We start from the raw sequence: 71326 nt of genomic DNA on the forward strand, positions 1-71326 counted from the left end.
TAAGTGGCAGAGCCGGGATTCGAACCCATGACCTCTGACTCCCAAGCCCGGGCTCTTTCCACTGAGCCACGCTGCTTCTCAGTAAGCGTTTGATAAGTTCCATTGACTGAGCAAGTCCTGGGGACAGTCTCTTCCAGTGGTAGGAAAGAGGTCACCAGAGCAGAAAGACATAATAATGGGAAATAGGTTCCACAATAAAAACTCTTTCCAAACACAGACCAGAGCAGTCTTTGCTTTGATAGTGTTTGAGGGTCTGCCAGAACAGGCCAGCTGAGTTATTTGAGGTTGAATCCAGCAGGCTGACTTTCAGTGAAAGCTCCTCGGCCAGTCAGTCAGAAACAAGGTATTGATGGAAATAAGAGGAGCAGCAAGCTTCCCATTAAGCAAATGAGACTGGCTCAGGAAGGAAGAAATGCTTACATTGTAGAGGATTAGGTCAAGGATGAAAACAAATATCCAATGCTGGGGGAAAAAAAATGTGGAAGCCTGATTCTTGGAGATATAATAATAATGATTACAGTATTTGTTAAGTGCTTACTATCTGTCAAGCACTGTGCTAAACACTGGGATAGATGTAAAATAATCTGGGTAGATTCAGTTCCTGTCCCGCAAGGGACTGGTATGCAAACATGTGTGAGTCTTATAATAATGTTGGTATTTGTTAAGCGCTTAGTATGTGCAGAACACTGTTCTAAGCGCTGGGTAGATACAGGGTAATCAGGTTGTCCCATGTGAGGCTCACAGTTAATCCCCATTTTACAGATGAGGTAACTGAGGCACAGAGAAGTTAAGTGACTTGCCCACAGTCACACAGCTGAAAAGTGGCAGAGCCAGGATTCGAACCCATGATCTCTGACTCCCAAGCCCTGGCTCTTTCCACTGAGCCACGCTGCTTCTCTACCTTATAAGCCTACCCCTCTTTGCTTATACTTCTCTTTTACTCTGTGATCCTAGTGGCTAGGGACTATATTTTCATTGCCCCATTTAAAAGGGCAAAAATGGAGTTTGAAAATAAGGTCACCTCATTCTTCAAAATTCTACTTAAGACTCACCTCTTCCATGTAAAGCTCCAGCTATTCCAGGAACTTACACCCTTCTTCCTTCCGGTTGTGGTTTGTCACTTAGGTTTCTCATGAGTTGGTTAGAATATTAATTATGTACTTATACTGTCCCAAGCACTGTGCTAGTCACTGGGTTAGATATGAGATACCCAGATAAGACCCAATCCCCGTTGCAGACGGGGCTCACACTCTAAGAGGGACAGAAAGCAGGTGTCTTATCCCCATTTTACAGATATGGAAACTAAGGCTTAGATAGGTTAAGTGACTTGTCCAAGGTCACCCAACAAGCCGGCTCCCTGCTTCCTGTTTATTCATTTATTTGGTGGGGGGCAGAGGGCAGTGATAAAATCACATGTGGGTGGCAGTGCAGCCTAGTGGAGAGAGCATGAGACTGGGGAGTCCAAGAGACTTAGGTTCTAATTCTTGTTCTATTTGCCTGCTGTGTGACCTGGTAAAAGTCACTCAGCTTCTCTGTGCTTCAGTTTCCTCAACTGTAAAATGGGGTTGAAAAACCTATTCTCCCTCCCACCTAGATTATAAACTCTGTGTGGAAGAGGGATGGTATCTGAGCTGATTTTCTTTCTTTTCTCGTTGTGGGCAGGGAATATGTCTGTTATATGGTTACATTGTACTCTCCCAAGAGTTTAGTACAGTGGTCTGCACACAGTAAGTGCTCAATAAATACAACTGACTGACTAGCACATAGTGTTTAATAAACACAATTATTATTTATTTGATTATGAATAACAGGCCTTTCCCTTGGAAGCCCATGCAGCATATCTTCAGGTAATAAGTTTGGACAAATAAATAATATCAGCATAGTCAAGGACACTTGGCAGCAGTAGATAGGAGACTAGTATAACAGTATTCATGTTCAAAAATGTGCTTTAAATAATCAATCAGTGGGATTTATTGAGTGTTTACCGTGTGCAGAGCACTGAACTAAGCACCAGGGAGAGTAAAGTATAACAGAGTTGGTAATTACATTTCCTCACAAGGAGCTTACATACCAGAGGGGGCAACAGATACATAAATAAAGAAATTATGGATGTGTTTGGAGAAGAAAGTTGCCCTAACTGAAGCCATTTCTCTTTCTTACTGCCTGAGCCATAAGGCTGTGGTCATTCTGGAAAGGTGAAAGAGAAACCTCATGGGATCATATAGACAATTCAGACCCGACCTGAGAAGCAGCATGGCTTAGTGGATAGAGCATGGGCCTCAGAGTCAGAAAGTCCTGGCTCCACCACGTGTCTGCTAGGAGACTTGGGGCAAGTCACTTCACTTCTCTGGGCCTCAGTTACCTCATTTGTAAAATGGGGATTAAGAATATGAGCCCTATGTGGGACAGGGACTGTGTCCAACCTGACTACCTTGTATCTACCCCATCACTTAGAACAGTGCTTGGCACAGAGCACTTAAGCAAGTACTATAATTATCATTATTATTATTATTATTATCATCATCTATGACAAAGAAGTGGGTTTTTTAGCCTAGATGATCTGCAAGAATTAATAATAATCGTGGTACTGGTTAAACACTTACTCTGTGCTAAGCACCATACTAAGTGCTGGGATAGATACAAAGCAGTCAAGTTAGACACAATCCCTGCCCCACATGGAGCTCACAGTCTTAAGAGAGGGAGAAAAGGTACTTACACCCATTTTTCAGATAAGGAGACTGAGGCAAAGAGAAGTTAAGTGGCTTGCCCATGCTCACACAGCAGATAAGTGGAAGAACCCAGGTCTCCAGGCTCCCAGTCCAATGTTCTATCCAATACTCTATGCTGCTTTTCAAGGAAAGCATAAAAGATAATTTGATTTACAGAGTAATGGCTGAATTCACTTTGCCACTAGAGCCACTGCTAAACATTGTTGAAGGTTGAAGCTTGATTGCAAAGCAACGTTGAAAGAAGCAAGATGTTCCACCATTTCCCTCTACATCATTCTTTGGTACCATATCAGGAACCAATGCCCCACATCTCCCCAAGACGTATTGACTAGATTTTTTTTTTATCAAAGTTACCCCAGATGAACTGAAAGGAAGCCTGAAAAAAATAAAAAACGATCTGAGGGAATCCCAAACAAGTTGGAGAGTTCAAGATCCCTAAGCAAGGCGATCATAAACTGGCTTTGATCACAGTTCAGTAGGGTTCACCTTGAGAATGTGTGATAGGCAAGACAAAGGGCTAAGGTAACCCTTCGTCAGATGCCTTCTGATTGGGTCAGAGGAATGCTGAATTGACAGCAGCGGAGTGGGCGTGCTAAGGGTCCTGCTAACCTCTCTCCTCCACCATCACAATCTGGGACTTGGGCTCCAGCTCCCAGGTCAGCAGTAGGATGGAGGGCCAGGGAAAAAAGGTGGGGGAGAACAGAGGTGTAAGATGGTGATGTCACTTCCTGTAGGAGGCTTGGAGACGTGACTAGTAATATGGGTCTCCAATAACATTTTTTAAATATACCACACCCACTCTCGGCTTGCTAAAATGAACATTTTCCCTGAAAAATACAGTTAGGTAAAATATGAATGTCAGAAATATCTACCTTATCCCTCTAGACAGCAAGCTCATTATGGGCAGGGAACATATCTGCTAATTCTGTTGTATTGTACTCTCCCAAGGACTTAGTACAGTGCTCTGCACATAGTAAGTGCTCAGTAAATACCACTGATTGATTGATTGATACCATGACAATCCTTGGGATTTCAGCGTGGCTCAGTGGAAAGAGCCCAGGCTTGGGAGTCAGAGGTCATGGATTCGAATCCCGGCTCTGCCACTTGTCAGCTGTGTGACTATGGGCAAGTCACTTAACTTCTCTGTGCCTCAGTTCCCTCATCTGTAAAATGGGGATTAACTGTGAGCCTCATGTGGGACCACCTGATGACCCTGTATCTCCCCCAGCACTTAGAACAGTGCTCTGCAAATAGTAAGCACTTAAATACCAACATTATTATTATTATCATTATTCTCTCCTCCACACAACTGCATTGTGAGAACTGTTCTGCAGTCATCCAAACCAAGGACTTTCCCAGGGGCTGAGGAGTTCAGAAGCCCCTCTGAATGAAAGGACCATGCCAGTTGAATGACATACCCTTAGCAATATTTAGGTATTGAACAAAGGGCTCAAACAAATTTGCATCCATGGAAAAATGAGCTAGTGATGCCAGCTCTACATCCTAGCAAGAGTCATAAACTCAAAAGCACTGAACAGGAAAAGAAGCTGATCAGAGAAGTTTGAATGGGAGGGGTGAAAGAGAATAGAACAAAGAAAAGAAGGGAGAATGGTAATGGGAGGGCCACTAAGTACATCTTAAAGCAATACTAGGTAGTATATAAATGCCATCAAAACACATTGTTTCCATTAAAAACTTTTATTCCACACCAGCATTTAATAACTTGCACTAGATGCTTAATAGAGTTTTTCCCCCTTGAGACCTTTACCCCTTTTAGGAATCTCAGTAAGTGACCACAGAAAGATTGCATAAAGCTGGGTCAATTTAGGGGGGTGATGAGCTGGAGGGAGCATTTTTAAGACTACATCGTGTTCCCTGAGTGGAGCTAAGGAATGGCATGTTTCCTGAAAATCACCATGCAGAGACTGATTTATATTTAGGAGGGTTGGTGGAATTGGAGGAGGGGGGATGTTCAAACCAAGTCCCCGAGAGAAAAGTGGAACTCAGAAAAATAGTGATAACTCAAAATAGTTGAATCTGCTCCGATTCAGTAATCTTAGGCCATGGGTTAGGTTCTTCTCATTGTTTTCAATTTCTGCTTCCTTCCTCAGTTACTGGTTCCAAATGAAAGCAGAAACCGCTGAAGAAAATGAATATGATATATTTTGAGTGATGCGAGAGACTCAGATGTTAGAATGGGGATTGTGTACCATACTTGCCACGATACAAGATGTAGAAATCAAGCAATGAATATAGCTTTCCATTACACTTACTGGCATATTCAAAAAATAAACAGCCATTAAAGGGAAATCCCTCTGCCTGTAAATAGATGGGTCTTATTCACTAACATCTCTGCTACCCTGATATTTCCCAACTTTAGGCTGCTTATCTCAGCATAACTTCTGATGGATGGGGGGAGGATTACTTTTTTCTTCAATACTTCTAATATCAAAATCACTTCCTTCCAGGATCATTCATCTGGTTCAAGCTGGATCACAGGAACTGAACCTACTCATGCTCTCTTTTAGCATGAGAAATGGGAGTTTCGGAGGAAAATCCAAATAGATGTGGTGGAGATTTTGGAGATGTCCAAGGCACCTCCACTTCCTCATCTGTGGCAATAAAGATAATAATACCTACCTGGCAGTGGTATTTTGGAGGATTAATTAATGTTTGTAAAGCATTTTAAGGTGTGTAGATGAAAGGCATCATATAGGCACAGAGCATAATTACTATTTGTTACTGTAAATTTTCCACCAGGGAACCTAGCACCTCATAATCACTCTTTCTGGTTTGCTGCCCAGTAAAGCACCCAGTGGGCACTTGAAGGTCATCGAGAAGGACAACTTCAGGTATTAGTAAGGGATTTGGAAGTCTGAGATCTAGAGAGAAGAAATCTGAGCATGTATGTATATGTACGTGTGTGTGAATACATCCTAACTATATATATATGTATATATATATATTTCCTTCTTCCTCCTATGCCACTTGTAATTTATTTTATTGTCTGCATCCCCCACTAGACTGTAAATTTTTCAAGGACAAGGATCACGTCTGCCAACTCTATTGTACACTTTCAAGCACTTAATACAATGGTGTGCACACAATAAGCACTTAATAAACACCACTGATTGACCAGAAGCAGTGCAGGCGAGTGGATAGAGCAGGCCTTGGGAGTCAGAAGGACCTGGGGTCTAATCCCAGCTCTGCCATTTGTCTGCTGTGTGATCTTGGGCAAGTCACTTAACTTCTCTGTGCCTCAGTTACCTCATCTGTAAAATGGAAATTGAGACTGTGAGCCCCATGTGGGACAGGGACTGTGTCCAATCCGATTTGCTCATATCCACCCCAGGGCTTAGTACAGTGCCTGGCACACAGTAAGGACTTAACAAATACCACAATTAGTAGTAGTAGTAGTAGTAGTAGTAGTAGTAGCAGTAGTAGTAGCAGTAGTAATAACAATAATCCTAGCTCTGCCACTTGTCCGCTGTGTGACCATGAGCATCTCACTTTACTTCTCTGTGCCTCAGTTACCTCATCTGTAAAATGGGGATTAAGACTGTGAGTTGGACTATGTCCAACCTGATTAGCTTGTATCTACCCCAGTTTTTAATGCAGTGCCTGGCACATAGTAAGAGTTTAACAAGTACCAAAATTATTACAGTTATTATTATTATTTTGTCAGTTTCCCCTGCTAGATTGTAGGCTCTTGAGGGCAAGAATCATGCCTACTGATTCCTTCATAATCTCCCATGCACTTCTGAGCACAGTAAGCACTCAACTGCTATTGATGATGGTAATTATGACCATGATGAAGTCCATTAGTCTAATCTTCCCTTCCACCCTTTTCCAATCCCAAATCACAAGGAAGGTCTCCCAGACTCTGGAAGTCCTGTTCTTCCCTAGCCTAGACCTAGACCAGCCTAAGCAAAGCTGGTGCAGTCTAGCCCTAACCCTGGCAGTGAATCACTCTACGATCATCAACTGGTCACCCAAGTCTCAGTAAGATTCAGCCGCCTTCGACCCTCGAGGACATTTTGAGGAATTAAAATAATGATGTGAAATACCTGGGACCAAAAGGGAGAGGAGTGATAGGCGATCTAAATTGAATGGAAATTAAGGCTTCCCCAGTGCTTTACTCCTGTCTGACTGAGCAGTCTGCACATGCCCAAATACCCATCACTCTTCCTGCTGGGAAAATCCCAATTCCCTGAAACCAGAGGAGCTGAAGTTGAGAACTTCAAGTGGGAACATTTCCTCCCCTTCAGCTGTAAGACCAAAAAGCCTGTTAAGAGACCAACTATACAGTATAAGCTTCTTGTAGGCAGGGAATGGGTCTTGTGCTTTTGCCTGCCATTCCCAAGAACTTGCTAACCATGTGCAGTTAAATAGCAATTCTACTCTTGAACTACTATTAACCCAAAAACTGAACTTGGCATTAATTTTTTGGCAACAAAACTCAGGGAAATTGTGTTTACAGACTACCCTACTGTGGACAGGTTTGTTTGGAGTTTTTTATTGGTATTTATTAAGCACTTACTATGTGTCAGGTACTCTACTAAGTGCTGGGGAAGATTCAAGCAAATCAGGGTGGACACAATCCATGTCCTTCCTGGGGCTCTCAGTCTTAATCCCCACTTTACAGATGAGGTAACTGAGGCCTACAGAAATGAAGTGACTAGCCCAAGGTGACACAGCAGACAAGTGGAAGAGCCAGAATAAGAATCCGGGTCCTTCAACTCCCAGATCCGAGCTCTCTCCACTAGGAAATGCTGCTGCTCAAATGGTTGGATTGTTGTCTTTCAGCAGAATGGAACCTTTTCCTACAAGAGTCTGAGGCACAACTCTCCCAAAAGATGGCAGGAATCTGGGTGGGTGGGTCTAAAGGATTCTGAGTCAGGAGGTTGTACAGAAAGAAAAAAAAACATAAATTTCAGCAATATCTGGCTAATTAAATCAATTGGTGGTGTCAGTTGAGAAACTACTGTGTGCAGAATACAATTCCAAGAACTTGGGACACTATGCCAAAAGCCAAAAGCCCAGCTCTTGCCTTCAGGATGCTTACAAAATCATCCCTGCCTTCTAATGGGGGAAGCTGACAAGTATCTATTTATTACAAGCAGAGGAAACAGGACAAAGAACTAGGACATAGGAAGGGGCATGAGAATTTCAGGATGAAGTAGCTGAATGAATAATTGAATATCCAGTTGAATATGCATATACACCTAAGTGCTGAGGATGGGGATAAATACATGAGTGCCAAAGATGTATACTGGGGTGATATGATTTGGGACATTGGGAATTAATCTAAGAAAATTTCCTGAAAGAATGGGAGGGATTTGAAGATGAAGTCCATAATGAAGGGAGACAGGATGAGTATGGGAGTCAGAAAACTTGGGTTCTAATACCAGTTCCACCATTGATCTTCTGTGTGACCTTAGGTAAAGTCACAACATCTCTGGACCTCAGTTTCCTCCTCTGCAAAATGGAGATTCGATACCCACTCTCCCTCCCTCTTAGGTTGTGAGCCCTATATCCAGTCTGATTATTTTTCATTTACCTCAGCATTTTAGCACATAGTAAATGCTCAGTATATCCCATAATAATTGAAGATGGGGAAGAGCTGCAAGCTGCTGGATTGGAAGGGGGAGGAGGGAGTTCCAATCAGGACTACGGTCCCAGAGACAGGAGATTGGAGAACAAACCACAGGAGGAAGATAAGTTTGGAAGGAGCAAAGAATGTGGGCTGAAAAGTAGTGAATGAAGAATCACAGAGGAGTGATCCACAAAGGGTTACTGAAGGTAATAATAATAATAATAATGTTGGTATTTGTTAAGCGCTTACTATGTGCCGAGCACTGTTCTAAGCGCTGGGGTAGACATAGGGGAATCAGGTTGTCCCACGTGGGGCTCACAGTCTTAATCCCCATTTTACAGATGAGGGAACTGAGGCACAGAGAAGTTAAGTGACTTGCCCACAGTCACACAGCCGACAAGTGGCAGAGCTGGGATTCGAACTCATGAGCCCTGACTCCAAAGCCCGTGCTCTTTCCACTGAGCCACGCTGCTTCTCCAAAGGTAAAAATTAGGGATGCTAGAGGAAAAACTAAGGGGGTGTTAGATGTCTCAAGAAGGGTTTAAGAAGTGCAGATCTGTAACAGATTATTAGGATGGATGTAAGGGTAACTGTCATATTTATTTTGCTGTAAGTATTCTTGGAAGCCTCTGTTGGAGAACCCAATCCAAGATCTAATCGAGCCTTGGGGAAGAGGGAATCTGAGGTTCAGACTTGGCGCTAATCAGAACGGATCTTGAGTCTGGTTGGAGTTGATCTGGGGAAATAATCAAGCAGCAAAATTAAGTTTTCAAAGAAAAGAAAAAACAAGATGATGCTAATCTTTACTAAAACAAGCTGATAATCAAAACAGACCATTTGTGCTTATTCCCAATGGATGGGTGTATTAGTTGATTATGTAATTCTGGAATTGGAGGCAGAGGAGGTGGTGTGAGAAGAGAAGGTTAGGCTGGAATCTACATATTTAAAAAGATGGAAAAAAATTGTTGCCTAACACAAAATTCTACAGAAGCCTCTAAACCGATGTTTGAGCAAACCATAATCCCTGAAGATCTATAGGTCCATTTTTTGTGTGGTATTTGTTAAGCGCTTACTATGTGCCAGGCACTGTTCTAAGCACTGGGGTGGATACAAACTACACAGTCCATGTCCCAGTTGGGGCTCACAGTCTTAATGGCCATTTTACAGACGATGTAACTGAGGCACAAAGACGTTAAGTGACTTGCCCAAGGTCACAAAGCAGACGTGGCAGAGTCAGGATTAGAACTCGGGTCCTTCTGACTTCCAGGCCCTTGCTTTATCCACTAATCCATGTTGCTTCTCAAACCTTTTGTCATTCAGGCTGATCTGTCTACACCTGCTAATCATAATTATTAGCAATAATAATTATGGTTCTTGCTTCTTACTATGTGCCAACACTGTTCTAAATGCTGGGTTAGATACAAGTTAATCAGGTTGGACATGTCCCACATGGGGCTCCGAGTCTAAGTAAGAAGGAGGAGGAGTTATTCCCCATTTTACCGATGAGGTAACCGAGGAACAGAGAAGCAAAGTAACTTGCCCAAAGACCCACCTCAGATAAGTGGCCACGCTCTTTCCACTAGACCGTGTTGCTTCTTATGTTAATGTTAATCTGACTGCTTTCTTCTTTAACACAATAGAGGCAGGGTGGCCTAGTAGACAGAATATGGGACTGGGAGTCAGTAATAATCTTGGTATTTGTAAGTGCTTACTACGTGCAGAGCACTGTTCTAAGCGCTGGGGTAGATACAGGGGAATGAGGTTGTCCCACGTGAGGCTCACAGTATTCCACCCCATTTTACAGATGAGGGAACTGAGGCACAGAGAAGTGAAGTGACTTGCCCACAGTCACACAGCTGACAAAGGGCAGAGTCGGGATCAAGGGACCAGAGTTTCCAATCCCGTTGTTCTGCTGTGTGACCACTGACAAATCCCTTAACCTCTCTGGGCCTCAGTTTCCTCTTCCATAAAATGGGGATAAGATCCCTGCTCCTCCTACCTCTAAGAATGGAAGCTGATCGTCGTGAGCCTACCCCAGCACTTAAAATTTACTTCAAAGCTAGACGCCATTATTATTAGAGGGTCTCCGGTCCACTTACTAAGTTGCGTGAGAATCAGGATCCAGCCCTGGGAGGATCTGGAGAGCTGGTCGAGTACAGTGCTTTGTAGCACCACTAGGGGGATACAAATTGTAGTTCCGTGCTCTCTACTGGACCTTCTCGGGGTTCCCAACACTGGAGAGGTGACACTTCCAACATCGTGAAAGAGAACAACATCCTGAACACCCAGGCAGAGGAGTCCCAGGGCAGGAGACATTCAAAACCGGCTGACACAGAACACTAGATATGTTGGCAGCAAATGATCTCACACTGGCCAAGAGAGGATGAAGCCAAATTACCTCAGAGGTCTTTTCTGGGTACGAGTCCAGGAAGGGATTACGGCTTGGGGAGGAAATCAAAAGGGGCAAGACTTGGTGTGTTCAGGGTCTGAAACTGGGGCACTCCTTCAGGGACCAGGGGAGAGGAGAGAGCGGCCTGCTGAGAGGGAAGTATAAACGATGTTTATTCCTGAAGAGGCAAGACTAATCTTCAACTGACTAACAAAAGCGATGGCCCTGGGATGGGAGTCCAGAAGCCTGTTACAAGAAGTCATCTGACAGATGCCTGGGACCAAGGAGGCCTCTGACAACGAGGCTCTATCGCACTCCCCGAGTGTCCCGTTCACCTGTTCGTAAGGCAGCCGAGAGGTAGCGTGGCCAAGGGGATAGGGCTTGGGTCTGAAAATCAGAATACCTGAAAGAACCAAGTTCTAGTCATCCCAGTTCTGTCACTGGCCTGTTGGGTGGCCTTGGGCAAGTCACTAAGTGTTCTGTGCCTCCATTTCCACATGTATAAAATGGGTACGAGATACCTGCTCTCCTTTCCTCTTTGACTGTGAGCCCCAGGCAAGATGGAGACAGTCTGATCTGATTATCTTGTATCTCCTTGAGTGCTTAGCACAGGATAAATGCTTAAGAAAGGTCATTATCATTATCCTACCTAGGAAAAAAGATGTATCTGCTCCTAAGACAGATGACAGTACTACTGCCCAAGCTTAGATTGCATTTAGGGGACCTCAGGAGGGAGAAAGGAATTTAACTGGGCAGATCCTTTGCACATGAGCGTTCAAACTGCAAAGCTCCCCAAATGGACCCAACTTCCCAGAGAGGAGGAACCCCCTGGGAAGTTATAGGGGTCATGGGGGTAGGGTGGGGGGCAGCTGGGATGGTTGAGACTGTAAACCCATCAATTAGACTGTAAGCCCATCATTGGGCAGGGATTGTCTCTATCTGTTGCCGAACTGTATATTCCAAGGGCTTAGTACAGTGCTCTGCACATATTGAATGAATAATGAGATAGGAATTTAAGCACTTAATCAGCTCTGCCAAATACTCCATCAGTCAATCGTTTTTATTGAGTAGCTTACTGTGGGCAGAGGAAAATACTAAGGCCTCGGGAGAGTACAGTACAACACAGTTGGTAGATATGAACCCTGCCCTTGAGGGGATTAGAATCTAATGGGGGATTTTAAGTGGATTTTGGGATTTTAAGTGGATTTTGCAGATGAGGAGTATGTGGTCTGAAGGAAGAACAAAGCATATGCAACTGGTAGCAAGGATGAAAAAGGATGAAATAGATAAATAATGGACTATATGTGCTGAGGTTGGATAGAAAGATGCAAATGGTGAGGGCAATTGTTTAGAAGATACAGGTTGGGATGTTGGGAATTCTTTGCTTCTGGAGGAGGTGGGATCCTCCAACCTTACTTAGCTCACCTCCTACTACAAGCAGCCCACACACTTTGCTACTCTATTACCAACCTACTCACTGTATCTAGATTTCATCTGTCAACGGCATGACTCCTCGCCCACCTCCTCCTTCTAGCCTAGAACTCTCCTTTTCCCTTCGTATCCTACAGACACCACTCTCCCCACCTTCAAAGCCCTACTAAAATTACATTTCCTCTCGACTATAAGCTCATTCTCTAGGCTTAAGCTTGTTGTGGGCGGAGAATGTGTCTACCAACACTGTCATATTGTACTCTTCCAAGTGCTTAGTTGTGCTCTGCACACAGTAAACACTCAAAAATATGATTGATTGACTAATTTCCTCTAAGAGGCCTTCTCTGACTAGCCCCTAATCACCCTCCCTTCTGCGTCACTTTTGCACTTGAATCTGTACTATTTCAGTACTTGATAGTCAGCCCACCCCCTGCCCCACCGCATATGGGCATATCCTTGTATTCTGCCATTTCCTCAATCTGTATTTTAATTGTCCCCCTCTATACTGTAAGCTGCTTGTGGGCAGGGATCACATTGTACTTTCCTTAGTACTTAATACAGTGTTCTGCACACAGTAAGTGCTCAATAAATTCTATTGATTGTTTTTACTATTAAACTCAATGATTTCACAGGAGACGCTATGACTTGGCTCCTGTAGCGGCAAGAACCCTAAAGAATTTACCGCCAAGGGACAAGATTAGTGGATCCCACCTTGTGCTTGGAATCCAGGACCTCTTGGCCACCAGTCTGCCCTCCTTCCACCCAGGGCCCGGAGAGTCCAGCCCAGGCTCCAGTCTTCCCTCATGAATCAAATAGATCTCTGCTGTCCCTGGGGCTAGGAGCCAGCAACCCTCACAACTCCAGGACCCAAATTAAGCTATTTCCTGCCACTCCATGGCTCCCCGGGGCTTACACAAATTTAAAATAAATGCCAAACTTTCCTTTGTCTGGGAGGATCCTGGGGAGATGAGTTGTTAGGAAGGGTGGGAATGCAGATGATCCTGTAAAAGAGGAAAACTGAAGATGGTTGCCATACATGTAACAGGAGTAGGAAGGTGGGGAGGGAGCAGCTGAGTCTTGTGGTTTTGCAGAGGCCATCTTAACTAAGTCTCTGGTGTCGAGGCCATCTTGAATGTCCCAAGCAACAGCCCTCTTGGGAATGTCCCAAGCTTCTTGCTCCCTGCCAGCCCTGCGGAGTGCTGCCTTGAAATAACCGCTCACCTCACATACCATCTGAAGCTGACCCTGCTCAAGGACTTCCCACTGGCTAATGGGACCTAGCTTTTCCAGGCCTTTCTGCTCTTCACTGAGTGGAAGTACACTCCCAAGGCAGCAGAAATGAATTAGCAGGAGATTGAACAAAAGACTAGACCCTGAACAAAATCTCATTAAAGGGAGGGGAAGAGGGAGGTGATTGACGGGGGAAGGGAAGCACATTCTTATTCAGACATTGGTACTCTCGACCCAGAAGTCACGGCTTTTTCCCTCCCCATAAACCAAACCTTTCACCAGTGCACTCTGACGTGGGTTGATGCTTGGTTTATGGGTTACCTGCTAGTATTGAAAATCACTCATTAGAAGATGAAAGTATTAAACAGAAACGAACAATGCTAAGTTGATATCCATTATAAAAGGTATATTTGGACCCAAGGAGTCAGACCAAATTTGCTTTGCTGTAGCAGGCCTTCAGCTTTCACGCAAAGACCACAAACACATGTTCTTCACACACTCTGGTAACTATACACGTGTTATCCCAGGGTGCATATCCCCACCACACTCACAAACACAGAGATCCACACATGAACGGAGATGGGCACCAGCTCTACAACCTGCCACTTACTACCAGACATGATAATGTTTCATTGATTCATTTATGTTCTCCTTGTTGGCTGGCTTTTGTTTAGTGGGCATTGATCCTGCTGTTCGGATATTCCTGAGGCTGGCTTCTTTCAGCTGTTTAGCTACAACTGGCATCAGGACTGGACTTTCAGAGGGCAAGAGCCAGGGGGAAACGAATGCTGTCATCTTAAAGTCCTGCAGCGTAGAGCAGGCTAAAGTGACCCCGGGGCCCTAGTGGCGGACGCTCAGGAAGAAGTGATTAGTGGGAGGGGAAGAAAGGGGGGCTGCCCCTCAAGAGAAGTGGAAGCATGTCCTAGTGGAAAAAGGACAGGCCTGGGAGTCAGAGGATCTAGGTTGCAATCCCGGCTCTGCCATGTGACTCTGGGCAAGTCACTAAACTTCACTGTGCCTCAGTAAACCATCCGTAAAATGGGGATTAAATCCTATTCCCTCCTAGTTAGACAGGCGGCCCTATATGGGACAGGAACTGTGTTCAACCTAATTAACTTGCATTTACCCCAGCCCTTAGACCAGTGTTTGGCGCAAAGCACTTAGCTAGTACTATTATTATTATCATTATTATTATTATTAGGACAATGTGGCTTTATGGAAAGAACATGGGCCTGGCAGTCAGGGGACTGGAATTCTAATTCCAGCTCTCCCACTTCCTTGCTGTGAGACCTTGGACAAGTCACTTAAATTCTTCATGCCTCAGTATCTTCACCTGTAAAATGGGGATCCAATGTGTTCTCTCTCCTACTTAGTCTGTGAAACCCATGTGGGACAGGGACTGTGTCTGATCTGATTATCCTGCATCTACATCACTGCTTAGTACAGTGCTTGGAAGACAATAAACACCTAACAAATACCTCTCTTATTAATGTTATTATTGTTAATAAGACTAGTCCTTTCCGGGCCGAAACGGGGCATCGTGGGCCTGTGTCCGCAGGAATGAAGGAAGGCCTGTCCTCTGACTATTGACCACTAGACCTGTCCCCAGGACCATTTCACAGCACTGTCTCTCCTCACAAACTATGAGGCAATTTGGCTCAAGGTGGGGATCACAAAGCACTCACAAACCATTGGATAAAAGCTTCTACCTCCTCACCTAGATTAACCACTAGTGCCCGTGTCTCCACGTCTCTAGAGCTCCCAAAATAACCAGGCTTCTGTGAGGTGAAAGGTGCCAGGGAATCAAGCTGAATAAGCCTAAACATTTCCCAGAATTCCCCCAAAACTCGTCAGCTTCTCCCTGGCTCTCCCCCACACTTCCCAGTTAAGGCTGCACCCCAGATACCTTGGCACCTGTTTGGAAAACGAGCTATATTTTGCTGATCTCTCTACTCCCTCCTCTGGACTCATCCTACATCACTCTTCCCCAAGGCCCACCACGCTCCTCTGTTCTTTGAGAAGCCTCTTGCTTTGAACCCCTAGCCTTGTAAACAGAAGGAAATTATTATAAATCTATTGTTACCGTCTCCAGGGGTGGCTGCCTGCTGGTGTGGTCAATTTAATAATAATACTTAGCTCTTAAATGGTGCTTATAAAGGGCTCATCAAAGCCCTTTTATGATCATTAACTAATTAAGGCTCACCCCTCCCTGGTGACTGTTGTGATTATTACTTTACAGGTGGGGAAACTGAGGCAGGGGTTAAGTGAGTTGCCTCAGGCTACAGACGGAGTCGCTCTCAGAGCCAAAATGAGGTGTGCAGATGCCTAATTCTGTGTTTAGGCCACTGAGCCCCACCCCCCCCCGGATTCAAATAGAAGGTTTCTGAATGGGTAGGTGGGTGGGTAGGTATGCCTTATGGCTGGAGAGTTGCCTCGCCTTTTTTTGGAGTGGTCCTAATTCTGCCATCAGACATTTCCTCACAGTGGCAGAAAACACCTTAGCCTTCATGGGACTCTCAGATAAAATGCATGTTTTGTTGAATTTGGTTTACCAAAGATCCCGGTTATATAGTCTTTTAGACTGTGAGCCCATTGCTGGGCAGAGATTGTTTCTATCTGTTGCCGAATTGTACATTCCAAGCACTTAGTACAGTGTTCTGCACATAGTAAGCGTTCAGTAAATATGATTGAATGAATAGTGTGCTATGGCAACTGATGTCCCAGCACAGGTATTTGTGTATGTTGGAGGAATGAGATCCACTGTGTACAAGTGATTAAAGGATAGTCAGCCCTGTTCAGTCGGGACTTCTTCCTCTCGAATCGTGGGTTCAACCTCTGAGCACATTCCCTACCCACTCCCTCCCACCCCCACCTCCCCCTGATCAAAATGGTGTTCCATGGAGCAAAACTATATTCTCTTTCTTAATGCAAGTAGCTATTAGTACATGAAAGACTCATTCAAGACTACCTATTTGCACGTTAACCTGGGTGGAATAGTAATAATAATGGCATTTATTAAGTGCTTGCTCTGTGCCATGTGCTGGAATAAATAAAAGATAATAAGGTCAGACACAGTCCCTGCCCCACACGAGGCTCAACAGTCAAAGGAGGAGGGAGAACAGGAATTGAATTCTCATTCTACAGATGAAGAAACTGAGGTGCCAAAGAGGTTAAATGACTTGCCCAAGGTCAGACAGCAGGAAAATGGTGGATTAGGAGTCGGAACTCCTGACTCGCTGGTCCTTGATCTTTTTTCTAAGCCAAGCCGCTTCCCTAACGTTGGAGAAGGCAGGACTACCAGGCCAGATTTAGGTTTCTATCATGCACACTGCCCTCCACACCCACCAGCCTTTCTGGCAGGGAAGGGTTTTGACCTTGCTCTGGACCCATTGAACCAGCTCTGCCACTCCCAATACATGGACCTCACTGTGGGGAGGTGGGAGAATCTTGAGGGGATGCCACACAAATACACAGAAAGGTGACTTCTAACATTTGGGGAATTAAACAGCCTGAGCCCAGCTCCGAGCCATGGCTATTTCTCCTATAAAAGAAAATTAGAAAATAAAGGTCTCGTAACAAAAGTGTCATCAACACGAGGAATAATAGAGCACCAGGCTCAGTTCCCAAAATGCAACTTTTCAATATGTTCTTCCTGAATGTGGAGCAGGAAGTGAAGCAAGCTGAATCCTGGCCAGGAATACGACCGCTGTCACGGGGATAAAACTCTGAAGCCAAACTGGTGGCTTTCTTTGCAGAATGAGGGTTAAGCTTTGTCTCTCTCTCTTTTTTTTTTTGTATTTGTTACACTCTTACTATGTGCTGGAGTAGATACAAGCTAATCAGGTTGGACACGGTCCATGTCCCACATGGAACTCACAGTCTTAATCCCCATTTTACAGATGAAGTAACTGAGGCACAGAGAAGTTATGTGATTTGCCCAAGGTCATGCATTAGAACCCAGGTCCTTCTGACTCTCAGTCCCAAGCTCTTTTCACTAAGCCATGCTGCTTCTCCTCTGTTTCTTCCCTGAGCAAAATGCCCAGGGGAAGATAAAAGAAATTATAAATTTCAGGCCCGATTTTCCCCTGGAGTGGAGGTATGGGCTGCCCCACTGGTCAGACAGTGGAATCTGGCCCTCAGACAGTTTAAAAAATCCCAGAATCAAAGCGGCCAAGCGACCCTGCCTTAACCAGCTCCAAGCAAGTTCCAGGGGGTGGCGGCGGGGCTGGGGGGCAGCTGGAGTGGGATGGAACTAAAGGGTTTCAAACTCTGGGTCTTTTCCAGATTTCAGTTCAGTCTCTTTTCTTCAGGGACGGGGAAGGCGCAGGCAGACAAGAGTCCAAAAGCTGATGGCAAGGGGAGAGGATTCTGTCTCTCTTTGTGGCTAGGGCTGAAGTCACGGCTCCTCAGGATGACAAAACCAGGGTGGGTGGGGTGGGAGGGGTCAGGAAGGAGCAAAGACAGCATGCTGCAAGATTCAGACAGGTAGGCCAGCAGCCTGTGCCTCAGTTTTCTGATCTGTTAAATGAGGATTCAATACCCGTTCTCTCTCCTACTTAGACTGTGAGCTCCATATGTGACGGGGACTGCATTAGACCTGATAATCTTGTATCTATCCCAGTGCTTAGTACGGCGCTTGGCACATGCTAAGCACTAACAAATACCATCAGTATTATTATTATCATCATGTAGTGTGTGATCCCTTAGATCAGAGTTCTGTTCCAGATCCCTGGGCGGCATAGTTACAGAAACAGAAAGAGCCTAGTGAGGAACACATGAATAACAAGCAGAAGAAGAGCCCCAGAACAGGAGTTGCAGAAGCGGCAGAAGAAATAAAACAGAAATATAAACATCACTTACAAAGGCAGATGAGCATAATGGGTTTTGATATGGGAGGACTGAGGGGGTGGTGAAGTTTTGGTGGGTCTGGGAAGGTGGTAGGGGCAGGCTTTGGGGAGAATCGGCCTGGTAACCACCCCAGCACTTAGTTCAGTGCCCGGCACATAATGAGCACTGAACAAGTGCCACAAATAAGAAGAAAGAAGGAAAGGCCGGTCTAGAGGACAGATGGGAGCCTTTCACTCTGCCTCATCACCTGCCCGGCCAAAGCCCAGAGGGTGGGAATGAGGGGAGAGTTTCCGGGTGCCTTTCAGTAGAAGCTACCTCAGAGAACACGCCTCAGGCAGGGGCTGCTAGCCTCCTTCCATGCCCCGGTGGGGCCTCTCAAACCAGCACCGCTCACCTGGTCTCTGAATCAATCTCTCCCGGCCAGGCTGGCAGCACCCCCTCAGAAGCAGAGTGTGCCATATCTCCCCAGTCTGGGTATGGGGCAGTCGACCTTCCTTCCTCCAGCTGCTTGGGCCGGAGCAGGGGCCTGGACGACCACATGTACTGGGGGGACAGAGTTGTTGCCATCAGCGTTCCTGCTGCAGAGGATGCCCGGGAAGGCCCCCTGAGGTCATTCCCACAGTTTCAGTGTGGGTTCCGACTCGCCAGCATCAGATAGCAGGGAGATGAGAGTGATTTCAGCTGCCGCTGGTACCCGTTCCCTCGTTTCACCCCAGTCGGGGATCGGCCTCACCCACCCTCAGCCCGGTGTGGGTTTCCTTTGATGTCGAGATTTATGGAGATAGGATGGAGCATCTCTGACCCAAGTGTCTTACCCCCAGCCTCGGGCAGCTCAAGCCCCCGGGGTCTGGCTCAGGCATCCGGAGATCTCCAGAGGCCCTATCCACTGCCAAGAATCCTTTCAGAGCCCCATCATCCAGGGCTCTTGGGTCCCGGACTTGGGGTCCCTACAAGAAACCCAGTGGTATTGGGTGCTCAGGCTGGGAGGGGAGGGAAGGGTGGTGAAGGGGGCGGGTGACGACCAGGTTCTCACCCTCTGTACATCCACGGGTACACTAACTTTTTATTATCCTCAGAGATACGATCAATCAATCAAGTAATAATAATAATAATAATAATGATGGTATTCGTTAAGCACTTACTATGTGCAAAGCACTGTGCTAAGCCCTGGAGAGGAAGATACAAGGTGATCAGGTTGTCCCACGTGGGGCTCACAGTCTTCATCCCCATTTTACAGATGAGGTAACTGAGGCACAGAGCAGTTAAGTGACTTGCTCAAAGTCACACAGCCAACAAGTGACTGAGATCGGATTTGAACCCAAGACCTCTGACTCCCAAGCCCAGTCTCTTTCCACTGAGCCACACTGCTTTGATGGTATTCATCAATCAATCAATTAATTAATCAACCAATCAGGGGTATTTGTTTAAGCATTTCCTGTGTGCTGAGCACTGACCCAGGCACTCGGAAGAGTACAGCAGTAGAGTTGAGAGAAGCAGCATGGCTAAGTGGAAAAAGCACGGGTTTGTAAGTCAGAAGTCGTGGTTTCTAATCCCGGCTCAGCCGCTTGTCAGCTGTGTGACTTTGGGTAGTCACTTAACTTCTCTGTGCCTCAGTTACCTCATCTGTAAAATGGGGATTAAGTCTGTGAGTCCCACGTGGACAGCCTGATTGCCTTGCATCTACCCCAGCACTTGGAACAGTGCTTGGCACATACTGAGTGCTTAATAAATACCATCATCATCATCCAACCCTGGCCATGGGAGCAAATACCCTGACCAGATGTTTAGCCTTGAGTGGCCTAGTGGAGCGAACACAGGTCTGGGAGTCAGAAGGACCTGGATTCTAACCCCGTCTCTGTCACTTGCCTGCTGTGTGACCTTGGATGAGTCACTTAACTCTTCTGTGTCTCAGTTACCACACCTGATTTAGACCATAAGACCCTTGTGGAACATGGACCGTATTCAACCTGATTAGCTGTTTCTCCCCCAGTGCTTAGTACAGTGCCTGGCATGTAATAAGCGCTCAACAGATACTTAAAAACAAAACGGGTTCTCTTCTACGAACTTTCCAGAGTTGGCGCTGAGTGACCACAGAGTCACTGAAAGCCTCCAGGTTCTCTGGACGCTCTGCCCCCCCCAGTCCTGAGCCACAGGGGCAGGAGTACCCCCATCCTAGATCACAGTGGGAGACTACCAGAGAGCTTCTTGCCCAGAGCTGGAGCAGGGAGAGAGAGAGGGACGGGTGTTCCTGGGAAGCGAAGATGTTCCTGGGAAGATTCTGGGATATAGTGCCTCATGCCTCACAGGCTGATTCAGCAGAAGACTTAGGGCTGGACCCCGACACCGACTGAAGCGGCCAGAAGCCACAACCAGACAATCCGGTGAGTCTTCAGTACAGACAGACTAGTAAGAGGCAAGCGGAACAAGAGAAGGGAGTCTTGGAGGTGACCGAAAAACTTCCCTCTCCCCGACTTCCCACACGCACTCATTTCTGGGCTGCTCTCGGTACCACCCAAACCCAGGGTCCCGCCCAACTACCTTCGTCTCCTACCCATAAAACCAGGTCCCAGCAGGCAGGGGAGGGCTATCCTAAGAGAGTGGCTCTTCTATTCTGATGTTGCAAACCCAATGGGCGGGTCAGCAGCAGCACTGATCTATGTTTCCCTAACAAATTCTCATACCCAGATTCCTATATCTCATTCCAGAATTTCTGGTAAATTTGGGGCAAATCAGAGCATCCCTGGAATTTTTTCCATAAAGCCAACAGTCCAGGCTTCACTGAATGTTTATTTCCTAGGCAATAGACTGAGAACTGTGGAGTCCAGGGATCCCAACTTTTTCATTCATACCAGAATGACAGTAAATCTGACTTCTGGGATCAGTGGTGAGCAGAATGGGCCTGAACAATGCAGCAGGGCCTTGATGGCAGTGCTGATCTGGTGACTGGACAGTCCTGAGTGACCCACTCTCTGGGAAGTGATGTGGGCAACCAGCCCTACAGCCTTTTGAACTGGACTCTCAGAGTTGCTCATTCCAGGCCTCTGACCTGACTTTCCAGTCAGGACTGATAAGATCCAAAATGGCATCTTTCTGGCATGTTAGCTCTTTAAAACCTCCCAGTCTTCATCTCCCTCTAGAATCCCTTCATATCTGGGTTTCCAGTGAACATTGATTTTGTATTTCCAGCAACGTGTGGATTTTCATAAGGATCATTTTTGTGGTTTACATCTTTGGGTTTGGGCCTCTGCGTCTCTTCTGTCTCCTCCCTCCCCACCCACGGAACTCCTCAAGGACTGGGGCCCCAGTTTTCTTCCACTGGGCCTCCCTCCCCACCTCAGGGAGGCTCACAATGGTTGCTCGGGATCACCTGTTGGCTGACTAACTGACCTGCCGAATCTCTTCGCATGACGCTGTGGGAGGAAGAATTCTTCCCTTTTCTCCTGCCCCCTTCCCACCCTAATCCTCCCAGAATTACTTGTCCCAAGAGGGAATCTTTAGCTAACCCTAAAGAAGTGTCTCCCTGCTTAGGATCCAGAACTTCCTCCTTGCTGTGGCAGGCGGCAGGGGGAGATGTCTCCCCATCCCTTAACCCAGGGCAGAAGGCAACAGCAGCGGCAGGTGTCTTGGCCACACCCTTCCCCCCAAGGCAGAAGCAGGTGCCTCCCCCTCCACCTCCCTCTTTCCTCAGAGTGGGCGGCAGCAGAAGGAGGGACCTGTGACACACCTTTCGCCCCAGGGCCTGGGGTTGGGGGGTTGGGGGGTGGGAGGAGGGATGTGGGAGGTGTTGCTACAGCAACTGATCCCTTGGTTTTCTCAGGGCAAGTGGCGCCCATATCCGGACCACACCCCTTCTCCTCCCTCTCCCCCAACCTGCCACCTACTGGGGTGATTGTCTCTCTTCTCCAGCCGGCTCTGGGGAGGTCTGGGGGCCCAGATTGCACAAATCACCCTCCTCCGGAGCATCAGTGCTTAAGGAGCACTCACAACACCCCTCGAAGTCTTCCTTCTGCAGACCCAGCAGGGACTGGGAAGAGATGTGCTTTTCTTGCTAGGCTTTAGATGTCTGCTGGGATATTGCTGCTTTCAAGACAGGAGGGTTCCTCTAGACTTTCCCCTTTCCTGGGCTGAAGGGACGCCATCCCTCTCACCATCTGGGACAGTTTGGAGGCAGGGGCCATGGAGGAGCCATGGAGGGCCACTGCACTAGGATCCAAGGCAGAACCGAACTGGCCAGTTTTCCCAGGGCCGTGGCTACAGACATTTGGCCACCTGAGATGGGATATAATGCTCCCACTCCCTAGGTTGTGGAAAGAAGACACACGGGACCTTGTGCCACAAAATGGGACCTCAACACATTAATTCAGTCATTTAATAGTATTTATTGAGTGCTTACTGTGTGCAGAGCACCGTACTAAGCACTTGATAATGTTGACATCTGACCACCTTACCTATTTGCTCTCTTTGCCCTAACTGAATGTCTCAGTTCCCCTCAAAACCACCTTCTATCTGTACCTCACTCTCGGCTCTCCCCCACCCATCCCTACACTCACACCATTCCCTCAGCTCAGAGGTCAGTCCTTCCCTCCCTACATCAGGTGAACCACAGCTCTCCCCACATCCAAATCCCTCCAGAAATTCCCACCTTCTCCAAGGCTTCCCGGCTAATTTCAGCACCCCGAAAAATCACATCATCCCTTCAGCCAACCCTAGCACTTATGAACTTATACCCTCCTCAGCACTCACATATGTATATAGTTGGACTCAATTATTTATTTGAATCACTCTGGTAGTCAGTATTTTGGGGTTCCTCTCCCCTGTCACACCGAAAGCTCTTTGTGGGCAGGCAATGTGTCCTGACTTCATTCTGTATTTCCCAAGTGCCTAGTACATCCTAGCACTTCCCACTGCACATAGTGGGTGGTCAGTAAATAATATTAGTACTACTATATCAAAAAATAGTATTTATTGAGTACTTACTCTGTGCAGAACACTGTACAAAGTGCTTGGGGGGAGCACAGTAGAGTGGTTAAGATCACTACCTTTAAGGAGTTTTCAATTTACCACATTCAGAAGTCTTCCTGAACCTAGAGTATTTCTCTGGGGTGACCTCTGACCCCTCTACTCTTGCATTCCCCTCCCAGGTCCCTGTTAACACGGGTGCCACATTTTTGAGCCTTGGGACTCTGGGGTAAGAGCCAAGGAAGAATGGGAACTTTCAAACTTTCAACTGCTGCTTTCCCCCTTGACAGCTGCTTCTCTTACTTACCATCTGAACCAAGCCCTGATTTTCCCAGGCTGAGCTAATCCACCCAAAACAGAAAACACTAAAGGGGAAAGCCCTGTGTGTTGAGGCAAGTGGGAAAAGGCCAGGAGCTCACAGGAAGGATAGTCCTTGATTAATCCACAGTCTCGTCAAAAGAACCAGGGTCTGGGAAACAGGAGACAGAAAGTTCTAGTCCCAGCTTTGCCACTGACCTGCTGTGTGACCTTGGGCAAGTCATCTTACTTCACTGTGCCTCAGTTTTCCCCTCCACAAAACAAGGATGATCAGAGCCACCTCACAAGGATATCGTGAGGATAAGATGATGTAAAAGTAATTTGGAAAACTGAAAAGTGTTCTACAAAACAAGGTATGAATGTGCAAATCTGCATGGAACTTTTGTGTCAAGAGCTCAGGCATATTTAATAATAGGCCTGCACCTCCGGAGACCCTTTTAGGAAATAACCCAGCTGTCCCTTAAAGTGCAGTATGTCATTACTTCTGCAGAAAGCTGTCCCTCGTGCTCTGACAGTGATGATTGAACATTGCCTATTAGAGGAATCATAAAGGAACCAGACATTCTGCGATGACATCCAAGGCTAGTGCAGCTCAAACAATGGGCCAGATTTGCCTGCATCCCCGGGGACAATCCCTCTCATCTTTCAGAGAATAGAGTTTCATGTGATGAGAGTCTGGCCCACACCTCAAATGGAGCTGGGGGAGGGTAGCAAGGAGTCTGTTGGTTCCCGCTCTGACTTTTCCTTGCCGTAAACAAGACTAATATACCAGGGAAGAAACGGCAAGTAGAGAGAGGGCAACTGAAAAGTTATTTGATCGCTTGCTATGAAGAGTTTCTTACCATTTCTTTACACTGAAGCCTTCAAAGGAAATAGCTATGACCATTCTTTCCTCTTCACTGGTCATCCTGAAATGCTGGCCACTTTGGACAGGGGACCAGGCGAGACAGTGTGGACTACAGACTATGGTGGTAAGACATACCTTTCCCTTTCTTCCATCACTGTCAGAGCCATGCTCATCTGAATGGCAAGAGGCCAACAAAGCTGCCCATTTGTAATTTTATGGACAAAGTGAGCAAGAGATTCTCTATCAGAGACATTCACCCTCAAAGATGCCTCCTCGCCATTGGTGAAGTCGATTTTGACCTAGTTAGCTTAGGATATTCCTAACTAACCCATGCTTTTGTTTTCCCAAGCTCTTCCACAGGAATTACTTCAAAACATCTGTTTGAAGTTGTGGGGATAAGTATTACTCCCCCCCATTTTACTGATGCAAATCTGACACTACTGGCTCCACACTGGCAGCAGCTAAATGTTCTTGCCCTAGATGAAGCTGTCTCTGAATTTATAAACAAATCAGAAAGCAGCATGGCAGGATTTCTCAACAGGGTCCAGCCAAATGGACTTCCCCAAATTCCACCTTTCTTTAGGGATGAGCAAATGATCTTTGTGGACTGCGTGTTCTCTCTGGTAGGTGGATACCCTATCATAGTTGTAGTCTTAGTACTATTGGTGTTGATTAAGTACATTTTTCTGCCCATCACTGAACAAAGCCCTGTGAAAGAAGTACCCAGATGAGCTGCAGACATGGTCCCTGGCCCTCAAGAGGCTTACAATCCAAGAGTTGATGGGGAGAGAGGGGTTGGATCATGAAGCCTGAACCAGAGGACTCATGATCTGGAGTAGTAAATAAGATCCTGCACCTGCACACCAGGTTCTCCTCTTGGAAGATGGAGAACTATGGGGAGGCGAAAAGTGCTACCCAAACTTCTACAATCATAAGGGAATGTCCTCATCTAATCCCCTTTCCTCCACATTCCCTCAATCCCCTGGGGATTCTGGAGGGATAAAAGCTTGAGGTCAAAGGGCAAATCCGGCCTAAAAGCCAGTGCATGTCTCTCCCCTTGCTGCAGTTGGTTCGAGTCATTTTTAAATCACCACTGATGGAGGCAGAGCCCCAGCGTGGAATCCGGGAAAGAGAGGAACAAAGGTGACTCAAGCCAAGATATTTATGATGGAGTTTGTCAGGCAGTTCCCGGAGGTCAGGGAAGCTCCATCCGGGTCGCCGGTAGGTAAGGCGACGGTTTGACTCCCTATTTCTCTCCCCCACATTTCCTCCAGGCCAATGGCCTCCTCTCAGAAGCCCTTGTTTTGATTTCTGTTTAGTTTTTTTTTGCACATGTTTATGTTCATTCCACCCTCCAAAGACTCCCTTCCCTTGATGGGTATCATCTGTAGACTGTTTCCAACAGGTCATTAATTTGTTACAATATGGAATTGTTTAGAGGGCTCGCTCGCTTCTATAATAAAAGCCATGAACTATCATAATTCCCAGCACTTGTCTGGGCTTTGCCAATATGAGCAAATTAGCCTACGCCAAGACTCCAGAGAAGAGAGGATCCAAGAGAGGTGATTCTCTTAAGGGAAGTTTTTCCTGAAGCCCAAAAGCTTGGCTCCACCTTTAGTTCCTGCCTCAGCACTTGGAGTAGCCCAGGCAGAAAATATTAGGCTGTAAGCTCGTTGTGGACAGGGAAGGTGGCTACCAACTCTGTTGCACTGTACTCTCCGAAGCACTTCACAGTAACCACTCAATACCATTGATTGATTGATTGATTGATTGATCTGCAGTTTAGAAAAGAGCAAGCTGAGTGGGGCTGAGATGGAAGTTTACAAAATCATGGAGGGTATGGACTGAACAAACACATAACCACTGCTCACCCAATCTCACAAGAACAAGACGGAGGAAAAGCCCATCGAGACCTGAGGCCATTAGGTTCAAAAAGAAAGAAAAACGCTTATTCAAACAAAACAAAAAGAAGCGCTTAAGAAGTACTGTTGATGGATACAGCCAGAGGGTGGTAAAAGCAGGCAGAATTCATTCCCATTGGATGTTGGGCAGGCTGAGATTATCAGGAGGCTCAAGAAAGATCTGGTCATGGGTTCGAATCCTGCTCTGCCACTTGTCAGCTGTGTGACTTTGGGCAAGTCACTTCACTTCTCGGTGCCTCAGTTACCTTATCTGTAAAATGGAGATTAACTGTGAGCCTCAAGTGGGACAACCTGATTACCCTGTATCTACCTCAGCGCTTACAACAGTGCTCTGCACATAATAAGCGCTTAACAAATACCAACATTGTTTTTTATTTAAATTGAGGGAAAATGCAGGAGTAGAAGTAGACTAGCAGATATAGTAGAAATAGTAATCGAAGCATTAATAATATTGGCATTTTCCCAGCACTTAGTACAGTCCTCTGCACACAGTAAGTGCTCAGTACATGCCACTGATTGATCACTGACTGAGCACCCACTAGCTAGAGCAGTTGGAAGAGAACAGCAGAAGAATGAGACACATTCTTTGACTTCAAGGAACTTACATTCTAATGAGGAGCTAAATTGGTTTCTAGAGGTAAGGTGAAGGTGAAGAGAGAATAATTAGGATTGTTAGATGGCCTGTCTGTAACCATTGGGATATAGGGCAATATTCACATGGTTCCTTCTAGCACCCTGTTGTCAGTGTCAAAGAGTGAGAATACTGGGATGGAAAGACCACCAGTCTGAACCCAGTAATGGCAGAGCTGAGAGTCTTGACCACATTCCGTCCAGTTTTCATACAAGTAAAGAAAACCCGGGTAAGGGTGATGGGTGTACGATAACATCACCTGGGGGAAGAGGGGAGGGATGTGACCTCTGTCTCTACTCCCTCCCACAACACTCCGCCAAGTCCTCCCATCACTCCCCATTTTCACCAACCTTCCAATGTCATATCCAAATCTACACTCTCTGTCCTCACCCCCAGTCCCAACCCACAGGCTCTCATTCCAAGTGATAGAAATAAGGATCATTTATTCAGTGAACGCTCAAAGTGCTCCTGGTGAACTATTTTCCCAGACAGCTGCACAAAGTTGTTTTTGACAAAGAGAGTCCAAATTGCTTCATAGAATCTACCCGTGACTAGGTCCCCAACCTCTAGGAGCAAAGATCCTGAAGCAATATGACACAGACAACACACATCCCATATATTCATCACGTTTAAATACCACTCACATATGTAATGATCAATTTATGGGGTTTAATGACTGTTTTTGATCTCTGACCTGGGTTTTATTTTCAAGTTTGGTAGATTTAGGCTAGGGTTGGGGAAGAGGTGACAGTTCTGCACATGGATAGAGACAGGAAGTTGAAGAATTTCATTTCCTGCCACCCAATCCCACCCACACCCCCTTCTATCCTTCCCACCCTCTGGGAGTGCAAGCAGGGCAGTGCCTGAGCTGTTAATTCCTCCTCCTGTCTTAATTGGTCTTCCAAATCTGACTTCACCCTCACTCCCCACATCCACACTCATTTTTCCAGCTGAGGAATACCCCCTTTATGTTTCCCTCCAGACTTTCCAGAACTGAGTTGATGAGCTCCATGACCAACCTTCAGCAGACAAAATTGAAAATCAATCAATGAATCAGTAATGTTAATAATTATTACTATGGTAACTGTTAAGTGCTTAATATATGCCAAGTGCTGTTCTAAGTGTTAGGGTAGAAACAAACTAATTAGGTTGGACACAGTCCCTGTCCTACATGGGGCCGTCACTCATCCCCATTTCACAGATGAGGTAACTGAGGCACAGAGAAGTTAAGTGACTTGCCCAAGGTCACACAGCAGCCAAGTGGTAGAGCTGGAATTTGAACCCAGGTCCTCTGACTCCCAGACCCATGCTCTTTCCACTAGACCACGCTGTTTTCTGGAGCTGGGACTAATGCTTCCATCTTCATTAAGAGCCAGTTAGCTCCAATGTAAAGAGATCAAGTGCTCTGGTTTTATTGGTTCCTATAACTGTTAGATCTGACTGCTCCTAGGCCCTTCTGGTAGATCTATTTCTAGGCCCTGACTGAGCATGGGGCCTATTAATTAGAGTTTGCCCGTCGCTCTCAGATCTTGGATGAAAGGTGTGAGACTGAGCACACAGCACCATTATTAATATTATTATTACAATAATTATATTTTATGGCAGTTTCTCTACCCTCTACCATTTCAGGCAGGTTAATTTTTCCATTGTGAATGTGGGCTCCTTTATTAGACTGAGTGCAGTGCGAATTAGTCCAGCTGGGTTTTACCATTCCAGGTGCAATTAAGGGCGGCACGTCTCCAACCGGAGCCTCAGCCACGGCTCTCTGTCTCACCAAGCAAGATCTCCTTGGGAAAACCGACCGAATGCCAGGTGGCCACTAGTCGGAGGGTAGAGACTGCCCTCCAGGAACCGGAGGGGCAGGCTATAGCAATCTATTATTGCTGGTAATAGTAATACATGTTAAGCACATTATGTACCAAGCACTGGCAGAGATACAGTACAATCAAATTAGGCACAATCCTTGTCCCACAGTCCTAGCGGGAGAGACAGAGGGTATCATCCCCAGTTTACAAATGAGAAAATTGAGGCCCACAGAGGTTAAGTCACTTGCCCAAGGTCACCCAGCAGGCCAGTGGCAGAGCTGGGATTAGAACCCGAGACTCCTGACAGCCAACCTCACGTCTTTTCCATTAGATTACCCTGCCTCTTTGTACAGGCTAATGAAACCCATTGTCCCCCACTTTAACCAGTAGTTTCAACCTCCTCCCTCACCTGCCCCTTTTCCAGAGTTGTTAGCAAGGAGCAAAATTGGATGGCTTGCCGTTTGGTTTCTTTTTTTCCCCTTGTTAATCCTCTTGGGAGTTGCTATTGAAGGGTAAGGTGTCCCTAAGGTGTGACTTACAGAGCAAAGAGGAATAGCCAAGGGCCCAGATAAAACCGGAAGATCAAAACGGAACCGGGAAAGAGCTGACAAAACCTGAGGTTCTCCAAGCCAAAGAGCAGATGCACTAAGGCAGTGCTGTTCAGAATTCTTCCTGAGAAGGGGGAAATAGTCTTCCTGCCCGGAATGGAGAGCTGAAACAACACCTACATGAGTATAACACACTTCAACAATCCACACTGCTCCACATTACAGAAATCCATCAATCATCTTGGCAAACAAATGAGCAAACAAAATACCCTTCCTCATCCCCTATTTATGAAATGTAGGGGTTTACTGAAGGAACCTGGGCTCCCAGGATCTTCCTAAGATACAGTTTCTAAGGAGCAGGGAACGAAAAGACAGCTAAGAAGGGAGCAGTCAGGGACTCAGAGATGCATCAGGGTCTAGAGATGCAGTGGAAGACCGACCAGAGACAGGTCTAGAGTGGAGAGTGGGAAGAGAGGCATGGCTTGGAGAGAAGAGAGAGAAGTGGGGGCAGAGTCAGAACTTACCTGATTAATAATGAGGTCCTGGCTGATCTGGCTCCACCTCAATCCCGGAGGTCCAAGCAGAGTCCTGACGAGGGGCCTGAATTCAGCAGGAGCAGACACTCTGGGGAGAACCCAGGCAGTGCCTTGAGCTGCAGGTGTGCACACTGAACCTGGCCAGCACTACTGTTCTGATGCTTAGGGGTCTGCCAACATGGCTGACTTTCGGGGAGTGGAGGGGTCTGGGCAACTCAACTCCACAAGTAGATATGTCAGTGGCAAGAAGCAGGCCTGGAGAGGCCTCCCTGTGCCAATTCCTGTGGGCCAGGACTGACTATGAGAGGATGAAAACAGTGATTTTGCCCTCATAGTAAGTTGGCCCTAAATGAATGCTACTGACTTAAACTCATCCTCTAGACTGTAAGGTCAGTGTGGGCAGGGAATGTGCCTACCACCTCTGTTATACTGTACCCCCTCAACCGCTTAGTACAGTGCTCTACACATGGTAAACACTCAATAAATGCCATTAATCGATATAGTCTTCCCTACTAGCCGTAACCCCCCTCAGGGTCACACCTGGAGAGTTTCCAGTACTCTACCAGTCTCGGCTAAGGGAGAGAAGGTCAAGTAGAGGCATGCCCATTCCATTCCTAGCTTGGCCAGTAGCTACTACAAGTCAAAACTCACCCACACTGGGCACCAGCGGCATAGGAGAGAGTCGAGGGCAGAGACTCAAGTTTACTGCGTGGAAGGAGGCAATGGTAAACTACTTCCATATTTTTACCAAGAAAATTCTACGGATACACTACCAGAACGATTGCAGATGGAGAGCGGGGTGTTCTGGGAGAGCTGTGTCCACGGTGTCACCAAGGATCGAAAACGACTCGACGACATAAGACAAGACTAGCCGTAAACTTCTTGGAGCAGGGATCATGTCTTCTCACTCCACTTGATTTTCCCAAGTGCTTAGTCAACTACTCTGCTCCCAGTAGGCCGTCAGTGAATATCATTAATTGGCTGATTGACTGACTCTTCTCCTGCATCTGCCTGGCTCATTCTTGGAACTGTTGCATTTCCACGACATCCGTCGTTCCAACTTTAGCCAAACGGGGCAGCTGGGATCTTCTACTGGGTGTGCGGCCCAGAGTCTCTGGGTTGCTGGAAGGAATGGCTGCCATGGTAATAGTAGGATTCAATTAGCTCCCTGCTTGTGTGAGGCACCGTACCGAGAACTTGGGAAATGTAGAATGAAGAACTGACATGTTCACTGCCTTCAAGAAGCTTTCGGCGCTTAGAACAGTGCTTGGCACACAGTAAGCACTAAACGAACGCCATCATTATGATTACACTCTAACATGGTAAGATGCAGCTTTCAATTGATCAGCCAATCGTATTTATTGAGTGCTTACTATGTGCAAAGCACTGTATCTAAGCAATTGGGAGGCTACAGTATAGCACAATTGGTATACATGTTCCCTACCCCAAATGAGCTTGCAGTCTAGAGGGGGAGACAGACATTAATATAAATGAATAAATTGTGGATAAGTACGTAAGTGCTGTGGGGCTGAGGGAAGGGTGAATAAAGGATGCAAATCCAAGTATAGGGGTGATGCCGACGGGAGTGAGAGAAGAGGAAATGAGGGCCCAGTTGGGGAAGGCCTCTTGGAAGAGACATACTCAAGCGAGAAGCAGCATGGCTCAGTGGAAAGAGCAGAGGCTTGGGAGTCAGAGGTCATGGGTTCTAATCCCAGCTCCACCACCTATCAGCTGTGTGACTTTGGGCAAGTCATTTAACTTCTCTGTGCCTCTGTCGCCTCATCTGTAAAATGGGGATTAAGACTGTGAGCCCCACCTGGGACAACCTGATCATCTTGTATCTTCCCCGGCGCTTAGAACAGTGCTTGGCACATAGAAAGAGCTTAACAAATTGCATCATTATTACATGAATTGTACTTGTGCTCTGCACACAGTAAGTGCTCAATAAATATGATTGAATGAATTAAGGTTTTGAAGGCGGGGCAGAGCAGTAGTCTGTTGGATAAGAAGAGGGAGGGAGTTCCAGGCAAGAGGAATGATGTGGGCAAGGGATTATAAGAGGTCTTCCCCATTTAAGTCAGACTTTCCCATTTTCCCTCTCCCTCCTGCATAACCCTTTTGGATTTGTACCATACATTCACCCCATCCTCAGCTCCACAGTACTTAAGCACATATTTGTAATTTAATGTCTGACCCCTCCTCTAGACTGAGAACTCGTTGAAGGCAAGGAAAATGTCTACCAACTCACTTGTATTGCCCTCTCCCTAGTGCTTAGTATAGAGTTGTGCTCACAATAAGCACTCAAAAAATACCACTGATTGATTTATATTCTAACATTCCTCACACCATCTTGCTGGTCATAGTATAAAGCAGCAGCATCTTAGTGTGTTCTTCAAAGCCTTGAGCATCTGATCAACCTTTCTGAGCGGAGTCAAAGCCCCCGACACCCAGACTGTCTCTCTGTTTGGTGTCAAGACCCTAGATACCCACTCAAACTCTGCATGGGTGACAGAATCCTAGCCAGCAGGGATCCTTAGCCACCGGCTGTTGCTGTTACTCTAAACATACCAATAATAGTAATAATGGTATTCGTTAAGCTCTATGTGCCAAGCACTGTTCTAAGCAATAATGCCAACACTGGAGAAACTAGCCCAGTATTGACCAGAGGCTGGGCTGGATATTCTGGAGAAATCATCTTGGGAGGGAGGATCCGCTAAGGCAGGAGCCAAAAGAGGAAACTGAAGCCCTTTTCCAAGTGCCCAATGCTAGGCCTGGCACTGGGTCCCTACAATCACATCTCTCTCGCCCATCATTTCTACAAATCCCAGGCAGCGGGCCAGGCAGCCCAGGAGAAAACTGGGCTGTCATGCTGAAGGTCAAGGGGTTAAAGTCAGGCTCATGCTCCAGCCCTGGAAGTAGCCAAACACTGAACTCAGATAAGACTCATCTGAAGGACTTGGGGCCATGTAGATGGGATGCCCGGGGCCTCCGGCTGGCCAAGATCGGGGCCAGGGCCTTTGCAGTGAATCATCCCACACACACTGGAAGGAAGCACTTTATGGAGCATCCATCCACTTCCTCTCCTCCCTCCCTTCCCACCCCCCAGAAGACAAACAAAAAAAAACCCAACCCATAAGAGAAAGAAAGAAGAAATGCTGGGCTCTGGCTATATCCCTGGAAGAGCCTGTAAGCAATTCAAGCAGAATTTCTTTACACAATGGATGAGTGAAATATGAACCATGCTGCCAAAATCAGCAGACAAGCAAGCACTGTGTATTCAGCACAGGAGGAGGCTGGACATTGTTCAGTCAGAGCAGCAACTCAGCACACAAGAGGCGCTGACTCACGTTCTGGGGTGACAGTCATAAAATACAAGTTAATTTGTGTTTCACAAGATAACGCTAAGGACCGATGTTAGTGGAAACCCCTCCCTGGCCCTTCTATGATCCTGGGAAGAACTATCATTCCAGGAATTTAAAATACACTTGGCCAGAGCTCTGGTCAGCAGCGGGGGGAGGGGAAAGAAAAAAGGGAAGGGGGGGGAGAGGGAAGGCCATTCCTGACAGTTGGACTTGAAAAAAAAAAACTTAATAGTTCCTTTCTATCCCTGAAGCTCTCTGCATTCTTTATTTTTCTTTGCCATCTTTTTCGTAATGCCAAAATGGAAACTGCTCTCTCCAAATTCTAATCCCAGCTCTGCCATCGACCTGCTTTGTGACCATGGGCAAGTCACTTGACATCTCCGGATCTCAGTTTCCTCATCTCTAAAATGAAGAAAAGAGACCTACTCTCCCTCTCTCTTGGACCGTAAGCCTCATGTGGGCTGTCTGATCTGCTTACCTTGTATTGACTCCTGCCCTTAACATAGCGCTTGGCACAGAATAAGCACTTACCACAATCATGATTATCCCATCTTCCCAGAAGTAAAAGTCTTCATGGCAAATTCATCCCTGAAGGTTTCTTGTAAAAGCATGCAAATCTTTTTCTGGAAGCTTTCAGTCTTGGGACTTGCCATTTCAAGCTAGGTTGCAGGTCTATCTCGGGTTTTCAATTTTGGAAGCGGTCAGTTTTTAACCAGAGGAAACCTGTTCCAAAAGACTCGAAAAATAACTGCAGGGCCACTGCATCCCCCAGAGTTACAATCTTTTCCTTGTGGGGTTTTAATCTCCTTGTTTTCTTTCCCTGTTCAGCAGTGAACTTCAGGGAGATACTGGGGGGAAAGTATCCAGTTGCTGAAAAGATCTGAGGACTATAGGGATGATCTGGGGAGTTTGATTTTGTGTAAAAGTACCTGATTTGCAATGGGAAAGCAAAAATGTTCTGTGTGAGAAAGAGCAGTCGACTTCAGAGCAGAGCAATCAGGAGAGGATTCAGATTGGAGTTCAGATCTGGCGACACTATACAGTTTTGAGCACTTCAACCCTGACCGTTCATATTTGCCCACCTTCCCGAAGAACGGATCTCTTGCTTCCGGCTTGTCGTTCTGGGCTCTGCCAAAAGTGTGTGGCCATTCAGGGAGTATCGAGTTAACTGATCCAAGAGCTAAATTGGTAGGGATTCGGGGATTCACCCCAGTAGAGCTCATCTTTAGTCACCAAACCCCACTGAACCCAAATAACACTTTTTCAGGGAGACAGCCGTTTAAGTGCTAATGCAATGATACTAAGGTCAAGTATTTGTGGTTTCCAGGTGATTTAGCCTGACAGTGCCATGTTAAGGTAGCCCTTCACCCACAAAGAGAGGCCAGTTCTGAGCCTCGTGGAGAGTTAGATAAACATCCACAAATATGAGTGAAGGAGGATGCCCAACATCTTGACTAGGGACCTTTTCTGACTGTTTCCCTGACCCCATCAGAGGGAGTCTTCTGCTACTCAAGTGCTTCCATAGGTTCAGGGAATAAATCGATGTGATGTGTTATTTCAAAAATGAGGCAAGACAGTTTTGAAATTAATTAGGGATACAGTTTACTCAGAAATATCGTAGCAATACATTGGTCAACAGCTCTTGATCTGGCTTTTTTTTTAATCTGGATTAAACCCTCTCTAGTATTGCTCTCTGATGTGCTTCATCGAAAACAGAAAAACTGAGAACGTAAGATAATATTCTAAAGAACAAACTTTCATCGCCACCATGAATTATAAAAAAGAACGCTTTGCATCACCTAAAAGCCTCAGCATGTTAACAAAATATACAGAATGATGAAATGACAGCTTTCTGAGGAAGGAATCAAGTCAAATGTGTTCATACAGCTAGATTATTTAAAAGTCAAAGTTGTTAGGGTGCTTGTTTTTTCCAAAGAATGTAAAGAATTTGAACTCTCTGTTCTTAAAGGTGAAAGGGCGTTAACTCAGATCTGCTCATGAAGAAAAACGGAGGAAAATCCTGAGACATTGTAACTTACAGCAAAACAAAAATCTCCCAAGTTTATTATGGCAAAAGGTGATTCTTTCCTTTGGTGCTTCAAAGTAATTGAAAAATAGCATTCTAAACTGTAGGTGATTCAATTAGGAGCCAGTAAGATCTCCATTTGCATCTCATTAATTCTCTACTCCTTTTTTATCTCAACATTTAGTTTTAGGTTTAAAATATTTGCTAAGAAAGCAGAGAGGCGATTAACATAGATTCAAAATGTGTTGTCATAGTTTGTTACACATCCTGTCAACAGAGTCAAAGGGAAATATACAGCGTTACAAAATGCTTGTTTCAATGTCTCGCAAACATTCCATTAAATCCTTCACTGTGGAGCTATTTGGAAATAGAAAAGCAAAACAGAAATGAAACCCAAGAGCTGGCCCAGGTCATGTATACCTTGAAAGTTACCACAAGGAATCCGTCCGCAGCAGGTCTGATCCTGTAGCCCTGAGGCAAGCAAAATTCCCATTTGGGATCTCCAGTGGGGGTTTTGCTGACCAAAGCATTCTCCAGGATGAGACAGGCAACTGCTCTGTTGCGTTGTGGGGCTCAGAGTTACCGGGTTGTCTCCCCTGCCCCAAAAGACAACATTTCCTGGGACAAATTCGACCTCCAAGAAGACACGTCCCTGACCCCGTCTGGCACCGCCTGGGGAACCTGGGTCGGGTCGAGCTCCGTTCGGTGATGGCCCCTTTACTTTGTTTCCTCGTTTACTTGGATCGCTACTAGCTCTTGGCCCCTCACCCAGATGAGGCGGCATGTTCGCTCTCCAATATCGAAGCTCTTCCCTTTCCTTTTCCACCGTCTGTTTACAGGCAGGGACAATTCACCCAGAACTCAGAGGGAGCTCAAAGATCAGCCAAGCTTCCCTCAGTGAGACGGGAGCCCCTGAAGTTGGGAATCTGGGACCAGGCCGCAGGAGGAGTGAGTGAAAAGACAGATGCTGCTGTACCCATGGAAGCTATTTAATAAATATCATTCAAAAAAAACAAAATGGAAAATAATCCCTCTAAAGCACAACCACCTTAGATCAACGGAACGTAATCTAGTTTATTCAACCAAAAAAAAAAAGAGAGAAAGAAAAAATATTAAAACAAAAAAGCAGTTCTTAACACTAGCAGTAAATAAATTTATACAACAATTTAGTCTGTATAATATGATGAAATAAATCTACATCTCTCTTATTTTGGTGCTTTGAATTATACATACAAACGACAATTACAGGGACTCGTTCACAATGGATATCGGCCTGGATTAGAATGACTGTCTGTAAATCCTAAATGGCAATACCTGCATGTCAACAGCGATCACCCGCAACTCAGAGTATTTCTTAAGCGGAGACCCCTCCGCCTTGAGTGAAAGATCTGCCTACACATCTTTTTTTTTTTTTTTTTTTTTACTTTTAAAATGCATCCGACGACTGTGGCCAGTGATGAGAGAAACACGATGGGCGGGCTGTCCATCCACGTGTTAGACCGAGTTTCTTCTTAACTCCGCATTCCTTTTCTCCCCACATGTTCCTGACATTTCTCGGTGTCCTTCATGCCTTTCTTACAGCTACCCAGATGCAATAAAGTCTTCCTCAAATGTACAGTATTTCTTACAATATAAGTTATATGCAATGTTCAGCTGTTTGTTTTTCACAGCACTAGAGACCCTGTTAAGTAGGGAATATGAGTTTGAATGGCTTATTCACAAATGGGATCCAGATTCAGTGGTTGCGAACATAAGACACCCCAGTGAGTTCCTCCGAAAAAGTGGCAAACATCACTTTTGCTTTCCGCCTTCAAATGACATATTTCCATCGATTTTAGGCTTCGTGATACTGCTCCTGCAAAAATGCAAGTATAAAGCGGGGGGTGGGGGTTAGGGGAGGGGGCGGGGGAGAATCTCACTTTTGAGACCGTTAGGCATTGAGCAGGGAGTCTAACCCATAGCAGTGACCATACTGGAGGGGTGATGCGGTCCAAAGGAGAGGCTGGACGGTGGGTGCATCGGTGTTGGGGTGCTCAGCATGTGGCTGGAGTGACTGAAAGGTGAAATGTGGCTGAGGGAAGACATGTGTCTGGAGAGGGCGGCTGGATTAAAGGAGCTGCTCTTGGGGTAGTCCTCCAGGCTGTCGTGCACCTTTTTGCACTTTTTGGATTTGCTAGACATTTTTCGGTTTCGGGTCTGGATGCCTTCCTTCTTCATAGTCAGGGGTCTGTTAATCTAAACAAAAATCCATTATTTTTTTTTTGCTTTCATGTCGGCTCCAAAGTGATGGAAGACTTGAACACAAAAACATCATTATCGTCATCGTCCTCCCACCCTCCCCGTCACCCTTTCCCCCTCCCCATCGCACTCCCCTTCGTCCTCCCCATCACCCTAACCGTCACCATCCCGCATTATCCAACCCATCATCCACCCTGCAAGTTCTGTGAGGGCAGGGATCGCGTCTACCAATTCTACTTTTTTTTAATGGTATTTCGTAAGCGCTTACTATGTGCCAGGCACCGTACTAAGTGCTGGGATAGATACAAGCTAATCAGACTGGACACCAGCCTTGTCCCAGATGGTGCTCCCAGTCTTAATCTCCATTTTACACATGAGGTAACTGAGGCACAGACATGTTAAGTGACTTGCCCAAGGTCACACAGCAAATAAGTTGGGGATCCAGGATTAGAACCCAGGTACTCCCAACTCTCAGGTCCATAATCTATCCATCAGGCCACTCTGCTTGTACTGTACTCTCCAAAGATCTTAGCACAACACTCTGCAAAAACCAAATATCATTGATCTCTCATCACCACCCCTGAATTGGGGATTCATTTTCCATGAACGCTTTTCTCCTAAGACTTTCAGAAATCCAAAGATGTTAGAGGTGGAAGCTGACCAAAATTCTGCCCTGTGACTTATACTATCAGGGTGCTTTCCTAGCAACTGGGGCAAATAGCAGACTATAATTTTGACTGCCAGTCAGAGGCAAAACTCCCCTTGAAGGACTTCAAAGGGTCAGGAATATGTCCTGTCACCCTTATGCCCTTAAAAAGGCAAGCCAGCCCAAACAGGAGTATCGTCTACAGAATGCTGGCTTTTCGACCTTGGGACTGAGGAGAGACTTATCTCAGTCTCGGTTCCACTCATCCTCTCTGGTCTTTTCAGAATGAGTGGGGAACTAGACTGTTCGCCCCACGCCGGGTTCATTTCCTGTGGGAAGTTACCTCAGCTCAAAGGTCATTTACTGCCATTTGTATCCCTAACCCTCATTAAGCACTTAGAATGTGCTGCAGTAGCACTAGGGTAAACATGGGAAAATCAGTTAACATCTATTTGGTATCTGGTCCCACTAAAGTTCCACCTCCCCCACGACATAAGAATCTATCGGTTCAATCCTGCTCAACCCAGTTCCCATTGGCCGAGCCACCCCCAATCCCTCCGGCCCTGATGATGGAAGAAAAGGTCATGGGCAATCTGGACTCTGAGGACTGAAGTCCCTAAAACTTCTTACATTCAAACCAGAGCCCAGGAGCAGAGCAAATAAAGTACAGCTTCTCATCACTGTCAGCAGGCCACTTGACTTCAGTTTCTGGGTTGAATTCAACCCAGTACATTTCCTCTGGACTGAACTCCCTTCTTATGGAAGAGAGCCTGACCTGGTGTCCAAAGGCAGAAAGGGGGATGCCGGGAGGAAATCCATCCGACGCCCAGTAACAGGGGAGCACCTATCCACATTAGGCCTATGAACCACTGACCGCCCTAACTTCTGAAGTAAAAACTTTCAAAATTAGCAAGAGGAGTAGCCGAAAGACAGATGCAAGCACTTGGTAGGGAAGCAGTGTGACCTAGTAGATCGAGCATGAGCCTGGGAGTCAGAAGGACCTGACTTCTAATCCTAGCTCTACCAGTGTCTGTTGTGTGACCTTGGAAAGTCACTTAACTTCTCTGGGCCTCAGTTACTTCATCTCCAAAACAGGGTGTAAGACTGTGAGCCCCATATTGGTCAGGGGCTACGTTCAAACTGATTAGCTTCTATCTACCCTAGTGCTTAGTACAGTGCCTGGCACATAGTAAGCGCTTAACAAATACCATTAAAAAATGGGTTCTAGAAGGTCCTGCTGGCCGGGGAAGAGAGGAGATAAGGATCTGGCCTGGGAGGCTGAGCAGAAGCTTGGGGTGGTCACCCTGGCAGGAAATACAGTATCCAACTCCCTTCCACCAGAGGGCTTGAACTAAAGACAAAGTAGGCCTTTGTAGATGACCAAATCTCTTTTCCCAGAGATCTAGATGGATAAATATCTAGATACACAATTACCCGGATATGTATAGATCTACACTTATATGGATATCTACCTGTTGACATCTAGATACTCAGTTCTCTATGCCTATCCAGATACCCAGATGCAACAATACATAGACAGCAATCTCTTCATCGCCAGATACCCAAAAACACCAATAGCTACCTACACCAATATTGAGATACACAAATAACGAGACACCAAGATAACTAGAAAGATACTCATGGCCCACATACAGAGATATCTAGATAGAAAGAACACAAACACAATGAAAATGATGACTGATAATTTTGGGGGTATGGTTATGTAAACAAACTATAGTCGGAGATCACCCATTTCATACAGATTCTGGCTGTGAACAGGAAGGAAACTGTTCCTGGCCAAAAGCTACAAACTCCAAGGATGCTTTCAGAATCAGTGGAAATTTGGGGGTTTCTAGTGCCCTAGATGCAAGGCAGTGAAGGCCCCTTAGGGGCTAAATTTTAATGTCCCTGCCCATGTATCTAAGAAAGAGTTTTTCATAAGATGGCAAATGAGAGTTTAACAGTGAATTGTAATAATAATAACTGTGGTATTTGTTAAGGGCTTACTATGTGCCAGGCACTATACTAAGCACAGGGGTGTATACAAGCAAATCGGGTTGGGCACAGTACCTGTCCCACATGGGGCTCACAGTCTCAATCCCCATTTTACAGATGAGGTCACTGAGGCACAGAAAAGTAAAGTGATTTGCCCAAGGTCACATGGCAGAGAAGTGGTGGATTAGATTAGGATTAGAACCAATGACCTTCTGACTGCTAGGCCCGGTCTCTATCCTCTACATCATGCTGCTTCTCCTAGGACAGTCAATCAGTGGCATTTACTGAGAAATTACTGTATGCAGAACCCTGGACTAAGCTCTTGAGAGAGAACAATTCAAAATATTTAGTAGACATGACCAGTGTCCTCAAAGAGCTAGTAGAATAGTCTACACAGGGCAAAGGCTCAATGAATATTATTAATCGATTGACTGGGTAATAATCTAGGATCGCTCTTCCTAAGGCAAGGCCCATTTTGCCCTCCCTATAGCTGCTTCTGCCAGGTTGCAGGGATTTGAGAAGGGTAAATAGAGATGGAAAAGCCCAATGGCCATTGAACCAGCCTAAAAACATCAACGCCCAAGGCCTCCCCTCCACTGTAATAATAAAAGCAATTGTACTATTTGGTTAAGCGCTTACTATTAGCCAAGCACTGTACTAAGCACTGGAGAAGATTCAAGATCCTCAGGTCCCATATGGGGCTCAGAGGCAAAGCAGGAGGGAGAACGGGTATTGAATCCCCATTTTGCAGATGAGGGAACTGAGGCACAGAGAAGCAAAGCGACTTACTCAAGGTCACGCAGCAGGCAAGTGGCGGAGCCAGGATTAGAACCCGGGTCCACTAACTCCCAGGCCTGTGCTCTTTCCACTAGGCCATACTCCTTCTCACTGGGCCATGCTACTTCTCAGTAGTGACACTTGTAGTAGTGCCTGGAGTGGGCTCTAATTCCCAGCCTGCCTCTGACAAACTGACTGCTGACCGGGATCTTTCAGAAAATCCAAGTGAAAACCTAAAGACTCCAACCTCATTACAGCCCAGCTTCCCCAGAGAGAAGGCCAAAACTGCTCTGCTTATTCACTGCACCGGTTCCTCATATTTAATAACCAACCCTCGGGGGACCAGGCCCATACATAGACGTATGTATTAGGCTCAGGGGAATAGGAGGTTCCCAGTCAGACAGGGCTTAGGAGATTGGTGAGAGAAACTCTCCAAGTGGGCAAGGAAGGTCAAACTGGACCAGTGTGGTGTAGGGGAGACAGCGTGGGCCTGCGAGTCAGAAGACCTGCGTTCTAATCCCAGATCTGCCGTTTCTCTGCTGTGTGACCTTGGGTAAGTTATTTCACTTCTCTGGGGCTCACTTACCTCACCCATAAAATGTGTGGGACTTGGACTGTGTCCAACTTGATTAGCTTGTATCTACCCCAGCACTGCCTGGCACACAGTAAGTGCTTCACAGATACCATAAAATAAAATAAATCAATCAATAAATAGATTCAGTAGAGTCGACTGAATTCTGTGTCTCGTTCCCAGGATCCTGGCCACTTGACCTACGTTCCGGCAGTTAGACGGAGGCCAGGTAGGATCTGGCATTCGTTTGAAACCGACTAGACCTCAAGGTTCCCTGTCAATCCATCCCACCCTGGGACGCCCCTCTGACAGATGAAAAAAAAACCGAGCCTGGGCCGCCCTGCTTCGGTTGCTGCTGCTGCTGCTGCTGCTGCTGCTGCTGCTGCTGCTACTGTGCCCCCAGGCAGTGGTCCAAAATTTCTCTGCACTTGGATGAAGACCAGAGAGCCTAATCCAGCACCACCCATGGGTCAAGCCACATCTCGCGGTCCACCCCGACTGCCCCACGAACCTAGGAGCAGCCCCTCTGCTGGCAAATCCTGAGCCAAATTATTCAACACTACCACAGGGAGTCTTGCCCAACTCCCTCCCCCTTCCACCCACTAGCTTTCACCTACCTCCCTCTCCTCTCTCTCCCGGCACTGAGTCACCTGGGACCACCCCCTAAAGGACTTGGTCCCTCCCTAACTCCCCCCACCCACACCCCCCACACTCAGCTGTCAACCGAGCTTATCAGTTCGGAAGATGACAGAGAAGTTACTCTAAACCTCAACCTCCTGAATCTTCCAGCTCTTGATCACAAATCTTTAGATCTCAAGCCCGGTGGGCGAGTGGGATCCTCTGAAGTGCCAGGCAGAGCTGCGGTTTGATCAGTTACTAGCACCTACCCTGTCCCGCTGGGCAAAGACAGGGTTGTGGGGGAAGGAACGAGGAACAGATGCACTGATAGGGAGAGTCCATATTTTTAGGGGACCCCAGGGTGGGGAGGGAGGGGCCGGAACTCGACTCGGTAAGGCATAGAGGAGCGGGGTCGGGGCCGATGGAGCCGAAGAGAGACTTTTGCCAACAACATGCTTAGGTTGTCCTGAGCCGGACTGAAAAACCTCCAAATTCCTCCCTTGACCCCAGAAACCCCAGAGTGCAGTGGACAGAGCAAGCTTGATCGAGAAGGTTCTAGTCCCAGCTCCAAAGGTGGGCTTGGCCAAGAGCTCCAGAGAAACGAAAAGTGCTCTGGAGGGGAAGGGCAAACAGCAATTCTGAGAGCCAAACCTTTTAAAAACCGAGATTTCCTTTAGGGTCAATATGAACTCAGCTCTCAGGGCCAGGTCAGGCCTGCTTTGAAGAAGGCCACTCACACAAAATGGCTGGGGAGGCCAGTAAGCAAAGAGGAGAGACTTGCCAAATGAAGAAAGCCAGAGAAAGAGGCCAGGAATACATCCAGCCGAACCCAAGGTGAAGAAGAAAAGCCTTATTGTACTATGCAGAATTATTATTGATGAGGGTTATTGCTCCAGTGCACCTGAGGAGGAGAAAGAGCTCAAGGCTCTGTTTTACTGGGTATGGATAATTTCAGATTGCCGCTCTCCTCGGGCTCTCTCTGCATGTGCAAGCTAGTTAAGACAGAGTTGTCAGATGAAATCTTCCCCGACATTACATTTCACGTCTCGAGGAGACGAGGGACCCGTTTAAAATTCACAGCACAGTTTGAGTAGGGGAGACACTTAGCCCCCGGTAACCAAATCAGTCCTCTTAGTCTCAGGAAATCAGTGTGCCACGCATGACAATTCTATTTACGCTTTCTCTCTCTCTCTCTCTCTCTCTCTCTCACACACACACACACACACACTCACTATTGCCATCATTTTTAGAAGGAAGGCAAAAGCAAGGAAACACCGAAATATAATTGCCAACTTCTTTTTGTTTTCCAATGGGAACATTTTTTTCTTGCAAAACCAGACCAGGCACACAAAGCATATCAGATTGCAACATTGCATGTTGTGTTTTCCAATGCATACTAAGTGGATAATATCTCTCTCTGTGAATAAACCCCTCCTGTCTTGGCACGTATATGGCAAAGCTATACTGTTACCAATCTTTATGGCCCTCTTTTTTTTCTTTTTTTAAGAAATGTTCCAAATTAGATCCTATTACCCCAATGATCATTTAACAAAAAATGACTTGAGGCCAGTCCTCTACCCCAAACTAGGGAGGCTCAATTTAAATGGGAAAAAGGAGGGCGTTGGTAAGGTGGGGGTGGGGGGAGGTGGGAGAGAGAGAGAGAGAGGCGTCGTGGCAAAGGCACCAGCCAAGGGGACAGTTTCGTGGAGGGTTCCAGTTACACTTACATTGTGCAGCTTGTAATAGAGTCCACAGGCGTTACAGACAGGATCTCCATTGGCATTTCTCCTCCACAGGGTAGTTGTGGTGGTTTGACAGTTTGCGCAGGACGTACCTGCTCTTCTGGCTGCGGACTGGCAGGGGGGTGGGGGGGTGGGGGAAAGAAATCAAACACGGATTAAATAGGTTTGCATTACCAACGGAGACAAACTAAAAAAAGAAATCTGTCAATGAAATCAAAACTAGCAGGCGGACCACATGAAAGTGACGAAGGTCCCCAAAATCTGCTTAGAAGAACAGAATCCCACAGCTTAAAAATATCTAGGTGCCAGTGACCTCAGAGCACTGATCGTTTTCTCCATTTAGTGGGGTCCGAGGGAGGTTCGGGGCAGGGAGGGGAGCCTGGGAGCTGGCAAGACCTCTCAGAGATACAGTCAGAATGGTGAGCAGAGAATTCAGGCTGGAGTTACGGTGGCGGGGAAGGCCCGGCTTTACCTTCCCGCCCCCTGAAACAGGATGGGAGAAAAACTTTTTGAGCTCCTGGAGAACAAAATCACCGAATTCTGTGATTTGAACTGCCCATACGGAGCCAAAGCAACTAGTTCCCATTTATTAAAAGACTTACGGAGTGGAACCAAACTGATTAAAGAAAGGAGAGCATGTGTACGCATCCACAGATGCGTGTGATTCTTCATTTTGTTTCTCACAAAAACCTGAGAGAGCTCTGGACAAAACCGGCTTTCTTACTTGTCAAAAATATCTCAACAACATTTGGACACCGTGGCTGAAAGTGGTCTCTTGGGCAGCCTAAACTTGCGAGCCTTCCCCCATGTGGGTGGAGTCTTCCTCTCTCCCTTTCAGTAACTTGAAGTTGGTGACAGAGACGGCAAGCCGAAGAAAATTTACTACCTGATACTGACCCTGGATCCCTGACCAACTCACCTGATCTCCCACAGCCCCTCAGGCTTGGGTGTTTCAACACATTCTGTGTGAAAAATCACTCAGTCTACTATTTGAGTTTAGTGGCCGGGGAGGTCGTAGGGCAATAGGAGCAGGGGAGCAGGGTCTTTCCACCATTTCCGTGCTCGGGACACTGCTTTAATGGGACTTAAAAAGAACGATTTCTTTTCATCTTGTTCTGACTTGCATGTTTTCATTTTATTTTTCAAATAAAGCAAAAATAAACAGGAAACTACACCAAAAAAACCCACTCTGGGCAAAAATAAATATTTTCAACACTGATAACAAAGGAAACAAAACAGGGGGGAAAATGTTGGAATTTTCAACTAATTATTTAGCTCCATTTGAGGCAAAGAAGGGAAATTTTAACACACACAGATAGCAAACAACCCTTCATAAAGTGGACCAGCTCTCGGGGTCAGAGAAGAAAAAGCAGGCAAGGACCAAAAAGTCAAAGTCAATTATCCCTTGATTGTGTCAAGGAAATTTTAATCTAGTTATGGAAACCTGGAAGAGAAACTAGAGAGACCCAGACATGCTTTCCTGTCCGTATGGTATCAGGAGAAAAGTCTGGGGTACCACCTGGTCTAAAAGAAACTGGAGAAATCGGAAACTATTTGACCTAGAAATTTTCCAGTTTTATTTACTGGAGCAGAACCTTATTCCCGATACAAAACAAAACAAAAAATACCCTTTTCAGACTATCACATCATCTATCCAATCCTAGCTGACTGTGGCAGGCTCTAAATATCGGAGGCGCACAATTTTAGGAATGCAAGTTTTCAACTCTAGAGATCGAGGAAGTGGAAATTAAAACACAGTCCAAAGGCTAATTCTTTGCTCTAAGGCATAAGGCAGGTAACTCCACAGGCCCTTAAATCCTTATGGGGTTTTATATCAGCATATACTACCGATAGATGGGTTTTACATAAGGATATATCTATAGATCTATAGATATAAGCTATCAATTCACCGTGGACACGCTCAAAACCAAGTAATCAAATTTATGCCCTTTGATCTCTAAAGAGAAAAGGTATTAAAAATTCCAAGATGATATTCTCAATGATACAGCATTTATAGTAACATGCTACTCATTAACCCTGTTTTGTAAAATCACCTTAAAGGGTAGCATTTCTCTTTTAAATCAGCCCACCTCGGCACAGTTTTGAATACACGGTATGAATGACTAGTGGCAGCTAACAGACTCTGGTTCGCTTTCTTCTCCTTTTCAGTATATTGATAATGGTGGGAATTCAGTATAAATAAACTGTAAAAATTCCTCTAGTATATTGATAATGGTGGGAAGGCAAATGAACACAGAAAACCGAGAAAAGCCCTCCCACTCCTATAAACTCGGCAAGGTAATCGCCGTGTCCAGTCTGCCAAGACTACACAAAGCATGCTCATATTTTTGAGCGGCTGTGCTGCTGACTCGCTGTCAGAAATCCTTACAAAATTCTGGGGCCGTAGAAAAAACTATCTAAGGATCTTCCTTTCAGTAATGACGTCTGCTTCCTGAATTAGTTTATTCAATGGCAGATATGCATCTTACAGAAGATCTGCATTTTGTGCTGCAGTACATTTCTGAAAATCTTCAATGATTTAAAAATAAAAATAGGAAACCGGATGGGGAGAATTAGAGGAGGCAGGAGAAAATAAATAAATAAATAAGTCAGATGTCCAGGAGTTAAAGTAGGGTCGGAGAGGGGAGATGAGAAAAATTCAGAAGGAGCTTCTGGGTTGTCGAGTTATAATTGTCGAGGTACTTTACTTGCAAGTTTCTTCCCAAATAATAATTTAAAAAGGAATGAGAGATTAAAATGTGAGAGTAGCCATTCGGCTCTGTAGTGAAAATCAGTTACTACTCAGCACCTTAGTGCTTTCTTCAGGAAAGTAAGCACAGACAAAATGATATAAAATATACTTAGGGCCTTTCAGTGGAATCTGCGTAGACAAGCCAACAGGGAAAATATCATGTTGACCCAAGCACAACAGACTGCATTTCCAAGAGCGGCACCGTTTTCTTTTTTCATTTTGAGGGTATAGTCCTAAGTATATTTTTAGGACATGAGTTTTTACCAGGGCCAGGTTTTGAGTGATTCAGAACATTCTTTTGTGGTGCGATCACATTAATTTTGTGCGAACACCTCCAGCTGTTTTTTTCAAATGCTTCTTGTTCTGATACGTTCAAACATCTTAATGTTTGGGTTGGGGAAGCAGAGCTGTTGTTTATGAGTTATCTCCAGTGCTCAGATATCCGGCAGCTTTTTCCTAGGAAGTTAGCTTTGCACATAAGAGAAAGAAAAAAATACAAAACTGTATTTGGAGAAGTAGAGGGTTGGGGGCACAGGCTTTGAGGAGTTGGAGACAGGGCGGGGGTGGGGAGAGAGGAATGGAGAGAAGGAAGCAAAGAGACCGAAAGCTGCCAAAACATCAAAAATTGACATCTCGCTGGTATTCCCATCCCTAGATTTTTTTTTTCCTTTTTCTGGTGAGGATGTGAAAGGTGTGGGATTTTTTTAGTAGCGGGGTGCACTAGGAAACTTTTTGAAGTAGAACACTGATGTGGAGTTTCAGGCCCATCAACTTAGGGACATGAACCCATCCACTGCACTGACTCTTTTCCACTTGAGACGCTGCACTTCTCTCTCAATGTCCGCGTCACAGGTAGCATTTCGATTCCTCACCCTGCCTACATGTCTGAAATGTGTAAGATGGGTTGCGGAGGACAGTTTCATTTTTCGACTAGCCTTTCCTTCGCTGCCCTGCTCATCCTGGCCTGCAGCTACTGGTCTTCAGTCAAGGTAACTTTGCCAACATCTCACGTGCCTTTCTTAAAAATTATCATTGGGTCAAAAACAAAAGCAAATTGTTGGTGTCTTGAAAAGAAATTCAAGCAGGCAAGGTGCTAAGATTCTCTGCTCTTCCTCCTCCTTCCCTACTACTCTAAAATCGAAGTAGCCCCACAGAATGCCCTGTCAGAAGCAGGACTGGACTCAGACCTCTGCCTAAGAAGAATCCCTAATTTCTATTCCTGGGAAGAAAGGGAAAGTTCTTTTAATGCTTTATGTCATCTAGCTAATAGGTTATCCCTCACCAATTCAAAAATCAGTTATCTTAAACTCTGATGATTTTTGAATCACGCTCATTTTAACGAAATGCAGATAGACGATTCGTTAACCTGTCGGGCACATTCCTAATAAGAGTGTTATGGAGATTGAGAAAGAAAAAAGGCGTCAGAAGTTCCTTTCCTATACAACCTACTTTAAAAAAAAATAAAAACCTTTCCCTGTGCAGGCTGACATGATTTTGGACTGTCCTGCCAATTTCCTGCAGAAAGCTCTCCTTCCTGAAGAGAGGAAATTAAAAACACAGAAAGGTTAGTGTTGGATCAGCGCTTTCTGGGGAGGAGGAGGAGGAGGAGGAGGAGGAGGTGGTGAAAGAGAAGGAGGAGAAGGAGGAGGTGGGGGAGGAGGAGGAAGAGGAAGAGGAAGAGGAAGAAGACTTACCAGCCTTCGCTTGGGCTTAATGAGGGGTCGATTCTGTCCATTCATTTTGTGGTAGAGCCCACAGGCATTACAAAGGTAGTGACCGGTTCCGTCTCTCCTCCACAGTGGGGTTGAGGTTGCCCCACAGTTTACACACTCCCTGCCTTCTGGAAACAAGATCACACATAAGTCACTTATGGAAAAGACACAGGGACGCAAGGAAGGGACAGGCAGCGAATACGGCAGTGGGGAGAGAGATGAGGGATCTTGTTTTTTCTTCCTCCCATTCTGGGAATTTCTTTTCCGCCTCAACTTTTCCAGGGCCCTTTGCTTAAAAAGATTAATTCTCTGCCCTTTCACAATGTCTTTCTCCCTCATCCCTGCCTTCCCAAAAAGCCACCTAGAGTTAAATAACAATCCAACCCTGTCTTTTGCCAGGTGCCTTGGGCAGAGGGAATGGAGTGGAACGAGCTGCCAGTGAGAGACAGAGATTTCTCTTGGGGTCACTTTAGCAAAAGTTACCATGCTGCCATTTCCCTCTGGGCACTGGGCAATGCTTCAGCAATGTGCTCCAATCGGACTGAGAGAAGGGAAAGGAAAAATAGGAATGTCCCTCCACGGTGCCCTCATCCTCCTCAGTTTTCCACCTGGGATTTAGCCTGATACAGATAAGAGTTTGACAATCCAGAGCCACAGCGATAGGTGCAAAGTTACAAGACGGATAAACAGATGGACAGATCGATGGAGAACGTCACAGTGAATGTTCCAGTCTACTCTGGCCCCACCAGCAACACAGTCAAGGGACTGACATTGATTGATCGATTGATTGATCGATCACCGGCCACGCTCAGGCTCTCAGTCAACCCATTCCCCTGAGGAAATAGGTACAGAGAGGGCCGTTGTTTCCCCCAGGGCAGCACAGGGCGGTTTCAGAAAGCAGCGACTTTCCGGGGGCTGGTCGGGTCGGGTCGAGGAGAAGAGGAGGTGAAGCAGGAAGGGAAGGGTGAGAAAAGGAAAAAAGGCAAAAGGGGAGTGAGGGGCAAGAGGGCGGAGACCTCAGAAGACTACCTGGTGGGGAAGAAAGGTAGGGGCAGAGGCGGGGTAGGGGACTACTGCGCAGCTTGGGTCCGGTCCCGGGGATGGGTGGACACCCCCAACCCAGGGAACCGGGCTCTGGGAGCTCATGTGTGGGGAGGGAGGGGCAATCCCTCCAAGTGGCATTTGGGGTGGAGGAAGTGGGGGAGTTTGCTGACTGATTTCTCTCCTCCTGAGACGGAAAGGGTGGTGTTGATAAAAGTGACCTTTTTAAAGGGAAAAAAAGAAAAAGCGCGGCATTTGCTGTCCCTGCTGCGGCACTGGCCCCCTCCCCCAACCCTCGTCCTGCTGAACCCCAGCCACCCCCCACTTCCCTCAGGCTCAGGCCAGCAAGGCTGGGAGGATGGCGGGGGGAGTGGGGTGGGGAGGGGGTCTGACTTTCTCCAACTCCTAAAACCCATTCAGGGCAAGAACCAGGGGAGGGGGCAAACAATGGGCAGAAGGGGCCTAAAAAGCTTGAATCTTCAAAAGGGGAGGAAGTGATCCCTCTCCCCACACTCCTTCTCCGCTCCCCCAAACCTCATAGTGAGTCTCGTTCAGTACAAACTTGCAGAGTTCAAGGATCCCTGAACCCCAATCTCGGGTCTAGACCAGGGGCAAGGGGACCAGGGACCCCATCTTTGGAGGGAGGTGAAGAAAGACTGATTGAGGATCTGGAGGCAGCAGGGGTGGTGTTCAAGTGCCTGTTGTTGATGTGTGGTTTGTGTTTGTGTGTCTTTTTTCATCTCCAAAGGGCTCAGGATGGCACTGAGAGGATGTGCTTTGAGGTGCGAGAAATGTCTTTCATTTTGGGTCATAAAACTGAAGGAAGTAGGAAAATGGGTATACATGAAGAGGAAGCCGGGGAGGAGGAGGAAGGAGAGGGAGAGAAGGAGGAGGGAGAGGGAGAGAAGGAGGAGGAAGAGGAGGAGGAGAAGAAGAAGAGGAAGAAGAGGGAGAAGAGGGAGAAGAGGAAGACAAAGGAGAAGAAGAGGGAGAGGAGGGGGAAGGGGGGAATGGGAGCTGCCCCTTGATTTTATTATATGCCAATGAGCCAGGCACCAGGACCCCGCAGGGCACCCAGGCAGTCCGACCGGCTTTAGAGTTTTGATTTTCTCTTTCCTCCGTTTCTAGCACAGGCTATTTCCCTCTATTCTCTCTCCCTTCCCTCTCTTTCCCCTTCCCCAGCCCATTTGGACCAGAGGTTTGGAGCTGACCAAGCCAAGATGGAGCCATCTTGGAGTGGGGAGGTCACCCCTTCCTTTGCTGCCCATGTTGGGGGCTCAGGGACAAGGGGAGGGAAGGAGGGAGGATCAGGGGAGTGGGGGGGGGGGGGTGTCCCTCTCATCTGCTGAGGTTGGGGAGGGGAAAAGGGGAGGGTTTCCTTTTTAGGGGGAAATGCGGAAGGGTAAAATAGATGAGACCCACGGGTTACCTTTCAGGGGGCTTTGTCTCCCCCACCCGCTTCCTAATCCTCAGATCTTGGCAGGGGAAAGGGGAGTCTGTGGCTTCTGCAAGCGGCCAGTTTCCCTGCAGGGGTTTTGTCCTGAGACAGTGTGTGTGTGTGTGTGTGTGTGTGTGTGTGTGTGTGTGTGTGTGTGTGTGTTGGGTGAGCATTCACACTGACACCTCCCTCTGGGTGAGGAGAACCACAAGCGATGAGGCCTTTGACATTCAACAGCCAGTTTCAGACAGAACTTGCTCAAGTTGCTGCTCTGAGCTCTGGGGACCATCCTCCCGGCACCAGAGCCGGCCAGGAAAATCGAGGGGGAGGAAGAGGGGGCAATGGGGGGAAAGAGGGTGTCAGAGAATGCGGGCACATACACCCGGCTCTGAAGTGACCCCCTTCAAAATGGCTCTGCCTTTTGTTTGCAAAGGTGTATTCGACTACGCCAGCTCAGGCGATAAAAAAGCCACCCGCGCCCTAACCACAAACTTCAACCGTTTCTCCAAAACGCTGCAACCCTCCCTTCTCCTCCAGCAATTGTCGCCTTTGAGAAGGAAAACACACACACAAACGCACATACACACAGACGCAACGAACAGAGCCCCCCCTCACCTCCCATGAAGATCCCACTGTTTCCTCCCTACCCACGCGTGCAAGCAAGCTTGCACACACCCGCACACACACTCAGACATGCATCGTCCTCTGAAACTTCCCACTAGCTGCCCTCCACCCCTTTCTTACACACATTCTCGTCATCCAGGTGTTTTGGCCCTCGATTTTTGTTAGTTTTTCGGAAGGGCGAAACCAGGTTAAAATCATTCAGAAAGGCTGGGGGGTTGGGGGGGGGTGTACATGAGGTGACCCAGGTTTGGGTTTGCACGAACCGCAGCTCTCTTTTCTAGAGTGGCAATGTCGTTCGAAGCAAAAAAAAAAAAGGGGGGAGAGCGAAAGTCGCCAAATGGAGACGCCAACACAGTACGCAGGGGTGGAAAAAGGCGAAAGAGGGAGGAGAAAGGGGGGAGGGAAATTGGGAAGTTGGGAAAAGACCCCTCTTCCCCTGACGCCTATATGCATACGCGCGCTCACACACACAGAGTGAAGAAGGTGCTGTTACCCTGAGCACCCCCTCCCGCTACCATGAGCATCCCCAGTTGGAAAAGTCTCAATCCCAGACCCCGTGCCAAGGCAGGGGGCTCCCACACATAGGGTCCTCCCGACTCAATCCCAGCCCCCAAACAGGCTCTTCCCACTCGAGGCTCTGCCTTCCCGGGACTCCCTGAGCCGCCCCCCACCCCACCTTCTCAATCACACAGCAGACCCTCTCTTTCTCTCTCTCTCTCTCTCTCTCTCTCTCTCCTCTCTTTCTTTTGCTTTTTGTTTGACTCCCTCCCTCCCTCCCGTCTACTTTCATGTATTGAACATGCAGGTCTGAGTTTTTTGTCAGCCTAACCGCATCCGGACTCTATTAAAGTTCCTGGCGTGGGATAAACAATGCAACTGTCGCGTGCAGCAGTCTGAAAATAATTGGATTAGCTAAAACATATCAACTAAATAGAGACAGTCCTGTTCAGACAGTCGGAGTAAATGTCACCCTGGAAAAAAAAAAAAACCCTGAAAACTGATCTCATGCTCGCCGATCTCCCAAGCCCCGACCTCCGCCGGAAAAAAAAAAAAAAAGTGGGCTTCGGAAACTGTGCTCATCACATACACACACACGCGCGCGCGCACATACATGCACAAACATGCACACGTGTATACGCGTACAAACACATGTACGCGGCAGTCGGATTTGTCTCTTTCTCTCTGAAAAAGTGCCGGCAAGATCGCTGACCCAGCCGATTCACTGTGGGCTAGGAATCGTTCTTTCCTGCACGCGCTCACACGCACACACGCACACACACACACACACACGAATCCCCACGTCCCTCATCGGGACCCAGGCCACGGGATCCGAGGGCACCGTGGGGGGGAGCGGGGAAGAGGGAAAGGATGGATAGGATGGGAGATTTTGCCCAAGAATTTGTCGGGGTAGGGGTCGTTAGCAAAAATCCGAGTCGGACCCCGAAGCCGTTTTTTGGTTTGGTTGAGGCCACCGGTAAAATAAATTCTCCGAGGATTTCCGGATCGGGGAGAGATAAGGAAGGGAGGTTGGGGGGGGGGGGGAGGGGGGGAGAGAGAACGAGAGAGAGAAAGAGAGAGACCGTAACACCTGAATAGGCTCCCTGGCCCTAGAGAGGCTTCGCCGCTCTCCCACTGCCGGGCTGAAATAGACGCAGCCTGAGAAGGGAACGGGGCCCAAAGCGAAATTAGCAGATCGATCTGGCGTTTGATTTCCAATCGAGCTTCGGCTCTGCCTCCCCGCTGCTCGCCTGGGCCCGGTCCCTCTGCCCCCTTCCCTCCGGGGGTCCCGGACCGCAAGGCCCAGGCCCTCCCTCCACTCTGGTCCGGTCCCTTCGTCCAGGGTGGCAAGGACCGGCCGTGGGCATCACCTGGCCGGGCCGGGTGGGCCTCCAGGGACCCGGGGCCCGCGGCTGGGGGGCGGGGGGCTCCGTCGGCCGGTTTGCTTTACCTTTCTAACGTCAGAGCTTAAGTAGGTGAGCGCCTCCCTCAAATGCCCGCTGTTGGGGCGGCGCCCCGAGAGGGCCGGGAGGAGGTGCCGGGGGGCTTGGGGTGGGGAGCCGGGGAAGGGAGACCCCCCTCCCCCTCCTCCTTTGGCCCGTCCTCTCCCGCCGGCCTGGGTCCTGCGGGTCCCCGGCCGGAGGGGGCGGAGGGGCTGCGGGGGGCGCGGCGGGTAACCCTACCTGTGCTGGACCTCGCCTTCGGCCTCGACTTGCATCCGAAGCCCGTGGGCGAGCCGCCGAGCAGGCTACTGGGGGGGAAGAGTCCGGAGCCGTATTCGGGGACGTAGGAGGGGTAGGTGGTGATGGGGTGGTGGGCGGCGGCCGAGCCGGCCCCGAGCGACCCCATGCCGCCCCGGGGATGGGCCGTCTCCAGCTTCATGCTGTCGGGCAGCGTCACCTGGTACTTGATGGCCTCCTTCTCCTCGGGCCGGGCCGAGCCCGCCGAGCCCGGCGTGGTCAGCGACGGGTCCGGGGAGACGTCCTTGGGCGGGGTGGGCGGGAAGGTGAAGAGGTGCGGGCTGGAGTGGCCGGCCGACAGCGAGGAGGACGAGGCCGGCGGGTAGACGGAGAGGGGTCCCGGGGAGCCGTGGTGGATGGAGGTCTTGGAGAAAGGGCTCAGGTTCCAGGGCGAAGCGCTGTGGTGGCCGCCCAGGGCCTTGCTGCCGTCGAGCCAGGGCAGGGATCCGTGCAGCAGCGGCGGGCGACATACCTGGCTGCCTGCGGGGCGGAGGACAGGGGCGATGCGGAGGGGCGATGCGGGCAGCGCGGGGCTGCGCGGAGGACCGTCCCTCTCCCCACTTTAGGCCCGGGGTCGGCCCGGACCCGGGCCTCCCAACCTCCCCGCGCCCCGCTTCCCACCGCCTGGCCGTCGACGAGACTGGAATTGACTTACATACACACACACACAAACACACACGCATACACACACAAACACACACTGCCTTCGAGCCGTATCTGCTCAGAGGACACAGGGTTTGGGCAATGGGACTGGGGCGAGCGGAAGAGACTGGGCCTTGGCCGGCCACGGTGATTTGCACGTAATTCGCGCCGAGCTGGGACAGGACTGGACTTCGATCCGGATAACTCAGCCTTCCTCGCCCCCCTGGACCAGGCCCGGGTGGCTCGTGGCACGGGAGGCCTCGGCGGAGATGGCCACGGAGCGACACTCGATCGATAAACCCGGGATCTTTATTGGGACCTTTCGAGTCCACGTACTGGGGTCGGGTAACCAGCTGGCCTCTCGGCCCTCTGCCTACCCCGGAAAGAAAAAAAAAAATCAACCCATCCCCTGCATCCCTCCATCGGGGGAAGCATCTTCGAGTCGCCGGCCTCTCGACTCGAGAGCACAATACTGAAACCAAAATTTTGACGAGAGGAAGAGGAAGGGACGGGGAACGCGGGAAGGAGGGCGGGGGGGGGGGGGGGGGGAGAGAGAGAGCTCTGCGAACATGAAGGGTCAAGACTCACTCTTATCCAGGAAGTCGTATAGTAAATAATATTAAGTCTGCATCGACCGCATTTCCACTTAACGGCTGATAGGCATTGAACAGGGGCAGAGAGCGAGCCGCCCGCAGGAACAAACGTTTTAAAACCTTGGTGACAGCAGAGCGGTGAAGCCGGGCGTCTGAGGAGCTCTGTCAACACGCAGAGACGGGGGTCTCGGGCTGCCTGTCTGACTGGCCGTCTGGCTGGCTGGCCGGCTGGCTGTGGATCTCTCTCTTTCTCTTTCTCTCTCTCTCTCTGTCCTGTCCAAGCGGGACCCAGACCCTCACTTTTTCCTGGTTGACTCTGGCTCCCCTTTTTTCCTTCAACCTCCACCTCGCATACGCCTTCAGAGTTTGTCTGCGGGTCAGGTTTTTCCTCTATTTCAGGTCCCTCCTGCGACTTCTCCGACGGTTTTCCTTTACCTATTTTTCAGGTCCACTTCTTCTGACTTCTCCCATGGGGAGGCACTATAAAGCCACCGGCCTCTCCCCTTTCCCATGAAAAGAAAAGCCACTCCAGCCTATGGGCCGGACCCAGCGACGGCCCGCTCGGTTAGGCCGAGAAGTGCGGTGGGAAGCTGCGGGCCGAGCTAGGCGGCGGGGGAAGCTATTCCCCTCTGGGGTGAAAGAGGAAGGCCCGGGCAGGCGGGCAGACGAGGAGGGGGCGAGGCCGGGTGCTGGGCGTTTTCACCTGGCTGGCCCAAGGCAGAGAAGCCGCCCCCCCGACACCGGGAAGGGAATCGGGGGACGCACAGGCGGTCAAACTCCTGGACCGGCCGCCCCCCCCCCCCCACGAACAACATACATCACAAACACACACACACACATACACAAGTCTCCAGGCGGCCTGGACCCACCGTCTGGGGTCGAAGACTCGAGGACCTCTGGGCTTTGCCCCGATTAGGGATCCGAGGCCGCCGAAGGGGGACGGGGGGGGGGGGACGCCCCTGCCTGTCCGCCCCCTCCCCATCCCCAGAGGGTCCCTGCCCGGGCTGCAGGAGACCAGCCGGCTCCATCTCCTCGGGAGGCTGCCGGGGTGCCCCCGGGTGAGTGCGTCTGTGCGGGTGTGTGCGGGTCTCTCTCCTCTCTGGTTGAAAAGCCACCGTTGCTCAAAACGACGAAGACACTGCGGGTCCAGCCCCCCTCCCCAGCCCCACGGCCACCCCAGCCTCCGCGCGGCCTCGGCGCATCCTCCGCGGGACTCACCGTGGTGGGCCGGGGGGTACCGCTGCACGGCCGTCCGCACGGAGCTCCCGTAGTAGGGCGGGACGTGGTTGCCCTGGCCGTCGATGTTAAAAAGTACATCCACCTCTTCGGGCAGAGGGTACTGCGAGGGGTCCATGTAGGAGTGGCCGAGCCCCGGGTGGTGCGTGTCCGGATGCTGGCCGTTGAGCACGGCCGGGTGGTGGTGGCTGACCCAGCGGGGCTGCTCCGCGCTGACCTCCATGCCGGCCCGGCCGCTCCGCGTCCCCCCCGGGGTCGCGGCCGAACGGGGAGCCTCGGGCCGGGGCCGGGGGGCGGGGGGCCGGGGACCCGGGACCCGGGGGCCGGGGACGGAGGGGACGGGGGACCAGGGGAGGATCTTGCCCTCGGACAGATGGTTCGAAGGAGAGGAGGAAAGGGGAAAGAACAGAGTCCCAGCGGTTTGGAGGGAAAGGAAAGGGAGGGCGACTTTTTAAATTATTGTTAATAATTTTAAATAATAAGAAGAATAGGGATAGAAACGACGGGGATGACGACAACTGGTCTAAATCGAGAATCCCCAAGCAGTCTTTACGGCTCTTGCGGGTCTGTTTCTCCACGGGTCACCTGTAATGCAAAGAGGAGGGAGACGCGGGTAAGCACTTCAGCACTCTAACACCTGAGTTTTATGGACTCCTACACCCCTACAGACGGGGACACACAGGCACTCATGCGTCTTCATACAGGGTCACCTATAGCCCGTCGAGTAGGGCACGCACACACACACACACACACACACACACACACATACACTCAATCCAGAACACTAGCTCAATATATCAGACGTGACTCTCCCCCTTTCCCCCTACCCTACTTCTCCTCTAGATTCCTGTCTCCCAAGGGAAGAAAAGAAGACAGACGCCGACATATATACTCCAGCTAAACAGCCTAATCTAGTCAACTGCCACAGCGGGCCCGGTAATCTTCGAACCCAAAGAAATCCACTCCGAGCGAGATCCCCTTCCCCCCTCACATCCTCTAATGGAAAAGAATTAAAAACCCTTCCAGGAGGAGGAAAACAGAAAATGAGCTCTTAAAAAAAAAGAAAGAAAGAAAACAGAAAATGCAGCACCAACCTCGGTAATGGGGAGCAGGAGAGAGGAGAGTGACCCGGGAGAGACTGACTGAGGCAGAAACTGCTTGATCAGATTGTGTATCTCTCCTTCCTTTTCTCTCTCCCTCTCTCTCTCTCTCTCTCCCTCTCTTCCTCTCTCCCTCTGTCTCTATTTTTTTTTTTTTACAGGGAATGCATTCTTTCTGAAAGTAGCAGGACGGCGCCAGCCAGCTCAGTGCTCTCAGACAGCTGTGGCGCGACGCAACTTAAGGAGGTCCTAGTGTCATCAGCTTAAAGGGGAGGAGCCTGACTCTGGATAAGGAGGGGACAGGATACTGAATATAAGGAAACTACAACCCTAACCTACTCTTTTACTTTAACCCCCACCCCCTAACACTCCTCCCCTCCTCCTCTTCCCAAATTCCCTCCTCCCCCTCCCGTGACCGGAAAGTATTGCCATGAATAGCCTTCCACAACCTAGAAATACTGGAGAAAGAGTTAACAAGCGGCGTTCAGGTTTGGGGGTTGAGGGGGGCGGGGAGGAGGGGAGGAGGAGAGGAGAAAATTAGCACTCTGGTCCTTTAAACGTAGCATCGGATCCTGATCATTCGTATTGGGTTGGCAGAATGATTCCTCCCAGCCAACATTCCCAGTCCCATTCATACAACCAATTTCGGCGACCTAACTTTTTTTGAGGGGTGGGGGGAGTGGGGGGTTAAGGGGACAGTGTACGAGAGGAGTGGTTGTTTTTGCTTTTTAAATTCATAGGGACGAGATCTACTTAACCCATCCTGAAAAGTTGAGGTGAGTATTTTGCCGGGGAAATTACGCCAAGTAAAGTGAAACCAGGAAAATAAAATGTTCCAGGATTATATAGATTAGCCCCGAGTATAAGTTTCCAGGAAAGTTTCCGAGGCCAGGAAAAGGAATAAGCGTTAAATTCCAATTTCCGTGTTTGAAATATGTAGATATCCTCATATAAATATATATATTTCCCTCTAAATAAGCATTTCAAATTAGCAACGGTCCCCTTGCTACAGCCGACCTTCCCAAGGCTAATATTTGTAAAAAAATGTTTTCTTTGGGTTTGAATGACAGGAGCGCTGGACGGAAGCAGCGTGCCGAAGTGAAACAGATTTCACTTGTCGGGAAGGAAGGAGAGAAAAGAAGACGGAAGGAGGGAGAGAGAGACGACGTTGAGAAAAGAAAAAAAAAAGCGATCGGGGGGCGGAGGGGAGAAGAAGTTGGAACCGTAAGTGTACCCGGCAGCGGAGGGAAATCAGAAAGAACGTCGTTCCTGAAAACTAGTTACCAAACTTTTCGCGTCTGATCTCTTCCCAGGCAGTGGCGTGCTGTCTAACCCTTCCTAGACCCCTGCGTTTCTACTCGAGGTCTGGGAAGAGAGGAGGGTCGGACGCCGACCAGAACGTAAAATTTGAAATTTTGAAAAAAAAAAAAGTTCTCCGGAATAATAATCCTCCAAACTGCCCGAGAGTCAATGAAGTGACGAGCGCGGCCGCAGGAGCCTCGGCTACTGGGGCGAGGGACGAGGCGAGCGGGGAGGGGAGGATTGCCCAAGGGGCGGTGGGAGGGGCCAACGAGCCGTGGCAGCCAATCAGAAGGCAGCGGGCTCCGGGCCCCTGCCAGGGGCTCCGCTGATTGGCTGCCGGCCGGAGTTCGAACCACCTTTGCCTCCGCTCCGTCCATTGAGCCACTGCATCCCCTAGTGGCGCTGAGGTACCGATCCGGCCAGCTGCCACTCTACGCGCCGCGGGAGTTTCAGGGAGAAAAGTCAAGGAAAACTTGAATTCTCCGCTCACTCCGAGAGATCTCCCGGCGGAGAGATGACGGATCAGGCTTTTATGTGGAAAAAAAAAAGTTCCAGGAATTAAAAAAAAGACCCCAACCCCACGTATAAATGCAATATATGTAGGGGCGACTGGAGATCCCAGGAGAGCTGGCAGAGCACTGGCGTGTGCGTTGGACTGACATCTCCATCAGGGAACCCCACGTTCATTAACAGTAACATTTTCACCTAGAGGAGAGTAGCTGTTTTGGAAGGCCTGCCCTTCTGCCTCGCCCGAGGCTTTTTGGTTTGCTATGCTTCCTCTGCTTCCCCACTCCGAGATCAGGCACTGCGGCCAGATTCGGTTTGAACACAGGTGAGTTTGCTTCCTAACCCGGCTAAAGGGAATCGACGGGGAGAAAGGACATAGGAATCTGTTTCTTCCTCCCCTTTTTTTCTCCTAGCTTTCCTTTTTCCTCGCTCTACTTTTCTTTTTTTCAGAATCCAGGGCTACCGGCTCTGGTTTGTTCACTCTGTCAGTTTAGCCAAAGAGCATCGATTTCCCTCTCGCTCTGACCACGTTTCTCTCCAGCGCCAGTCGAGCTGCCAAGCATCTCTTGCAAACTGAGTTCTCCAAAAACCTTTCAATTATTTAGTTTGTGTCTAACATACACCGGAAATCATTCAATAAACTGGGACGCGCATACAAAACCCCTCTCCCACGCTTTAATGCCCTCATTCGTATTCAAAAGAAAGAATGATTTTTTTTCTAATGATCAGACACTCTTTTCGGCACCTACACCCTAATTCCCGGAGCCAGAAAACTCAAAACGGGCCCTAAAAACCTCCATCCATTCCTAGAGCCCAACCACATAAACTCAAGAAACTCTGTCTCCGCTCCCGCTCCGAGAAGCCAGGGAGGAAACTGCATCCGTTTGCTGGGGAGACCCCTTTTCTCCCGGAGAGAAGAACTGCTGATTCAAGGCTCTAAAACGAAATCGAAGATGACATGTCGGAGCTTCTACCGAGAGGGCCCAGGAGATCAACTCCCAATTCAGGTGACCCCGTGAGAGGAGCACGCCGTTCCGCGGATCTTTGATCTCGTTTTATTATCCGTGCCGATTACTTAATATGAACGCTGCACTTCGATGACCCCATGGACAGTACCGGGATTATCTGGGTGAATGGACCCCCCCCCCTTCTCCTCCACCACCCCCTTTCCCCGCGCCGACCAGCGTGACTTAGACCAGCGGGCTTGGGAGTCGGAGGATGCGGATTCCCATCCCGGGTCTGCCACTTGTCTGCTGTGTGACTTGGGGCAGGCCACTTAACTTCTCTGGGCCTCCGTGACCTCATCTGTAAAATGGGGATTAAGACTGGGAAGCCCCACGTGGGACAACCTGAATGCCATGTATCTACCCCAGGGTTTAGATCAGTGGTTGGCACGTAGTAAGCGCTTAACAAATGCCATAGTTATTATTATTATTAAAAACGTCCCTTGGGCGGGCAGATAGCCGGGATCCGAGCTGGCCGGGGCGGTGGCGGGGCGGGGGGGCGAGGCGGCAGGGGGGATGGGGTGGGGGGAGCCCTGTAAATGGAGCCTGCCTGTAGGGGGGTATTTAGCTTCTAATTCCCAGCCTGTCCGCCCCCTGCTCCCGGACTGACAGTGGGTAATTGGGAAATGGGAGGTTGCTCTTTTGATGGCCCGCGCCGGCCAGTCTCGCCGACGCCACACTGGACTTGACGTCACGGGGCCCAGCCCAGAGCCAAGGGAGGGGAGGGGGCCGCGGGGAGGGGAGGGGGCCGCGGGGAGGGGAAGGGGGCGCCTAGCAGAGCGACCACCAAACTAGAAGCCGCGCTGACCCCCATCTTCTGCAAGTCCGGGCCTTACGGTCCCTAGGGCGACGAGGGGAGCGGGCTCCAGAGGGGGGCAGGGGGCTCCTGGATTCTTTTTCCTTCCCAACTAAAATTTGGGGGCGTCGGGAAGCCGTGGACGCCGCCTGCCCCCCTGGCTCGGGCCAGAGCTGGACCTCGTCCCTCCCAGCCCCCGCCCCCCGGGGCCGGGTCTCGGGCTGGTCTCCGCCGGTCCTTCCCGGCAGCAGCCTGCATGGCTCAGCTCGGGAGAGAGCGGAGCCCGCCGCCGCCGCCGCCGCTGCTGCTGATGCTAATGCCGCTGCTAATGCTGCCGCTGCTATTAATGCTGCTAATGCTGCTGCTGCCGCTGCTAATGCTCCTAATGCTGCTGCTGCTAATGCTGCTGCTAATGCTGCTGCTAATGCTGCTGCTAATGTTGCTGCTAATGCTGCGGCTGCGGCTCCTTTCCTCCGCCTGGGAGCGAGGCCACTCCGCCCCGGTAAGGGGGAGGGGGCTCCCCGGGCTAGGGGCACTTGGGGGGCCGGGAAACGGGCAGCTGACCCGGCCCCTGGAAGGCAGGGACATGGGGATGTAGGGAAGGGGTCGCCGGCCGACCCCTGAGGCTGTGCCCGCCCCCATTCGGGGGCATTTTAGGGCTCTAGGCTCCCTGGGGCTGAGGGATGCTCTAGCCCCAAAGGGCATCTCCCCCATCCCCCCGACTCCCGGCCCCGAACAATGGAGGGGGTGGGGGGTGCTGACCCGGAGAGGGAAGAGAAGCGGAGGTGGGCATCGGGGTCCCCTCCTCCCCCTTCCCCTTCCCGGTTCGGTCCCGGGAGGGCCGGGCCAGGCCCGGGGATGGGTCACCAAGGTGTCTTCTAGACTGTGAGCTCCATGTTGGGCAGGGATCGTCTCTATTTGTAGCCGCATTGTACTTTCCAAGCGCCCAGTACAGTGCTCTGCACAGAGTAAGCGCTCGATCGATAGGACTGAAGGAAAGCCGACGCGGCGGCGGGTCCACGGGGAAAACCCGAATGCCTTTCCACGTCCGAAGTTCCCGAATCCCGGGAAAGGAAGAGGAAAACGCCGCGTGTCCCGCCGTGCTCGAGGCGATCCTTTCGATGTGTTTACATAAGGGCTTTGGAAGGGGAAAGGGCGAAGAACGGTGTCAATTCTCCCGAAGCAGCAAATGTTTGCATGCGGGCGAGGGAGGCTGCAGCCGGCCAGGGCCGCCGCCGCCGCCGCCGCCGCCGCGCCGTCCTCCAGGCTGAGCCCGGGCGGCCTCCCGTCCACCGCCCATTCACAGGGAAAATGAGCAAGGAAAAGTGGGAGACGGCGGCGCGGTGGGGGGACTTCGGGGGAACGGGGGCGAGGACCGGTAGGAGCGGGATGGGGACCAGGACTAAATAAAGCGCGGCCCGTTCCTTGGAAATGTCCGTCTGTCTGTCCGGGGAAAAGGGGGACTGAAAGGGGAGGCGAGTTGGGTCCGGGCCCCGGCCCCCAATCCGGACCCCCACCCCCACGCCCGGCCCCTTTCCCCAGGTCCCGGCCCGGCCCGCTCCGCAGGGGAGCCGGGACCGGGCGCGGCTTCTAATTGGACGTCGCGGCCTAAATAGACTCTATTGTTGGAGCAATTAGCGAAAGACAATCACGGGAGAAAACCGTTTAATTCGATTTGGAGGCCGCAGAGGCGAAGATGAAGGGTCGGGGCCGTCGCAGAACAGGGTCGGGTTGGGGTGGGGAGACGATGCCTGGCCCCCCAACTGCCCCGAGGGAACGCTTCCCTGTCCGCCCCTATATCCCTCCTTCCCTCCTCATCTCCCTCCTTCCCTCCTCACCCCCTCCCCACCTCCATCCATCCCCCACCTCTCTCCTTCCCACCTCACCCCCCTCCCCACCTCCATCCATCCCCCACCTCACCTCCATCCATCCCCCACCTCTCTCCTTCCCACCTCACCGCCCCCACCTCCATCCTCCCCCACCTCTCTCCTTCCCACCTCACCCCCCACCCCACCTCCATCCATCTCCCACCTCTCTCCTTCCCACCTCACCCCCCTCCCCACCTTCATCCTCCCCCACCTCTCTCCTTTCCACCTCCCCCCCTCCCTCTTTCCTCCAGCCCGCCCGGGCGCGGGACTGGGCGGTCCAGAGAGTGGCCAAGAGAAGGGCAGCGCACACTGGGTGGGTCTAGGGGTCTGGGTGGAGGGATCAGAGGAAAAGAGAAGAAAGTGCCCGCGAAAGGGCGAGCCCGTTGGACTCGGCAGAGCCGGGAAAATCCGGCGGTTCCCAGCTGGCCAGCGCCACCCGCCCGGCCAAAGGGTCGCGGTGCCCGAGGCGCGGAGGCCCGGTCCGGGCCCGCGTCGGGGCCTGGCTCGGGGTGAATTTCCATCGCTTCGAGGTGCTCCGTTTGGGCAATTGTTGGTTTGAATTTGTTTGGGAAGATCTCCTCTTTGAGAGGGGAAAGAGAAGGAGCCTCTTTCTGGGGGCCGTTCTGGCTCCCGCCTCCTCCTTGGCCCTCCCCGCCCCCTCCCCACCAGCCTGGGCGGATTAGGTTTCGGTCGGCGGGCTGAGGTTTTACGGGGAACGAGAGGAGGACAGGTAAAGCTGAATAAACAGCCCCCGGCTGTAGAGCGGGAGGGTTATACAGGGGACACGGCCGAGGGCACGGGCTGGGGGGGCTTCAGCTGGAGCACCCCTGCGCACGCACACATTTACACAACACACACAAATCCCACGCGCGCGGAGGGGACGATGCTACGACCCTCCCCCCCCCAAAAAAAAATCCCATTTTTAACAACCTGGTAGCCTCTCTCCTCGTCCCCACCCTTGACGGGAGAGCGGCTCACATTGGCCCGAGGTCACCTACGGCGAAGAGGAGAGCTGAGCTTGTCTGCGTTCCCGAAGGCCCGATTCTGGAAGATTTTTCTCAGTTTAAAATAAAAGGCAAAGGGGGGGGGGGGCGGGGGTGCTAAAAATCCGTAAAAGCGGGATCCGGATCCAGGTCGAGACTTCCTAGTCCCGGCCCGCCGCCCACCCCCCTCCGCCTGCTTTCTTCTTCCGTTTTGAAATTAGCCACACATAAGTCTTTTTCTCTTTTTGTGGGGGGAGAGGCCTTTTTTCTTTCTTTCTTTCTGCTAATTCAGCACTCTCCGGTTGGAAACTCAGAAGGGACCCCGCCAGGGCAGCGAGGAGAGGCGGGGAGACTCAAAGAGAGAAGATGCACCGGAGATTACCCCACTTCTGGGGATCCCGTGCCCCTCCTCTTCTCCCCCCGTTCAAGAAAAACCCCGACAGCATGAGATAAATATCGAGTGGGGCGAAGCGGAAAGACGCGGGGCACAGGGGAAATTTCGGCCTTGGCTCTAAATAATGCTCATCCCTCAGGCGGGGGGGGGGGGTGGCTGAGAAGGTGGGGGGAGAGTCAACTAAAGCAGGGAACGAAGTGCTGCCTTGGTGAAGATAACAGGAGATTAGTAAAAAAATCAATCCGGCCACCCCGTCTCGCCTTCCCACGGCGCTCCGCCACGCCCCAGCTGCCCGGCAGGTAGAGGAAAAGGGATGGGAGAGATCCAGGCTGGACTCAGCGGGATAACCCAGGACTGTATCCTCCCCACACCCGCACCTTCCCCTCCTTGGCAGACAGCACCTGGATAGGGAAGCAACCGGTGCGGGTCGGTGCCCGCTTTCCCAAGGAAACAGACTCTCAGGGAACTGGTCCTCACTCCCAGGCATCCTCAAAACCGGGGTGTAGGGGCAGAGGAATGGAGGGGGGCCGAGGAATAGAGAATAGGGTGGGCGGGGGATAAGGGAGGTCAGAGAAGGGGAGGAGAAGGCAGGGGGATGGAGGCAGGACAGGAGAGTTGGGGGGAGGACAGGGAAGTGGAAAAGATAGGGCAGTTGGGGGGCGGTATAGGGGAGTGGACGGGGTGAGGAGAGGGGAAGGGATGCGAACTGAGTTGGGGCTTCCCCAAGAATGGACGGTTCTCCCCTTCTGTGGCAGCACCCTCCACTCCTCACCCCCCACCCCCACCCCCAAGCTGAGGGCATCTCCTCTGCTCCTGTCGCCCCCCGCCCGCCCTGGTCCACTCCATCCCAAGGCAAAAAAAAAATGGATTAATCTCCCTCTTCTCGTCTCCCATCCCTTCCCGCCGACGAGAGCCGGGGAAAGAAAGGTGTCCCCTCACCTCTCGGATCATCACTGGCTCACTAACGTGGAGAAGGTAGCCCCGCTACTGGGTTTCTGTGGTTCCGCAGCAGCCGGTCGGCAGCTGAGATGCCACTGTTACCCAGTAAACGAGAAGGAAACGGGGAAATAGAATCGTTCTCGTCGGGACTCGCCCCTAAAGAAGTCAATTTTCGTTCGTTCTTTCGTTCTGAAAGATCCTTTTCTAGCTTTTCTCTTTTGTTTCTCAGGCTTCTTCTAAGGAAGGGAGGCGAAGAGAATATATCCTCCATCCCGCGTCCACTGCTTCTGCACCTCTGAAAACATGTTTGTCTTCCTCGGGTCCCCTGCGTCTATTAAGTCATATATTACTGCGGGAGTGCGGGGGCTCCCGCGTCGCTTTGTGTGTCCGTGGAACCACGTTTGTGAGGGTGTGGGGAGGTCTCCGCATCCTCTGTGGGTGTAACAACGTTTGTGCTAGTGGACGGAGGGCAATGCAACATTTTTTTGCGATGGGTCCGCGCATTCGTTTGCGTGTCCGAAAATCGCATTTTGTCCGGGGCAAGGAGTGTTGGCGTCGGCTGCGAATGTGGGGATCAGGGTGACTAGGACACAACAGAAAACCTTCCTTCTCTGACGTTCCCGCAACGACCCCGCAGACCCGACACTAGAGAGGGGCTTCTGGTGGCCTTGCCCCTTCCCCGGGCCTTGTTACGGCCAAAGGAGAATAGCCTGATGGGTCGGCCCGGGGTCTCAAAACTCGGAGCCTCGGAGCTCCAAGGGGGTCGACCCAGGGAGGTGGTCTCGAAACCGTCGTTGCAGTGCGATGCCACGTTAAATACCTCTATATTAAAACCCCAATCTAAACCAAACTGACACAACGCCACCTCTGCCCCCAAACCTCCTCGAAGCCGCGGTCTCCGTTCCAGCAAATTCCGGACCGAATTGCAGGGCCGCGGGTGGAGAGACGGGGTCGCCCTCATAGTAGTGACGGTATTTATTAAGCTCTTACTGTGTGCTGAGCACTCTAGTAAGGACAGGGAAAGAATACACAGGTGTAAGATTGGAAGGAGAATCCTAGGGCTCTCAGCCCATTTCCTAAGAAAATCCGTTTGCGCAGGGGGTGGGGAGGCAGGGGAGAGGGCTATGTACTGGACACAGCTACACTGTACGAAGCGCTCGCTGGGCCGGACCTGGGCGGAGGGATCGGAGATTCATTAGCACCCAATCAAACCAAATCGGAGAAATAGCCGCGCCCGCAACAGCCTCCGTCGCGGCCACCTTAGGTCCCAACTGCGGCTCTTTCGCCTCTCACATTTTTATTTGAAAAAGCTGTCTCTCCCCAGGACCTTGACTCCCTGCTTCGCTCGGGGTTCCTCGGCCCCACTGGCTGAGACCCGCCCTAACTGCCCTGTTTGGTCCAGGCCCAACTGCTCTTCGTCGACCCCAGCCCCTGCCCGGTGACCCCCGAGCGAGCCCCTGCCCGTCGACCCCAGCCCCTGCCCGGTGACCCCCGAGCCCCTGCCTATCGACCCCAGTCCCTGCCCGTTGACCCTCGAGCCCCTGCCTGTCGACCCCCGACCCCCTACTCGCCGGCCCCTAGTCACTGGACGCCGACCTCAACCTTGCCTGTCGACCCCCCAGCCCTTGACCGTCAACCCCAGCCCCTGACCGTCGACCCCCAAGCCCCCGACCGTCGACCCCCCAGTCCCCAGGCTGCGACTTTCCAGAAGTCGAGGGGGTCGGAGGGACCCAAGAAGGGAAGTTTTTCCAGGCCGGGACCTTCCCCGGTCCCCCAGCCTCACTGATTGTGTGGCTCCCTCGGCTGCCCGCTGCCCGGGCACACACACCCCACGGTTCACACCCGCACACTCCCTAACAATTTACACCGTTCGCCTCTGCTACCGCTAAGAAAGCACAGACCACTGCACGGGCTCTCAAGACACACGCACCTCGTGACACACACACTGACAGACACACAATACGGGCTCACAAACCATACCCATCTCCGCCGGGGGACCCGCGCTGACACTGAACCTGCGTGCTGCGGCCTCCACACACACACACACAGCCCTTCTCCCCTCTGGGCTTGACCTACGGTCTCCCGGAGTCACGGGATGCGGTGCGTTTTATTAATCGTCCCGTTACGTTTAGGGAAAAAGACAGCAACCGCTCTGGTCGCTGTGCGGGAAAGGCGAGGAGCCTGGGGGAGGCTGCGGAAGGCTGAGCTACGACGAGGAAAGATGAATCGACCCATTTCGACCGGGTTTCCGGGCTCTTTTTGGGCTTCCCCGAGCCCGGGGCCCAGCAGCCCCGCTCCCAGGCGTGGGGTGCGCGGGGGCGGCGGGGAGGGGACAGTCGGTGATGAGAAGCTGAACCAGAAGAAGGGGAAACCAATCGGTCTACTGTAGAAGCCACCTGCCCCCGCCCTGGCTCCCTGAAACCGCCGAGATCTCGAAGCGACCCGCGGGTTTGGCCAGTGTCAGAGTTCTTCTGAAATAGTCAAACCGGGACCCCCGCCCCCCGCCCACCCCGTTCTCCTTCCCTCCCCCACCCCGTCCACACACACACACACACACACACACACCGGAGCCTAGTGTGGATGCGTTTCGTGTTGTCAAACGGACCCGCTGTTTCCAGGGCCGCTCAGCCAGCATCCAGCTTGACGGCCTCCGCGTCCCAAACACTGGAATACAGATGTTCACAGCATCTGGACTCCGGCATCTTATCCCCGGGACGCTCCTGCTCCTCTTATTCTATGCAGCGATAACGAGTCTAAACAATCCCCCCCGCCCTTGAACACCCCCACCCCCCACGCATATTCATTCATTCAATGGTATTTATTGAGCGCTTACTGTGTGGCGAGCACCGTACTAAGCGCTTGGAAAGTACAATTCGGCAACGGAGAGAGAGACAATCCCTAGCCAACAACGGGCTCACAGTCTAAAAGGGGGGAGACAGACAACAAAACAAGTAGACAGGGATCAATAGCATCAAAAGAAATCAATAGAATTATAAGATATATACACATCATTGATCGTGAATACATAGACTTCGACACAGACCCGTTTCCGCCCGCGCACATATATGCTCATACGGACACTCGTGCACACACTCGTACACACACACATTCGGAAAATAAATTCCACAACGGGAAGATTTCACCACTCTCTTTACGAATTCGCGATCGTCCGGCCCCAGGCCTGAGTCCTTCATAGTAAGGACTTCGTAGAAAACCCTCGATGCTTCCCCAGAGGGCCTGCTGACCCCCCGCTCCTCCTCCCGGTCGATTCCCTCGGCCCCTCTCTCCGGGGAAGGGAAAGGAAAGACGAGGAATCGACCGTCCTTGCGAAGCAAGGCATTCCCCGCCTCCCGGCCAGTTTCTCCCTTCCATCTCAGAGGCTCCGGAGTTCCTCCACATCCCTCCCTCCCATTCCCACTTCCAAGGTCACCGGAGGAAGCCGAGGAGCCCAAGTAATTGGAAAGAACAACAAGGATGGGGTCGGGTTGAGGTTCTTCCAGAGGCCTCTCCCCCCTCGGGACCAGTTCCCGCTCCTCATTCTCTCCACGTGGAGAAGAGAGAGAGCGCGGCGTGGGCAAAGGGCGTCTGTGGGTTGGGGTTGAGAGATGGCAGGGGACAGATGAGCGAAATTCACTGACCTGGGTGGCTTTCCCTCTGCCTGGACGGCTGCTTTCTATTTTTTTCCTGACTTGCTGGAACTCGCAAGGCAGAAATGATAGACGGATTGCGCTGCCGCCTCGGCCGTCACCGCTGCTCAAGGCATCGCCTCTCCCAGTCACCACCGAGAAGTAAAACCTAGGTGAACTCCACCCTTCCTAGCTACCCAACCTCCTCCTCTTCCTCCTCCTCCTCCTCGACTTTCTCCTCCTCCTCACTTTCAAGAGATTAGAGTTCTTCCGGGTTGCGGAGGGGGAGGGGAGAGAGAGGGGAGGGGGAAGAGACAGAGAGACAGAGAGAGACAGAGAGATGATGGATATTTAATTACTCCCCAACCAGCATCGGGAGGGGAAGGGAGACAGATAGGGATTGAGGTTCACTGCGCCGCATGCCTATAATAAAGATTAGTCCTCCGGGAGAATTAGTCGTATTGAAATGAGCATTAGGGGTGGTATTGTTGTTATTGACGTGGTCGTGAGTACCGTTCTGGAGACAGGGAGAAATGACTCTCTTTCTCTCCCTCACCCCGGGTGGGAGGCTGGAAATTGGGAGGGATGGAAAGGGGGGGGATGTCCCGCGGCGCTGGGTTCAAGGCCGCCGACGGGTCGTGCTACTGTCTTACCGTCGAGTTTCCCCTCCCGGTTCTGGCTATTATTGTCGTAATTTCGACCGGCTCAAACCACTCGCCACCTGATTCATCCCCGCTCAACTGGGAGCCGTCGGGGGGGGGGGGTCGGGGGGGTGGAGGAAGGGGTAAGAAGCGACGTGTGACACGCGGCTGCCTCTCTTTATGGTACGAATCACAGATTCGGAGAAACACCTACACACGCACACACTTTCGCGCTGAAGAAGAACCTTTTCCCACGAGCAGGAGTAAGGACGCGAAAGCTGGAGGGAAAGCCGCGAGCTGGAGGAAGCCGTGCCTCCCGGGTAGCGAGTCCTGATCCCTCCTGGGGCCTGGGGGGACTGGGGCCTTCCCAGGGATGGGGCGGCGGGGAATGCCATCGACGGGAAAAAAGTCAATCCTCCGCAACAGTCACCTCCAACCCTTCAACCTTCCGCCCCTTCCCCCACTGTTCCCCCTGGAGAGAGCTTGCAGCTTTGCCGGGATTTAACTCACTGTGTGGCTCTTGGTAGAGGGGAATCAGGGCCCCTGTACTGTGACGGGTCCACTCGCCCCGTGGCTGTATTTCCAAGGTATAAAAGTCTTCGGGAAAAATAATTCGGTCTTGCCCGGCCAGGGATGCCCCTAGGGTTTCATGCTGCCTCCCCACTTGAGCCCGCGTTCAAGCAGAGCCCCCTGATGGGGTGGACGTCGTGGCCAGCATCAGTGGTATCGGAAAGGGAGCGCTAACGGGGTGTGCTCTGGGGGACCTGCGTGGGCCCAGCCGTGGTGGACCCAAGGATGAATGGGCCCAGCCATGGCCGTGAGCCCAGATGTGGCCCTAGGCCCAGGCGTTGACGTGGGCCCAGCCGTGGACGTGAACCCAGCCGTGTCCAAGGGCCCAGCTGTGGATGTGGACCAGTTGTAGTCGTGGCCACAGCTGTGGCCGTGGGCATCCCCAACTCCAGCCCCGGACCACCATCTGCACTTGTAGGCATCCTGGTCTCTGACATTCATGCTGTTCTGGGTTTCTCTCCTTTAAGGCCCGCAAGACTGTGGTGTAAGAGAACCTGGATTCCTGAACCCATTCATGCTCCCACTCAAAGGGACCAAACCCTGGGCATTCCCCGGTCCTGCTCCTTCCTGAAGGCTACGGGGGGGGGGGGGGGGGAATGGAGGGAGTAGGGTTAGATGTGCGAGGGGCCTCTTCCTAATGTGAAGGAGAAAGGGCCACAGGACTCTCAGAGGCTCGGGGGCAGGACAGGTGCCTGGGCCCCAGCCCCAAATCCCGGCTCCCTTCTCCTCCTCTTCTTCTCTCTGCCTTCCTTCCTCCCATCCCTTTCCCATTTTCCCCCTCTCCCTCCCGGGCTGAACCCCTGACCCCGGGGCACTGAAGGGGCTTCCATAGTCTGCTCCCCACCCCCGGACGCCAACCAGGCCGCCTGGCCTCCCTCGTCCTTCCTACTGCCGCGGGACCCGTGGCCATCTCCGCTTCTGCTTCGGATGCCACCCACAGCTCGAGATACCCGAGCCCCCGCCCCGGCCCTCCCAGCATTCTGCCTTTGGCAACCAAAGCCAATTACGGCAATGCCCGGGAGGGGAAGGGCTCCAGGAAAAGAGGCGGCAGAGCACGAAATAAAAAACCCGGGTTCGTTCCCCCGAAAGCCCGGGCGGCCGCGGAGGCCTCTGCGTCTCCCTCTCAATGCCAGGCCCTCTCCAGGCGGACCCGGGTTCCCAGAGGAGCTTGCTGTGTGTGCTTGCGTGCACAGGTGCGTGTGCGAGGTGTGCACGCGTATGTTCTCTCGTGGGAGGGGAGGGGGGACGAGTACGCGTGTGATTCCACGTCAAGAAGAGGAGACTCGTGAGACCAGGTGGGGAGGGGCACCACAAAAAATAACCAAGTTTGAGCAGAGGGACCTCTTGAACAGCGGGGGAGACGGCAGGGCTCTCCCTGAAAGGGGTCGGTATCTGTGCAAGCGCGCCACACACACACACACACACACACACTCACACACTCTCTCTTCTATACACACACACACACACACTAATACTTGTAAAAAACAGTCAGCCTCTTACTGCAATTCAAAAAGGCTTCTAACTTGCATCTTTTGTAGAGTGTGAGCGTGTGGGTGC

General features: G+C 50.0%; 1 protein-coding gene across 2 annotated transcripts; it reads right to left on the reverse strand.

Moving 5' to 3' along the window:
* Nucleotides 1-34728: 34728 nt before the first annotated feature.
* Nucleotides 34729-56305, reverse strand: GATA3 (GATA binding protein 3). 2 transcript variants are annotated; one of them, XM_029078201.1, is made up of 5 exons: nt 56022-56305; nt 53512-54048; nt 48211-48353; nt 43750-43875; nt 34729-37412 (listed from the first exon to the last, which is right to left on the reverse strand). In XM_029078201.1, the coding sequence occupies exons 1-5, from the start codon at nt 56260-56262 to the stop codon at nt 37128-37130; spliced, it is 1332 nt and encodes a 443-aa protein (XP_028934034.1). In that variant the 5' UTR covers nt 56263-56305; the 3' UTR covers nt 34729-37127. The 2 variants fall into 2 exon arrangements, with proteins under 2 accessions (XP_028934034.1, XP_028934033.1); XM_029078200.1 differs by having other exon boundaries at nt 48211-48356.
* Nucleotides 56306-71326: the final 15021 nt, after the last annotated feature.

This window comes from Ornithorhynchus anatinus, chromosome 13, assembly GCF_004115215.2.
Source record: "Ornithorhynchus anatinus isolate Pmale09 chromosome 13, mOrnAna1.pri.v4, whole genome shotgun sequence".
NCBI classification, from domain to species: domain Eukaryota; kingdom Metazoa; phylum Chordata; class Mammalia; order Monotremata; family Ornithorhynchidae; genus Ornithorhynchus; species Ornithorhynchus anatinus.

Bases quoted from the DNA above. Each gene is read 5' to 3' on its own strand.
- GATA3 (XM_029078200.1), bottom strand. From the start codon at position 56,262: ATGGAGGTCAGCGCGGAGCAGCCCCGCTGGGTCAGCCACCACCACCCG. The intron at 54,049-56,021 runs GTGAGTCCCGCG...TCCGCCCCGCAG, and splicing joins GTACCCCCCGGCCCACCACG to GCAGCCAGGTATGTCGCCCG. The intron at 37,413-43,749 runs GTAAGTGTAACT...ATTTTTGTTTAG, and splicing joins TCTATTACAAGCTGCACAAT to ATTAACAGACCCCTGACTAT.